The following is a 72,089-nucleotide window of genomic DNA, read 5'->3' on the forward strand; positions in this document are numbered from 1 at the left end:
AGCAGCTGTAAGTAAGGTTGCTTTGCTTAATTCACCTTGCTGTAATTCTTGGAAGTGCTCCCTCTGGTGGCCAACATAGGAAAACATGTCAAATTATGATTTGATTTTTAATACTTCCCACCTTGTGGAATAAAAAAAAAATACAAAAAAACCCTAAAAAATATAATAAAAATAAGTAACTTACTTAAAAAATAGTTTTTAATTTGCGACATATTCCCTTTAAGTCACTTACACCGTATGAAGCAGCTTCATGCTGATAGGACATTGTCAGAGGCTGTGAGGCAGCTCCACCTCAGGAGAATCGCTGGTGTTGAGGCCCATTTGTCAAGTATAGGCTCATTTGCATATTTAGAAAAATTTTCACTAGCATTATCAGTGTGACAGACCCTATTACATAACCTAGGAGATTGGGTATTACTAAACTAGTGACAGATCCTCTTTAAGTGTTCCTCCCTATGATACTGTACGTAGGTAACATACAGAGGCATACGGTAATCTGTGTGCTGCTATACAGGCTGCGTGCACATGGCCCTGCTGTGTACAAGAGGCCTTATAGAATAATTTATGTCAATTTCCTGTATTTCCATTCTTTAATTGAATACTTCTTTCCTAGATTAGTCCTTGTTTAATGCTGTGTGAATGAAGCATAAATACAATACATTGCATTACTTATTTTGTGCTGATCCTCATTTGCAGCTTGTATTATAGTAAAGAGCTGCATTCACAATTCTGCAGGCTTCAGAGCTGAAATCTCCTAGCATTTCTGGCTTGATAAATGTATGTACAGAGCTTGTTGTGGTGATTTTAAGAAGTGTGTTTTTTTTTTATACCAGGCACCGTAAAATAATCACTTATAAAGCGGTGGTTAGGGGTGTCTCTGACATGCTTGTGGATTGTTTTAAAAGACAAGCGTCTGAATTGTGAATGCAGTTCTGAAGCACGCACCCGCTGCTCCATTTAATGTCTAAGAGAATGATGGAAACAGCCGAGCACTGTACTCGGCTGTTTCCTTTAGCGCATATGGTCGACCACGACTCCATTCAATGTCCTCCTCACTGTGGTCAAGCAGTGAGGAGGAGAAGGGGTGTGGGTCCACCATTCTAACGATTGATGGGGGTCCCAGCGGTGGGGCCCCAAGTGATCAGAAAATGATCGCCTATCTTGATGATAGCTGATCATTTTTTATTCTGGTACAGAATACGCTGTGTTTGAAATGAGCTGTAGTTGAATGTAATCTATCAGGTTCTACTTTTATTCAAGTTCCCCTTAGTCTAGGTTGCAGTATCTCTGTCCACACCCTTTTAGGCTCCCTAATGTAATGTAAATGCCATGAATGTGCCTGAAATCCAAACCAACCAGTTGCCCTTTTGTTCCCATTTGTGCAGCTTTCCTTAGACTCGTTATTGCTAATTTCTATTGCCTTATAATAAGTTACTGCATAGGTATATTATTTACATTTGGTATGTAAAGGGGTCTTCCCACTTGGAAGATTTATCACTTGTAAGTGGCAGAACAGTAAAGTGCTATCATGTTTCTTAATGATGCAGTCAATTTTTGCTTTTTCATTTTAGTTTTTTCCTTCCCGCCTTCCAAAATCTATAACTTTGTTATTTTTTTCTTCACCGTATGAGGGCTTGTTTTTTGTGGGACAAGTTGTAATTTTTCATGGCACCATTTAATGTACCAAACAATGTACTGGGAAACTGGAAAAAATAAATATATTTGTGGGTTGAAATGGAAAAAAAAACAGCGACTCCGTCTTTGTTTTATAGGTTTCATTTTTACGGCGTATGTCATGCGGTAAAAACAACATGTTGCCTTTATCCTACGGGCTTATAAGATTATGGGGATACCAAATTTATTGTTTTTTAACACTTTTATAAAGAAAAAACTATTTGTGAAATAAAATAATTGGTTTTGCGCCACCACATTCTGAGAGCCATAATGTTTTTATTTTTCTGTCGATTTAGCAGTGTGAGGCTTATATTTTGTGGAGCGAACTGTAGTTTTAATTGGTAACATTTTGGGGTACATGTATTTTTATGATAACTTTTTATTCCATTTTTTAGGGAGCTTAAGTAACATTGCATTATATTAGTTAAGACTTTTACACACGCAGCGATACCAGTTATGTTAACTTTCATTTTTTTTTAATTACTTTAGGGAAAAAATGACAAAAGTGCTGTTTTTTGAACTTTTAAAATTCTCTTTTGTACATTAAAAATAACTTTGCATAGCTATTTTTACATTTTTTTATAAGTTCCTATACTAATGTATTGCAGTATATCTGGATTTTGACAGGCTCTGGCAGGGCTTAATAGAGGAACAAAGATACCCCCCCAGGCTGCCATGACAGGCTTCATTAGGCACCAAGGCTGCCATGATAAACATCAGCACCCCAAGATTGCATCACGGGGGGCAATGGGCTGTTAGATGCCGAGTCGCAATTGAAAGCGGCATCTAAGGCGTTAAATGGGTGGAATTAAAGTGATCTTTGATTCCGCCCGTTGCAGTAAGGTGTCGGCTGTATTATACAGCTGACACCCACTAAGAATGGAGCACGCTCAGCCTGTGAGCCAGCTCCATACTTCCCTTTAACAACTATGACGTACATGTACATGACATGTCGTTAAAGGATTAAGCTTTCTTTATATAAAACCTGGTGATCCCGTTAAGGATGAATTCACACACAGCGTTTAATTGCGTTTTCGGATGCTTTCTTTATGTGTTTTTTTGGCCCAAAAACGCTGTTGTAAATTTTAGTTACAAAACGTACAAAAATTCTGAGAGGACGTATGTAATTTTTTTACAAGTACCGCAATGTACCACTGGTCTGATGTTAGCCAACAGTTTTTGCTGTAGAAAACGCTGCAAGTGATACATAAATTCGGCATACGTTTGCAACTAATTAGACAACTCGACAAACTGTAAAGCCATAGATGTGATTAGAGATGAGGACGGTTTTTATGATCTTTTAAAAAGCACATACATAAAAGATTAAGGTGAGCGGAAGTCATTTAACACTTTGTGGCTTCATCATTTGATGTAGTAGATTTACCTGCAGTCCTATGTAAAATCTCACAAAGAGCTGGGCCAAATGATAAACTCTGCTGTGCAGCTATGCAAACTATGTTTACAAGACGCCTGGGATCTTCTGCTGAAGTTGGACAAGAAAGTAAGGATTCTGTACGTTGTTCCATAGTCTGACTGCCAGACATCTCAGGAATACCTTGCAGGAGCAGGGGAGGCACTGGATGGGTGGATGCTGATGTGAGGTTGAATAAATCACTACAGAATTCCCTTTGGCTAAAGCTCCTCCTGTTAACCCCTTCCCTGCTCACCTCTTTCTCTCTCTTGGGAGGGTGTGCCCTCTCGCCCTCCACTTTTTAGAGGACTGGCCACAAGGAGGAGGGGGATTAATACTTTCTCTGCTCTTCATCCAAACACTTGATAACAGAATTCCAGACTGAAAGACGACTACATAAAAAGAGACTTGTATGTGGTAAGTAACAAGAAAAGAGGGTGCTTATACTTTCTGGGAAACAATGTACCAGTTACGATACGCTGCTAGACAGATAGATTTGTCCAATCTAAGAATGGGATATTCTCCTCTCTATCAATAGTCTGAGATGTCTGGGTCACAGGGAACCTCCAACCTGGAAAATAGATTCTACTATCTCTCGCTATGACCAGATTGTTGCATTTACTTGGGATTAGAAAATATTGTCTTCTTTTTGTTGTCATTTCTAACTGTAGGAAAAGTGTAGGATCCTTTGTTCTAGTGTTAACAGGCTGTTTATGATGGGTCTATTGTTTTGTTTTTTTGCTGCTGCACAGCTTTAGATATGACAGATGATGATGAGATTAATGTTACTCCTTCTCGAGATGTAACCTCTGATCAAAACATAACCTGCGTCTTAGAAAATACTTTATTATTATATAGTTTATTTGGTTGTTTAAAGTGTTTATAGTTGTAAAAATGTTTTGCATTATAGCATGATACTGGCAGCTCCAAGTAGTCACCAGCACTTGGGTGACTAGAACATATACAAGTCCGTTGCCTGGGAGGTATACATGAAGTCCTCCGCTGCAGCCCCACATAGTCTCCTGCAAACACATATTAAAAAAAACAACAAAAAAATACATACTTGACCAGTATGTGTCACTTGCTGGTGGCATCTGAAGTTGCCAAACATATTCAAGTAACTGCTTATAAAATGATTCCTTAGAGGATCTGAAGCACTCCTACATTTTTCCTTGAATTTCTACTGCAGTTTCCCTTTAATTTGCATGAAGCTAGCCATAGACAAGGTGTTTTTTTCATACCATATATCAGAAATCAGCCCTGGAATCTATAATCTTTTTGTACCAAAATGGTCGGAATCCTCTGTAATGTTTGGAAAATGTTTGGTTTGGTCGTAGCGCCAGTTGTAGGTTTCAGTAGATGATGCACAGATTTGGTTATGATGTCATTTAGGAGATACTGTGTTAATTGAAGTTATATTTTATAATAAATAATCCATCTCCTAACAGCTTCATAAGACACATTTTTCAGACTGCTGTAAATCCTAAGACTTTGAGAAGTTAATGAGATATTTTATCCACATACACAAGACCACAGGCCCATGGTGACTTCTAACGTCTCTACTCGTTCAGTGTAGTGGGATATCTCAGCTCCGTGTACCATAAGCAATTTAGTTACATGTTGCGGTGCTCCCGTTTGGAGCCACGTCCCTCAAGGCACAGCTATTTTTATAATAATATTAGAGGAAATGCTTCTTTTAAGAAACTTGAAGATTCTCAAACATTGATGTGGACTGTTGTGGCCTTAGTCTGTGTCTGCACTACGCTGAGATGCCCCGTAAGCTTCTATAGGAGTATATAGAGATTGATTCCAGTAATAACACAATGGGCCTCATCATGTATGAGAACATGCAAGACGTGGAGGTGATGCCCCTAGCAACCAGTCACATTATAGCTTTTATTTTTCCAGAAAGAAGTGATCTGATTGGTTGCTTATTCTTGTCTGCACTAGTACTTATAAGTTCGTTTTTATTATTAGGGAACTGCTCTTTGTGCAATTTACTAATATAATCTTTTTAGATCAAAGGTTTAAGATCCCTGGAGATTACACATAATGTACAACACAATTTAACCGTGAATAGCGGTTGTTTTACATACAGTTAATGCTGCTACTTGGATCATTATCTAGGAAAAATTATGTAGAAACAGACCTAAGCATTTGCTAATATATCATATAGAATTGTAGATTGAATATAAGAACTGCTTATATGAAATAAATATACTATACTCTGTGTTATATCGGCACACTACACATGCTACAAAATGGTTATTAGTTTATTTTTTATGATGTCCAGTGTGTATTAAATATCATTTCATTTCCGCTATATGTGTAATATCATAGCTTACTAGGTTATACTAGGTTATACTAACCTTTTTGTAAATTGCCTTGCTTGTGTTTATCTTGTGATAAGGTTTCTTAGGCTCTGTTGAAATCTGCATTGGAGGCTCCATTCAGAGACTCTGTCGCAGTTTCTGTCAAATTTGATGGTAAAAATATTGCTGCTTTTCTCGTCAAAACTACGAACACCAGGCCGGAACCAGACAAACACTATTGTTAGTTCGTCAGAAACTGCTGGTAACCGTGGTATGACGGACCTGGCAGAGTCATGAACGGAAGCCACAACGCAAGTGTGAATATAGACTTGTAGATTTAGCGTGCAATACTAAATCCTGAATATGGGCCAGTTCACACGTTGCATAATACTGCGGATTTTACAGTAGCAGCAAAGTGGATGAAGTAAAACAAATCTCATCCACAGGCTGTGTAAATAACAGGCTGCAACGGTCTCCTGGAATGAGACATCATCCCAGGAGGCCGGCCTACTATCAAGCTAGTTAAGTGCTGTAGTTTTCCGCAGCAGACATTTCGGGCGAAAAACTGCACCACAGTTTGGTGCGCTTTTTTGACTGAAGTTCCCTGCGGCGCACAGGGCAGATGCGCTGCCTGCTATTTACTCAGTGTATCAGCCCCATGTGAACTCAGCTTATAAAACAGAAGGAACATGTTGCAGTTGAAGTGAATAACCTGGATGTAGTTTTGCTATATTCCTTATGAAGTTGTGGGTGCCCCATCCAACTAAGAATACATAGGCCACAGGGGCAGAAACAGATAATTGTATACAACCCTTTTAATATTTTGCCCTCAATGTGGTCTGGTATCACAAACAAATGTTACTATAGTCATTGTTGTAGTAGTTTTTGTAGTAATTACTTATACTATATACTGTATAAGGAAGCTTTAAAGGGTATCTAAACTTTTTTTTAAACTTTTGACATATCATAGTGACATGTCAGAAGTTTTGATTGGTGGGGGTGAGCACTGAGACCGCTACCGATCGCTAAAACGAAGCGGCAGGAGCGCTGTGCCATTCCGTTTCTAAACAGCTTTACTCTGAAAGCTGAGCGAGCTTTGTACAGACTAATAGACTTTCCAATGAGCCCGTACACCGCTCAGAGGAAAGCCGAGGAAATCAGATCAGAAATGAAGCAGCACAGCACTCAGCTAGAGCGCTTCTGCCACTTCGTTTTAGCCATCGGTGGTGGCCTCAATGCTCAGACACCCACCGATCAAAAGTTCTGACATGTCACTATGACGTGGCAAAAGTTTTTGAAAAGTTTATTCACACTTTAAGGCCGGATTCACACGAGCGTGTGCGTTTTGCACGCGCAAAAAATGTCGCGTTTTGCACGCGCAAAAGGTACATAACATCTCCGTGTGTGAGACGCGTATGATGCGTGGCTGGGTGATTTTCGCGCAGCCGCCATCATTATGACACTCTGTTTGTATTCTTGTAAACAGAAAAGCACGTGGTGCTTTTCTGTTTCCATTCATAGCTTTACTGCTGTTGCGCGAATCACGCGTGTCACACGGAAGTGCTTCCGTGTGCTGCGCGTGATTTTCACGCACCCATTGACTTCAATGGCTGCGTGATGCACGAGAAACGCACAAATATAGGACATGTCGTGTGTTTCACGCAGCGGACTCACGCTGCGTAAAAATCACGGACTGTCTGCACTGCCCCATAGACTAACATAGGTCCGTGCGAGGCGTGTGAAAATCACACGCGTTGCACGGATGTATATCACGTTCGTCTGAATAAGCCCTAAGTACCGTATGTGTCCTAATATGAGCCCATTTTAGTGTTCATATTACGACTGCTACACTGGACCCCATGCAGATGTACCGGACAGAACTTAGATCACTATAGAACCATATGGCTCCTATGGTAGATGTAAGTACAATTGTAGCATGTAAAACCCACCCAATTTAGGCCACGTTCAGACGTGACAGATTTAGGGCGGATTTTAACTTTGGATTCCACCCATAAAATCTGCAATAAAGTACAGTATTGGAATAGAGAGAATCTCCAGCAACCGCATAGTAGATCGAAGTTAAAAACTAACTTTTAATTTTAAAAAAAATGATAAAAACCATATGTGCATGTATGAAAAATGGAAGAAAACCACTGCTGATGAGTTTCGGACACACTGTCTGTCCTTACTGATAGCCCTACGTCGTGGGCTACGACTAAGGACACTCAGAGTGTCCAAAGTATGTAAGCGATATTCTTCCATTTTTCATACGTGCGCATATGGTTTTTATTATGTTTTTTCATTAAAAGTTTGTTTTTAAGTTCTATCTACTATGCGGTTTCTGGAGTTTCTCTCTATTCCAAGTACACAAGTTTGCCCTGAAACCGGCTCAGCGTACTGCTCCGTGCATCGCCTCATGCAAAACTCTCAGTCCAAATGCTAAAGGTGAGCTGAACTACTAACTTTTTCTTTTTTAAATAAAGTACATTACAATGCCAGCGAATGTGGTTATGCAAAACCTCATTCACACATGGCAGAAAAAAAGGCCTGGGTTTTAGGGCATGTTGCGGATTTTAAGAAAGGAGTAGCCAGAATTTTTTTGTGAACAGATCCTTTACTGTTTGACATTTCATTAGTTCTCTATGTGGGAGGACTGGAAGAACAATGCTTTATGGTTACTAGTGAAAACTTCGATCTTGTAAAGATTTATGGTTCTTTTCTGACCCTGCAACATCTACAGAATGTTTTCTTCCATAAGATGGAACCAGTTCAAGGATATGCACTCAGAATTCCCTGTAAATAACCTTAAACTGGGCAGAATCACTGGTCATTCCAGCCCAATCTGAATGTGTCTTGTAAATCCTGTTCCTGGAATGTCTGATGAGATAATGGTAAGAAAAGGCAAGTCAGGGAAAAATAACATTCATGTACAATGTCAATGATACAAGAAGGGTAAAGTGAAAACCGGCCAAGTGATAAGACGGCTGAATTTAAAGAAACGTGACGCAGCTCCAAGTACTGAAGCAGGCAGATTAATACAACAGATAAGCATGAATCACAGCTCTGGTCAGGGCACATGGCCTAAATACAACCACATAAATGTATATCACCCTGCCGTCACATCTATACGTCAAGAGCAAGGGCAATGTGTGTGCTTAGGGCTTCTATATAGAATAATAGTGTAATTAGCTGCACTTTTCCCATTAGTTGCAGTATCAAACGCCTTTGCAAAGTCTAGACACATCACATACACAGCCTTAGGCCTCATGCACACGACCGTATTTTTTCCCACCCGTAAATACTGGCGTAAATACGGGTCCTTGGTCACACGTATTGGACCCGTTTTGCACCAGTATTTACGGACCCGTGCCCGTAAATATGGGTCCGGTGTCACCCGTATTCCGCACGTTTTTGGCGGCAAAATAGCACTGCACTAATCGGCAGCCCCTTCTCTCTATCAGTGCAGGACGTCGGGCCGGATGTCGAGAGGGACGCATCACCAAGGCAACGGCCGGGAGACCGGACTGGAGGAAGCAGGAAGTTCTCGGTAAGTATGAACGTCTTTTATTTTTAACAGGTTGCTCTTTATTCTGATCGGTAGTCACTGTCCAGGGTGCTGAAAGAGTTACTGCCGATCAGTTAACTCTTTCAGCTCCCTGGACAGTGACTATTTACTGACGTCGCTTAGCAACTCTGCCGTAATGACTGGTGCACACATGTAGCCACCCGTCATTACGGGAACTCCATAGACTTCTATTGTTATTACGTAAGAAATATTAGTAAGAAAACGGGAAGGTACCCGTGGCCAATAGAAGTCTATGAGCCCGTTATTACGGGTCGTAATTACGACCCGTAATAACGGGAGTTTTTACGGTCGTGTGCATGAGGCCTTACCCTGGTCCTGTCTAGAACTTTCCTCCTCATCCAAGTTGATCAGATTAGTTTGACAGGACCGATCCCTCATAAACCCATACATTTTATATTTAAAAATGCTTAAATGGCTGAAGTGCCTTCATGTTATATTTCTTACAACTACATGATTTCCTATTATACCCATGGTATATATTGGATCGTAGAGGTTACAGCAGGTGGCCCACCACAACCTGTAAGTGATGGCATACCTTAGCAATATGCCATCACTTACTATTATGGAAATACCCCTTTAAAAGGATTGAACAGGATTAGAAAAATAGGGTCTATTTTTTTCTGGAACAAGCACCACGCTTGTCCATGGTCTGTGTCTGATATTGCAGCTCAATACCATACCAGACACAGACCATGGACAAAAACGGACCCTTTTTTTTTTTTTTATAATACAAATATTACAACCCCTTTAATACACCTGTTGTAATATTTCGATGCTACACAAACGCAACTTTTTTTGTCCAGTGTACCAAAACGTCTTTGTTTTTCAGTTAAGCAATGATTGTATTTTGATCTATCATGCATCCAGTGCCAAAAGGCCCTATACTGTTAAATATTGTAATTAGAGGCTAGCCTCCTAGGCCCAGAAGGTATTAATAGCTTCTTCATTAGTCTGATGGTAGTGCATGACTTAGCCTAGTTGAGATGACGTTTCTTCCTTTCTCATTTCCCAGATGGCTTTATAACAAAATGTTATATTTGAAAAGCTTAAGTCATAATCTTCAATGGTTGCAGTGCTTTAATATTATATTTTTTACGGCTACTTGATTTCTTATAATACCCATGGTATATTTAAGGGTGTTTTATCAGGCATGTTAGTCATAAATTATCAAAATTTGCTAATCCTGTACCAGGAGAGAGCAATAAATCTTAGAAGTCAAATAGCTGGCTGTTCCTTTCATATGAGCCATGCTATAAAATTAACAAAATGATTTGTGAAGCTAAAAGACTCCAGCGTCTATAGCAGCCCAGTTGTGAATCTCATGACCCATTAATGTCTCACCTAGGCTATTGATTTTGCGCCTCTTATATTCTTCACTTGGTGGCAAATTACAGTTGGATTTTGTATTAGTGAAACCATCCACAAGGCAGATCCCAAGACTCAAACCGGTTTAGCACAATGGCGAAATTCATACAAAAATGCTTCTCTAGTTTTCTTTCAATTCCTAAACTGTGCAAGTCAGGTAGCTGGGGAATGGTTTATATGGGCAACGCTACTGATTTACTGCGTAAAAAGTTTCTACAACTCCCCCTTTATGCCTGTGCAAGCGACATATGCAGTATTTACCCCCTGTCTGTATTTTCTTTTACTCACAATGAAGCCACAACCTCAAAGACTGGGGCATTCATTGTGATCTTCAGAAGCTACCATAGACTGCTGAAGATCCACTGTGAACAATGTTGGACTGGGGCTCCTTGGGCCCACCAGAGGAGATGATTCTGAGGGCCCACCCTCCATCTATATAGAACATGTACATGTCCACTTTTAATTTCATCACAGTTCTTGCTGTTCTCATTGTACACATAGCACATATCAGCAATAAGGTCTAATAAGTAATTTGTGAATCATTCCATAAGAAATAGACCCTAGTGGTAAGTGATTGGCTCCAAAGAGATCCTAAAAAGGTTGTGTTTTTGCAACCAAACAGAATAAAAGGCGTGCAGGCCACATTAATAGAAGGGGCACTTAAAAAATTGCATTACGACGGGAGAAAATTGGTTGAAAATATTAAAACCCTTCAATCTCATGTCTTGGACTGCACCTTAGCATTACAGTTGCAGTGATCAATATACTACAATGTAGCAGAGGACTAAGGAACATGATATTGAGGAGTCCGGTCACTTATTTAGTTGTTTTCTGGCAGCAGTGGTGATTCAGTGGATACACATGAACTGGTCTAGTCAGGACTGACTGGCAGTGGGTGGGAGGACATTAAGTTTTGCCCAGCATGGGATCCAGTTTGTGTTTGTTACTCTTGCTGTTAACATAGAAACTGTGTTTTGCTTGGGTGGTTCTCTCTCAGTCGCCCCATTGTCTAAGTCTATAGATGCTTGAAATAAGGGGTGGAGCACAATGTCTTTAATGGGTTTCCTGAAATGCTGAAAGTCAGTGAAGTGCACTCCACTCTGTCTGTGTCCTTCCTAAGATGTTTTGAAGTCAAATTATTTGCTTCAAAAGTTCATGGAAAATAAAAAGAACATTATATTTTTAGTAAAAATCGCAGTAATGTTGTTATAAAGAACCTATGCATTCACATCCAGGAATTAACAACTTCTATTTAAAGGGCTTGTCTCATGAAACCAAACCCTATCCTCTATTTGAGACCCTCCTTTATAAGCCAGAAGGAACAGCCGCTATGTAAGAGTCTTTTCAGCATTTGAATGGCGGACATGTAGTGCTACATTTCCCCTGCAGCAGCCGCCACATATCCTGGGCAGCTTCCCCTGGCAAAGTGATCGCCGGGAGTTACAGAAGCAATACTTGCAGCGATTAGCTTCCATTTTGAAAAGGCGTTATCTTTAATGCGACAGACCCTTTAAGACAATATGCAAAGTGTGGTAAAGGGAAAATAAAAACCTGCATAGTACATTAAAAAAAAAAACTTTGATGTCTCCTTCTGCCTCTTCATTCACACTAAATTTCTGTGGACACATATCAATATGCACCCCCAGCATTAGACTAGTACAGAGTGACACCTCCGGACCTCACATTGAGACCTAGATGTGTTACTGCTCTATACAGTGGTTGCTAAAAAGCAATGGCCTGAAAATACTTGGGGCAACTGCAAAACAAATATTAATTATTGAGTTTGAAGGAATACTTGTAATCTATTACAACATTGACAGTGGTATTTTTTCCATAGAAAAGTTCACATCTTGGAATAGAGACTTTATTGGTCGGAAATATAGATCGTTCCAGTTTCACTTCACATTCCATTTCTTGACATAAGAATTACTCTGTTTGTCACTGTAGAGACCACCAAGAACTCTTTGGAGAAATGTTCACTGTCTCAGACAATACTTCTATTTAATCTGATTGCCCCCTGGCTTGTCCATTTCATTACTTAAGAGTTTCAGTTAAGTCCACTGAAAGAGACGGTTTCAGACTGCATGAACCAATGTTTGTTGTCGCATAATGAAATGACGATGTCAAATACAGCAATTACATCAGCTTCACAGAAAAACTTGTTTTCTCCCAGTTTAATCATTTCTTTATTGGTTCAGGTGACTAATGCTGATGCCAGAATGGCAAAGGATCAAACAGGTTAGATTAGTGCCAGGAGGGGGCAGAGAAAGGTGTGACTGTGACTCAAGTTTAAACATTCTGTGGCTTTATAAAGAAACCTTGCTAATTTGTGTAATCAGTTTGCTATTTAATACGTTTGTTTTGCTTTCCTGGTAAATAGATCGGTTTAACTGAAGTGTATTAAATACTTATCCATTGTTATTCTCAGCAGTTAGTGTGTATTCATTACAATCCCTAGCATTCATAATAACCCCGCATATTGATTTATCTAGTCAAGTGGTTATTGAAATGACTCTAATACTAGATTTTCTTTTGTGTAAAAGTTTATTTGAAAAAAAAGGGTTTAGAGGGGATGGTATAGACAACTTTTTTAAAAAAAAGTTTGTTGAGGGAGTCTCAGGTCTATTAACCAGGTTCGACTTCTCACCTGGCCCATCAATTTTTAAGTTTCGGAAAACCCCTTTAATTATTTATTAATTGGCAACTGCAGAAATAATGATATGTTATTTATGAGATATTCTCCCTATACTTGCATGCACATTCAGATAATAATCTGCAATGTAGAGCTATGAGCATATCCAGGTTGTTTTATGACAGCATGCAGGTTAAGGCCCTTTTACACCGGCCGACACTCGGCCAGTGCAGCGAGCGCCGATCAACGAGACATCGTTGATCGGCACTCGCTTGCTCCTGTCACACGGAGCTACAGATGGGGACGAACGATCGTTACTCCGCTCACTCGTCTCCATACATTATTATAATGTCGGCAGCGCGTCTCCCTGTTTACACAGGGAGATGTGCTGCCGATAACGATAATCTTTCATTTTTTTAAAACGATACGACCAGCAGATGATCGAGCGTTTTCTCGTTCATCTGCAAATCGCTGTCCTTTTTACACAGGGCAATTATCGTCAATGAGCGTTATATGAGCGCTTGTCTGCCCGATAATTGTCCTGTGTAAAACCCCCTTTACTGACAGACTTTCTGGTAGAGTACAGGACTTTAAAATTCTTATGAGCCCTGCAACTCATTAACAGAATACTCCCATTGCTGAAGGAATGGATTCAGATAATAATATATTAGGAAACTGATTTTTATGCAGTTACCGAATATATTATTTAAACTAACTCTCTCAAAGTTGACTGAATGAAAAAAGCGTACAGTGAACATTTTTGGCTATATAAACAAAAATCAATGGAGGAGCACTTAAAGGGAACCTGTCAGCAACGTTATGCTGCCCTCTCTCAGTAACAGACACAATAATTGCAGGAGTTTGTCACTTATGTGAGAATGTGCTATTATGAGCTGCCGCTCCCTCTGCCGAGCCGCCGATGATTGACAGCTTTCTCCCTATTACTGTGCATTGGAGAAGGCTGTCAATCATTAACATCTGGGCAGAGGGACCGGCAGCTCATGAATACGCTGGACTCCATCCTCACAGTGCGACGTGAATGCTCCAATGTTTAAACTGTAACTTCTAGACATTGAAGCAACATCCCCACATATGTGACAAATTGCTGAAATCACGTCTGTCACTACTTATTGCTGCCCTCAGAAAGTTACTGAGAGGGTCGCTTTAACGTTAAAATATAACTGTAAATCTACATGCAAAATAAGGAAATTTGCCTACAAGTTTGTTGGTCTAGCAGGTGGAAGCGTGCAGGAATTCCGGATTGTCACTTTTGAAAGGGTTTGTGAGAAACATAAAATAGACTTTAAAGTAACATTTGGCTGCAATGTATTTATTTTATATTTTTTTAAAAAGCACAGAAAAAAAAGTGCTGTGAAAAACATCACCAAAATTGCAAATAAATTCTGTATCTATCAGTGCAGAGTGCCTCCGATGCTTTGGCCAGGAACGCCGGCATAATGAAGATCCTGACATTATGGCCCATATGACGGAGACGTCAGGAGCTTCCTCAGGGTCGCAGTCCCGGAGCAGAGTGCTTCTGATGCTTTGGCCAGGGACTCAAGTATTGTAAAGCTCGTGACATCACTGTCCATATATGGACAGTGACGTCAGGAGCTTTCCCGGGGCACGGTGCTTCAGGTAACGCTCCGCCAGGGGGGTTTGGGTGACATATTCCACTGTATGTCTCCTATAATGTCCGTGGCTGCGGGCTGTCAGCTCCAATCCCCTCCAGACAGCCGCAGCCACGAGTCGGCAAGCGCTGGCCTGAGCCTCCTCCTCAGGAGACGCTAGCGCTCGCGTCCACTCACCTCAGCCGGATCCCGTAGGGTGAACCGGACCTTTTGATGAACTTTGACCTGTGAGTACCCTGGATATAGTCCAGCCCCCTGCTTCTATGCCTGAGCGTTGTTGATGTTTCCTAGTTTGTCTATGTGATGGCCTCCTAGTGTGTTTCCTGTTCCTGTACTTGTTCCAGTTCCTGTTCCTTGCATTCCATACCATCCTGGTCTAGCACTTGCTGTGCCAAAGTCGTGTCGCGCTGTATCCACGTCTGACCTGCTTCACCTCGCCTGACGTCTACCTGCTGCCTAGTACCAGCCGAGCCTGCCCTGCTGCTGTCTGAGCTGCCACAGGTACCTATACGAACTATAGACTTTCACCTGCTCCCTGTTGGCCAGCTGCCTTACCGCCAAGACGGCACGGCCCAGTAAGTCCACAGACCTATGCCTCAGACGGAATGCAATATGCTAATGTTAAGGGGCCTATGCTTCAAAATACAATTCAGAGGCATACTAGTGGGATAGAAGTACAGTAGAGAACTCATGCACCTCTAGGGTAGCCCTCATATGGTTTTGTACAAACAACAGCAGTAATATGGCTGTGTGCCTAAACCCTTAGGGTATGTGCACACACACAAAATAAAAAAACTTCTCAAAATACAGAGCTGTTTTCAAGGGAAAACAGCTCCTGATTTTCAGACGTTTTTAAATCAAAGTTGCGCTTTTCGCTTCGTTTTAAACGGCCGTTTTTGGAGTTGTTTTTCTATAGAGTCTATGAAAAACGGCTGAAGAAGTGACATGCACTTCTTTTTCGCGGGTGTTTTTTATGTGGCCGTTTTAAAAAACGTCCGCGTAAAAAACGCCCCATCGGAACAGAATGCAGTTTTTTCTATTAAAATCAATGGGCAGATGTTTGGAGGCATTCTGCTTCCGATTTCTGCAGCCATTTTTCGGGACGTTTACGGCCCGAAAAACGTCTGAAAACACTCTGTGTGAACATACCCTTACCCACAGTTTAGGATTGTTGCTATGAAAACCTAATTCCTGGTTTGTACATGCAGTTTCAATATTGTCATTTTCCTTATTAAATGCAATCGAGTAAAAATGTTGGAAAATCATAACAAATAGAGCATGTGGAGTTTTTTGTTTTTTTAAATCCATGAGAAACATTTGACATTTATGTAAGGCCCCATGCACACGAACGTGCTTTTGCGGCCGCAATTCCCCCGAAAATCCACGGGAGAACTGCAGCCCCATTGATTTCTATGGGCCCATGCACATGACTGTGGTTTCCACGCTCCGTGCATGGCCCAGGAGCCGGGATCACAGAATAAGAAATGTCTTATTATGGCCGTGTTCTGCGGTCCAGGCTCATAGAAAATAATGGACGCAGCCATGTGCACGGCCCGCGATTTGCGGGTGACACTCCGCGGCCAGCCGACCCGAAAATCACGGCCGTGCACATGGCTACGGTCGTGTGCATGAGGCCTAACATCCAGATTCTGCGGTTTTCAAGCTGCACAAAGAAAAAGCTTTAAAACCAAAATTCCGTCTTACCTTTACTTTCATGGAGTTAGGTCCCAGGCTGATATGTTTATTAGTTTTTATGGACACACACTCAGGAGAAAACTAGATACTTCCCCACTCACCGATGTCACTATTGACCTACACTTCCCAGCTTGCCTTGTTTTTCAACATATTAAAAATAGCTTAGAACCTATAAATTTACACGTAGCAATTTTCCAAAATACTGATGAGCGATCGGACGAAGACGAGTGGCATTATCGAACATTACTATTGATAAATATTTGGTCTTAAAGCCTGTCTCCGGAAAAATGAAAGAGGGAGGCGGTAGACTCCTGGGATTACAGCTAAATTAACCTCAAGAGAGCTAATATGGTTTCCAATGGTCAGACAGCTACCTCCTGTCAGAAACGGAAGACAGGAGAAATCTGGAGCACATCGGCTGAGCTGGCCAGATAAAGACTCCACACAGGTACTCCACATAAAGATTTAGGAGCATGGTCCAATTTTTATTTTATTGATAATAATGATAATATGATAATAATAGTGTGTGGAAAGATAAGGACCTGATGGGTTTGAGGTACAAAACTACAGATTTTGGACAGTGCACAGGTATAGGATTGGGAAGAGGTAGTGAACAAAAAAAAAAAACCTGTGGAAAGAAAAGAATGGTTGAAGCACAGAATGTGTGTTAATTGGGAGAATTAGGGTGATGTATTACTGTATTCATAACAATAGCCAGTCGTAGAAGGAAGTGGGGAAACAGAGTTGCTTTGTTGTAGAAAGTTACCCTTGGGTGTTGTCATTCGTTCACATCATTTTTTAGAAAGACCATAGTCAATACGGAAGTACGTCAAAGGGGTTTTTCCCCCTATGACGTCACTAGGACAAAATGACTGTGATTTCCTCCATGATCAGGCGGCCCTGAGTTCTTGGGAGACAGATAGGCTGATAAATCATTCCACATGACCAATGTATACTTAGTGGATAGTTTATGAGCACCTACTTAAAGTGTAGCTAAACGTTTAACAAACTTCTGACATGTCATAGTGACCCCCACCATTTGCTAAAATTAAGCAGTTGAAGCACTCGTGTGAGCGCTCAGTCGCTTCGTGTCTGTTTGGCTTTTTCCGGAAAGCCATATATCGGAGTACGGGCTCATAGACTTTCTATTGAGTCCATACTCCGATACGTTCATTTCCAGAAAAAGCCCAACAGACACGAAGCGGTTGAGCGCTCACAAGAGCGTTTCAGCTGCTTCGTTTTAGAGATTGGTGGGGGTCTCAGTGCTCAGACCACCATCAATATGACATGTCAGACGTTTGTTAAACGTTTAGCTACACTTTAATACTTTGTTGGGCCACCTTTTGCTTATCTCCATATGTTGTACTGTCCGTTTTGCTGTACATTCAAATATTAAGATCTGATTCACATTATCTGTTGTGTGACCTACTGTTGCTCATCTGTTTGTCTGTACAAGTCTGACAACCTTACGAAAGCCATTTATCAGCATATTGCCTTCAGTTCCTGTGTTGTATCCTGTGCTCCACTCTCTACTGCTTTGGAACAATTCACAAGTGCAGAGGTTTTTCTTATGTTCGCACCAGTGCTTTACTATAATTAGTTTAGAGTCTGGGATATCACATCCTTCACCAATAGTGTCTTGTACTAAATACTCTGGTAGTTGCTGAATCATTTCAACATCAGGTTCTTAGAACGCCCAGTGATCTGGATAATAACAATGTTACATAAAATGTCCTACTGGCCACAATGAACTGGTCACTCAATGTATATTTAAGCTAATGTTTTGGCATACGAACATATTGAAGTTAATAAAAATGTTATAGAAGGCATAAAAAAAACACAATGGGAAGATTTACAAAGCTAAAATGCGCCAACTTGCTGAAATTGCGCAAAAAAACAACAATTGGCGTACATGCCATACGTCAAATTTGACAGTTTTGACAAGTGTCTAGAAAAAGGAGCGTGACTAAATGTTGTTGTAAAATTCAACAGATTAATTATTAGTATGCGCCATACTATTGGTGTCATATAGACCAGAAATAAGGTGGTGTAAGGAGGAGAAAAGTGTCAAACATGTCTAACAAGATGCACCAAATTTATTATACAGCATGCACCACTGTGATAAATTTGGCGTAGTTCCTGCCTATCTGGACTAGTTTTATCCTGTCTAACTTTAAGACACTATAAATAAAACTCCCCCACTTTGTTTAGTGTAATAGTGGTTATCAGCATTTCATTTTCTGTATATCTATAACCATAGCAGACTGTATGATTTATTTAACAACACATATAATGTGTGCGGTTGACTTTGTTGATACTATGTCAGAATCTATTTTTAGTTTTTTTGTGTATAATATAAATTAGATGTAAATGTATGTGCACCTTAAAATGCTACTTAACCCCTTTAGGACGCAGCCTGTTTTGGCTTTGTGGACACAGATGATTTTTGCAAATCTGACATGTGTCACTTTATATGGTAATAACTCCGGAATGCTTTTGCCTATCCAAGCGATTCTGAGATTGTTTTCTCGTGACATATTGTACTTTATGTTAGTGAAAAAATTTGGTCGATAAATTCAATATTTATTTGTGAAAAACTTCAAATTTTACAAAAAATTTGCTTTTTTTTAAATTTAAATGTATTTGCTTGTAAAACAGATAGTAATACCACACAAAATAGTTACTAGTTAACATCCCCCATATGTCTACTTTATGTTTGCATCATTTTTTTTCACGTCCTTTTATTTTTCTAGGACATTACAAAGCTTAGAACTTTAGCAGCAATTTCTCATATTTTCAAGAAAATTTCAATAGGCCATTTTTTCAGAGACCAGTTCAGTTCTGAAGTGACTTTGAGGGCCTTCTATATTAGAAAGTCCCCATAAATCACCCCATTTTGAAAACTGCACCCCTCAAGGTATTCAGAACCACATTCAGAAAGTATTTTAACCCTTTAGGTGTTTCACAGGAATTAAGGCAACGTAGGGGTGAAATTTACAAATGTAATTTTTTTTGCCGAAATTCATTTGTAATAAAAAAAATCTGTAACACAGAAGGTTTTACCAGAGAAACGCAACTCAATATTTATTGCCCAGATTCTGCAGATTTTAGAAATGTCCCACATGTGGCCCTAGTTTCCTAATGGACTGAAACACCGGCCTCAGAAGCAAAGGAGCACCCAGTGGATTTTGGGGCCTCCTTTTTTTAGGAATATATTTTAGGCACCATGTCAGGTTTGAAGAGGTCTTGTGGTACCTAAACAGTCAAAACCCCACAAAAGTGACCCTATTGTGGAAACTACACCCCTCAAGGCATTTTTTTAGGGGTATAGTTAGCATTTTGACCCCACAGTTTTTTTTGCAGAATTTAGTGGAATTAGTCTGTGAAGATGAAAATCACCTTTATTTCTTTGGAAACATAGAATTTTTTCATTTTTACAAGGAATAAAGGAGAAAAAGCACCCCAACATTTGTAAAGCAATTTCTCCCGATTATGGCAATATCCCATATGTGGTAATAAACTGATGTTTGGACCCACAGCAGGGCTCAGGAGGGAAGGAGCGCCTTTTGGATTTTGGAGCGCAGATTTTGCTGGATTGGTTTTTAGTGCCATGTCGAGTTTGCAACGCCCCGGAGGGACCAAAACAGTGGAAACCCCCCAAAAGTGACCCTATTTTGTAAACTACACCCCTCAAGGAATTTTTCTAGGGGTATAGTGAGCATTTTGACACCACAGGATCTTTTTTAGAGCTAAGGTGACCAAAAAAAAAGCGATTTTGGCGCTTTAAATTCTTTAGTTCACCGTGCGCAATAAATTATGTTTTACTTTATTCTACGATTACGGCGATACCATATGTGTATAGTTTTTTTTTAAGTTTTGCAGCATTTGCACAATAAAATTACGTTTCTATAAAATAATTTATTTTCTGAGACACCATATTCTGAGCCGTAACTTTTTTATTTTTTCGTCAAAAAAGCTGTGGGAGGTCTTTTTTTTTTGCGGAACAGGTTGTAGTTTTTATTTCTACTATTTTGTGATAAATGCGACTTTTTGATCACTTTTTATTCTATATCTTGGGAGGGGTGATGACCAAAAAATAGCGATGCTGACATAGTTTTCCATTTATTTTATTTGCGGCGTTCACCTTGAAGAAAAAATAACATTATAGTTTCATAGTTTGGGTCGTTACAAACACGGTGATACCACATATGTGTACTTTTTTTTAACGTTTTCATTTTTTCCCTATAATAAATGACCTATTATAGGAAAACAAAAACTTTTATTTTTACACTTTTATAAAACATTTTTATTAACTTTTGACACTCAATTTTTTTGTTTATTAACTTTTTTTTTACTTTTTACACTTTATTTTTTTTTACCTGCAGCTCTGATCACTGCTAGAATACATTACACTACCTAGGTAGTGTAACGTATTCCAACTGTCAGTGTGAAGTCACAGTCACTCTGACAGTAAGGGCTTATTCAGACGAACGTGTAATACGTCCTATATTAGTCTATGGGGCCGTGCAGACAGTTGCGTGACTTTTACACAGTGTGAGTCCGCTGTGAAAAACTCACGACATGTCCGTTCTTTGTGCGTATTTCGCGCATCACGCACCCATTCATTGAAGTCAATGGGTGCGTGAAAATCACGCGCACCACACGGAAGCACTTCCGTGGGATGAGCGTGATTCGCGCAACAGCAGTGAAAAGGATGAATGAAAACAGAAAAGCACCACGTGCTTTTCTGTTTACAAACATCCAAATGGAGTGTCATAATGATGGCGGCTGTGCGAAAATCACGCAGCCGCGCATCATACGGGGCTGACACACGGAGCTGTTAAGTACCTTCGCCTTCGTTAAGTACGCTCGTGTGAATCCGGCCTAAGTCTACGAGGACCAGCAAGAGGCTGATCCTCATAGGCTTCCATACATGGCAGACCCGGAGGCCGTTGCCTGGCCTCCTGATGCCATCACAAGCATCAGCAGCCCCCACAATTGCATGGGGGCTGCTGTTGTGCTACAAACCTCCTAAATGTGGTGATCGCAATCAAACACCACATTTATCGGGTTAATTGCCGAAATCAGCGGCGATGAGCCGCTGATCGACAACACTGGAGTGTTAGCTGTCGGGGACAGCTGATCTCCCAGTTCCCGATGCACACCTTGTCGCCGACAGTGTGCATCGGGAACTACACAGTGTCTTCTTGTCACTCTGACAGGAAGCCTATCAGGACCAGCCGAAGGTTGGTCCTGATGGGCTTCCGTCCATGGCAGACACGGAAGCCATTGTTTGGCTTCCGTTTGCCATACTAACTATCAGCAAACCCCGCGATTTCGGACCGGGGTCTGCCGATATGCTAGAGACCCTTAAAATTTGGCGATTGCAATCGCCAGATTTAAGGGGTTAATTCGCCAAAATCAGCTGCAAAGGACCGCTGGCCGGCAAGAGTGGAGTGTCAGCTGTCGGCAACAGCTGACCTCGCGGTTCCCGGTGCACACTGTCACCGACAGTGTGCACCGGAAAAAACTCAGTAACTGTACGTCCTCGTGCGGGAAGTAACCTCCCGCAACGACGTACGGTTACTTACTCGTGCGAGTAGGGGTTAAACAGTGCAACCTCAATGGAAAAAAATATATGAGCTCTGGAATGTCATGGGATGAAGACAAAAAGTCTCCAAAACCCCAGGACTAGGTATGCTAAGTGGTAAAAGACCTCTGCAGACTTTCCTTCAGACATATGCCTAGTCCAGCGTCATTGCGAGAGCCTCTGACGCTGACCTATCAGCATGAGGCTGTTTCCTCCAGACACCCCTAGGCCAGCGTCATCGCGTGAGAGTCACGCGATGACGCTGACCTAGGAATGTCTGAAGGAAACAGGCTTACACTGATAGGTCAGCATCAGAGTCTCTCTGCTAGTGCTGGCTACCGCTGGTGGCCAAACCCACTTGGCTAGCCAGCAGTTCATTTACGTATTATTTAATAAATAAAGAGGGGGCAATATCTCAGCGACGGGCGGACGCAAAAGTAAGGAACAAACACCGCTGGACTCACAGACACAGCGGCAATTACGTAAGTCTAATAACTCACTAGTGACAGGTCCTCTTTAAAGACTGCTCTATTTTCAGATGAGGCTAGAGTTTTACCATGGTGTCCCTCAACTGCCAGAAACGTATTACAAATTAAATGTATTTTTTTTAATTATTATTATTATTATTATTATTATTATTATTATTATTATTATAACCACAAAATAAGTTTACTGTCTGAATAACACCGGTGTATTCCTGTGGATGTGAAGTAGACTGAGAAGATTTCTGTATGTCCCTGACCAGTTAATGATTGTCATGTAGTGATGCGTTGTGTCATGAAGGAATTTTAGTAAAAAAATATACCAATTACTACTGACCTTAGTGGTTACTGATGGGTGAGTTCTGGGGGATGGTAGAATAGAGCCCAAAGTATACTCTATGTTAAAAAAAAAACAATGCAACTTTCAGGTATTCTTCATAACCTTTATGTAGCGGATGATTATATATGCTCTCATTGTATCTGTTTTAATTACTTATCAATATGTAGTAATTTTATAAGCTTTTAAAGCAATCTATATACTGACATGGAATAACTCATTTTTTCCTTATGTTCTTCTTTTAGAAACACATGGAGATGGCGTATACACATTACCTGCTCATTTTGTGCTTTGCATCTTATTTGAATGAAGGATTCGCTCAAAATTCTACTCTACCATCAAACCCACCAAACACTTCGGCTTGGCCGGCTGGCTGTGGTCAGGATGTCAAATCTATTTACTTTGCTCTCTGTGATCGTACAGCTGCCTGGGGTATTGTCCTTGAAGCAGTGACCTCCTTAGGGATTCTCTGTACAATAGTTTTATCAATAATTTTTTTGGCACTTGCCCCATCAGTTTATAAAGATGCCCGCAAGGGTGCCCTAGCCCTTAACTTTCTGTTTCTAGTTGGGGTCCTGGGCTTATTTTCTTTAGTTTTTGCATTCATCATTGCACCCAATTTCACAGTCTGCATAGTCCGAAGGTTTTTGTTTGGTGTTTTATTTGCGCAGTGCTTTGCATGTCTGGTAGCACATTCAGTCAGGCTTAACTATTTAGCTCTTCAGAACAGAGGTCCAGGTGGGTGCTTGGTGTTTCTACTAGCAATTGGACTTTTCTTGGTAGAAGCTGTGATTAACGTGGAATGGCTCCTTATTACTAATGTGCGTCAAACACTCCAGGATACTGAGCCTTTTGGACATCCATGTAATATTACCAACCAAGATTTTGTGACCGCTTTAGTATATGTCATGTTCCTCATTGTAGCATCACTGGTCATGCCTTGCCCAGTACTATGTGGACATTACTTACAATGGAAACGACATGGAAGACACATTGTATTAACAGCCATTTTCTCATTTCTCATCTGGGTAACATGGATTGTGATGTACCTCTATGGCAATGAGAGGCTAGGACACCCCTCCTGGGATGACCCAGTACTGGCCATTGCTTTAGTATCAAATGCCTGGGTTTTCGTTTTGTTTTATATTATCCCACAGTTGATGGAAATGACAAGATCTGGATACAAATATGAAGATGATACCCTTAACATATTGAAGAGACATTCTGACACCCCACATTCCATGGTACTGGAAAACAGAGCATTCTCAATGGATAATCTAGATGTAGCTGAGTCTATCAACTCTAGGCATGAACAAGGTGAGTTTACTAAATACACCTCCAAGCGCTAAAATATGAATTCTCTGTTCACAAAATGTTCACCCGTTCTGCCCATGTAGTTGCATTAAATAATATTATCTTATTATTATTTTATTTGGTTATATTCATGATGATGGGATCAATAAGCCAAGAATGACCCTGCATGCTGCCTATAAACTGGCCACACACAGAAACCCAAATGGTTAAAAAAAATAATGTTGGACTGTCTGGCTACCCCCTTACACATTCAATTGTTGTACAAACAAATCCTGCTAAAATGAACGGGTTACACCAACATGTGGATGGCCAGCTGAACTTCATGCGGCCCTGTAACTGCAGTAGCCAGCACAGCGCAGTTCATTTGAGTGTGACTGTGCCTGGTGCTGCAGCTCTGCCCACATATTTCCATATAGATTAAATGTGTTTGACCTTTGTTACATTACTAGAAATATCTTTGTTGAATAGTACACCAACGCAGTGTTGGTTATTTGTATCTATTTCTCTCTATCATAAGTTGCCCAAACACATTAAGGGTATATTCACATGCAAAACAAAAAATGGCTGTAAAATACGGAGCTGTTTTCAAGGGAGCCTCTGATTTTCAGCCGTTCTTTGATGCGCTTTTGGGCAGCTGTTTTTGGAGCTTTTTTTCTATTGAACCAATGAAAAACAGCTCCAAAAACGGCTCAAGAAGTGACATGCACTTCCTTTTACGGGGCATTTTTTTACGTTTACAAACGGCCGTGTAAAGAAAAACGCCCAGTCGGAACGAAATGCAGTTTTTCCCCATTGAAATCAATAGGCAGATGTTTGGAGGTGTTCAGCTTCCGTTTTTTCAGTAGTTTTTCAGGGCATTTGCGGCCAGAAAAATGCCTGAAAATAAACCGTGGGAAGATGCCCTTAATGTCGGCGATATTGGGGATTTCAACTTACCAATTCCTTTGTTCTGCCGGCTTGTTTCCCTTTCCGCTACTGAATAAACATGGAGGAAATGGGAGTTAGGGTACACAGCAATCTTACGAGTGTGACCAGGCTTACTTCTTCCATATGGTTTCCCAGTACACGGGCACTTACACTTTAAAACAGAAATAAATCACTGTGCCCCCCCCCCCCCCCCCGGGATGAGTTCTCATGATCTTTTCTTGTAAATTATTATGTACTATCTACTAATAAAGTAACTAGTAATTATGTTAAACGTATTAATGTCCAAATGTATTCTGTAATTTACAAAATGCAAGTTATAAGATAATATCACCCTTACTATCCAGTATACGCTAAATATTTAATAGGATGTTTATAATGTCTACTATTTATTCTAGGACAAAAAAAAGTCTAGAATGTCATTATATATAAGTCATTGGAAAGAGATTTCTTTTTTCCATCAATATTGTGATGCAAATGGCAAAAAATGTTCAAGCATACCTATGGCCACTTTCACACAGCAGTATTTTGGTCAATAGTGGAAAGCCAGGAGAGGATCCAAAACCCAGAAGAGGTGCAAATCTTTCCATTATACTTCTCTGTGTAGGTTTCACTCCTGACTTTGACGTACAAATACCAAAGCCAAATTCTGACCGAAATACTGCCGTGTGAAAGTGGCCAAAAGGCCCTATTACATCGGCCAATTTTGGCCGGTGCAGACAGCTCGTTGATCGGCGCTCATTTGCTCTTGTCACACGGAGCTATGGATGGGGACGAGCAGTCGTTACTCCAATCACTCGTCTCCATACATTATTATCATGTCAGCAGCGCGTCTCCCTGTTTACACAGGGAGATGTGCTGCCGAAAACGATAATATTTCAGTTTTTTAAAATGATACGAAATGCACGTTCATCTGCTGATCACTGCCCTGTTTGCCAATTATCCAGAATGAGCATTCTATAAACGCTTGTCTGCCCGATAATTGCCCAGTGTAAAAACCCCTTTAGGATAGTAACCAATAGAACACTGATAGAATAGTTGCTGTTACTTGCCATCATTTGGGTGCGGCACAAGCAAGTTGAAGACCAGTGTACTTACAGGTTAACAAAGCTTAAAGGGGTTGTCTGACAAAAAGAAAAACTATTTATTATTTTGTTTTTGTAAAATAAAGAAACTTCCTAACATACTTTAGTTTTCAAACTTTAAGGGTTTGCAGGTTTTCAGTCTCCGTCGCGTGGACCCAGAAGTTTGGAGCTGCCGTTGTTGTGGTGATGTGTCGACACAGGCTCCGGGGGAAAAGCTCCCCAATCCTCTCTTTGTGTCGATGACGTGGATGAAGCGGCTGGCTGCCTGGCTCAATTCATCAGCTAAGGGCCTTTTCACATCAGCGTTCAGTTTTGGTTGATGGGTTGCGTCACACCTTTCCGTCGGAGGAACCCATCAACGGAAAGGCAAACGGAAACCATAGCTTCTGTTTGCATTACCATTGATTTCAATGGTAATGCTTCCGTTGCTAATGGCTTTTGTTTGTATCTGTTCTGTAAGGTTTCCGTTTTTTTGACGGAATCAATAGCCTAGCCGACTGTTTCCATTAATGGGTTCCTCTGACGGAAAGGTCTGATGGAACCCATCAACGGAAAACGAATTCTGATGTGAACACACCCTAAGGGCAAAGCCACACGTGGCGGAATTGCTCTTGATTTCCGCTGCGGACACTCCGCAGCGTTAATCCGCAGCGGAGCCGTTTCTCCATTGACTCCCAATTCTATTTAGTAGGGTTCGTTTAGACGAGGCTGAAAATTCCGCTGCGGAGCATAGGCTGCGGTGCGGAATTTGGTGTCCGCAGCATGCAATGGATGTTGCGGAGTTGTGGCGGACTGGTTGCGGACTCATGGCGGAATTTCTCCATTGACTTCAATGGAGATTCTAATTTCTGCAATGAAGTCCGCAGCTGTCATGTACATGTTATGTGTGCTGCGGATGCGTCTTGCTTTTTTGACATGACATTTCTTCATTCTGGCTGGACCTATGTATTTCTAGGTCTACAGTCAGACTGAGGAAGTCAATGGGGCTCCCGTAATTAAGGAAGCGTTGCTAGGAGACGTCAGTAAATAGTCACTGTCCAGGGTGCTGAAAGAGTTAAGCGATCGGCAGTAACTGTTTCTGCACCCTGGACAGTGACTACCTATCCCAATATACAGCAACCTGTAAAAAAAATAGAAGTTCATACTTACCGAGAACTCCCTGCTTCTGTCTCCAGTCCGGCTTCCCAGGATGACGTTTCAGTCTAAGTGACGGCTGCAGCGGTCACATGGACTGCCGCGTCATCCAGGGAGGTCGGGCTGGATGCCGAAAGAGGGACGCGTCACCAAGACAACGGCCGGTAAGTATGAAATTCGTTTACTTTCACTAGGGAAAGTGCTGGCCCTTCTCTCTATCCTGCACTGATAGAGAGAAGGGAAGCACTTTTCCCGCAGTCCGCAGCAGCTAGTCCGCATCAATTTACTGCACATTTTGGGCAGATCCGCCGCAGAATCTGCAACGCAGATTCTGTGCGGCATTGATGCGGACAGTTGCGGAGGAAATCTGCCACGTGTGGGCATGCCCTAAGCCCGTTCTCGGTCTGTGAATCAGCTGTGATGGTGGAGGGGCTGGCTAAGTTGAAGAATTGAGCCAGACAGCCAGCCCCTTCATCTACGTCATCGACACAGAGAGGAGGGGAGAGCTCTTCCCCCGTAGCCTGTTTCGACGTGTCACCACAGGAACGGCCACACCGAACTTCCAAATCGACACCACGAAGACTGAAAACCTGCGATTCATATATTAGAAAGTTTCTTTATTTTACAAAAACAAAATAATAAATAGTTTTTCATTGCGTCGGACAACCCCTTTAATACAATGGTTACATGTACTGGAGACCACTTAGGCCTCATGCACACAACTGTAGCTATGTGCATGGCCATGATTTCCGGGTTGGCCGGCCACGGAGTGAAAGCCGCGAGCTGCCCGCAAATCGCGGGCTGTGCACATGGCCACGGTCATTATTTTCAATGAGCCCGGACCGCAGAACACGGCTGTAATAAGGCTTGCCGGTTCTATCTGCGATCCGGACTCCGGGGCCAGGCACGGACCGTGAAAACCACGGTCGTGTGCATGGCCCCATAGGAATGAATGGGGCCGCAATTCTCCCGTGGATTTTTGTGGGAATTGCGGCTGCAAAAGCACGTTCGTGTGCATAGGGCCTAACTGTTGTTGGCAACAAATGATTACAGATATTTAAATTGTCTAGTGAAATTTCACTTGTTCCTAGCAAAGAACAGCAATATGAAAATATAGTAGCAGATTTCGTGTCTACATTTTATTTTTCCCCTTTTTCCTAAACGTTCTTTACATTTACAAGTTTTATACATTTTTCTATGATCACCTAATAATCCAGAATATTTCTATTTTGGCACCTATCAGGCTCCGCTAATAGTACTACTATTAGGCTTTGTTCACACAGTGCAGATTTGCTGCAGATTTAGCATTCATTTTTTTAAGCCAAAACCAGAATTGGATCCAGGAGAGTAGACCTATAAGGGCACATTCAGACGTGGCGGAATTGCTGTTGAATTCTGCTGCGGACAGTCCACAGTGGAATTCTGCAGCAGCCGTTTTTTACATTTGTTTCTATACATTTTTAGGAAACTTAGTTCAGACGTTGCAGAAAATAACTGTGCGGAATTTAGGCTGTGGTGCAGAATTTTCCCTCCGCAGCATGCTCATTATGTTGCGGAGAAGAAGCGGAATTTCACTTCGGATTTCAGCCTTTGCATTGCAAAGGCTGAAATCTGCAGCAAGTCCGCTGTGATATCCACAACATCTAAATTACCTGTCAAATATGAAAATGTTGTTGCAAATTCGCAAAGAATCTGCAGCAACATTTTCAGCTGAAAAATTCTGCCATGTCTGAACATGACCTAAAGTCTTCCTTTATATCTTTCTTCTGTTTAGGTTCCGTTCCTGGTTTTGCCTTAAAACACATGAAAAATCGACATCAAATCTACAGTGTGTGAACAAGGCCTTAGGGTATGTGCACACGATAGCAGGCATTTACGTGTGAAAAGACAGACTGTTTTCAAGAGAAAACAGCTGCCTCGTTTCACACGTAAATGCTCCTCCTCGTATTATGCGAGGCGTCTGTGACGCTCTTAAATCTTGAGCTGCTCTTCATTGAGTTCAATGAAGAACGGCTCAAATTACGTTGCAAAGAAGTGTCCTGCACTTCTTTGCCGAGGCAGTCAATTTATGCGTCGTCGTTTGACAGCTGTCAAACGACGACGCGTAAAATGACAGGTCGTATGCACAATACGTCGGCAAACCCATTCAAATGAATGGGCAGATGTTTGCCGACGTATTGTAGCCCTATTTTCAGACGTTAAACGAGGCATAATACGCCTCGTTTACGTCTGAAAATAGGTCGTGTGAACCCAGCCTTAGGGTGCTGTCACATGCAGCAGAATTTGTTGCAGAAATTTCTACGACTGAAAATCTGTTCCATTAATCTGAACTGATTTTCAGTCCCATAAATTTCTGCAGCAAAATCTGCTGTGTGTGATTATACACTAGAAACTCCCTAGTAAGACTAATTATTATCATAAATAAGCTCTTTTCATTAATGTTAGAGGAAAAATGGCCACCTGGAGATAATGACTACAGAGGTTTGATTTGTTGAGGTGAAGCGTTACATTTTTTTATTTGTGACACGATATAAAGCACAAGGTCCTGAGGGGGGACATTGAATGACTCATTCAGGTGCCATTGAATTAAAGAGGCTCTGTCACCACATTATAAGTGGCCTATATTGTACATGATGTGATCGGCGCGGTAATGTAGATTACAGCAGTGTTTTTTATTTAGAAAAACTATCATTTTTGACGGAGTTATGACCTATATTAGCTTTATGCTAATGAGTTTTTTCAGGATTCTGAATACACATCACGTCCTGGCTGGAGGTAATGTATATTCATTGTCAGGACACTGCAGTAATGTTATAGCGTGTTTATGTGTCTGCACATAGCGATATAGCTATATCGCAATGTGCTATGTAAATGAATGGGGAGAAGTGAATGACGCTGATTGGTCAGCGTCATACGCTCCTCTGTACAACGCCCACTTGGCCAAAAAGTAAAACACGCCCAGTTGTCCATTGAGAAACTCATTAGCATAAAGCTAATATAGGTCATAACTCTGTCTAAAATGATCGTTTTTCTAAATAAAAAAACACTGCTGTAATCTACATTACAGCGCCGATCACATCATGTACAAGATAGGCCACTTATAATGTGGTGACAGAGCCTCTTTAAAGAAGACCTTCTATATAGTGGTTGTAGCATTCATGTCCAAAAATCTCTGTCACTTTCACTTTAATCGAACCCTTCAAAAAACTGGTTTACACGGATATTCACATATTTACACATTTGTATTACATATGGCCTATTTATCTTCCAGTCATTAAAATAACCAACTAGATGTCTTCATACAATGTATTACTTATCTTGTTTTTCTGTTTCCTATCTAGACAAACCAGTTTCTCCATACAGTAATTATACTGGACTCTATCCCACTCTATCTCTGCACCCTGGGGTAAGTTTCAGCTTAAAAAAATAAATTAAAATGAAGCTAAAACGTTATCTTTAGTTACAGTCTAAGGCTTTGTTCACATCTGCGCTAGGACACCGTTCCGACTTTCCATCAGAACGGAAGCTCTGACAGACAGAAACGGAAACCATACGTTTCCGTTTCCATCACCATTGATTTCAATGGTGACGGATCCGGTGCCAATGGTTCCCGTTTGTCTCCGTTGTGCAAGGGTTCCGTCATTTTGACTGAATCAATAGCGTAGTCGACTATGTTGATCCCTCTGTCAGGGCTCCGTTCCGACGGAAAGCTCAGACGGAACGTCGAAACTGAGCCAAAGAACAGATGTGAACGAAGCCTAAGTTCCATAGGGTCTATTCGGACGAGCGCTGTTCACAGCCGTGTGCTGTCCGAGTGTATAACTTATTGAATACTGACACATTAAAGCCAACGGGCCAATTCACATGTCCGATTTTCCACGCGGACCATTGGTGCCTGCAGGGAACATTGCAGCACGCATTACTTTGTCAATAGGTCAGTGAAATAAAATGGACAGCACAAGGACGCCACCCGATTGCAGTCAGTTTTTCACTAATGGGTTGATAGCAAATGCTGAAAGGAAAGCAGAAAGTACTGCCTGAGAAGCATCAGTTATTTTTGACGTATATGAACAAAAATGATATTCACTGATGCTACACGAACGTAAAAAACTGATATACGCTCTCTGACACAATGCTGATTGAACTCTGATGTAAAATCATCAGTCGTTCCCTGAAGGAACACAGACGACTTTTACACTGCTTGTCTAAATGTAGCCTTAGGGCTAGTCCACACATGGCGTAAATAATTCGGATTTTCCGGAACGTAATTTGTTTTGGAAAATCCGCAGCATAAGGCCTTATTCAGAAGTCAATGGGTCCGTGAAAAACACGCACAGCACACAGATGCACATCCTTATGCTGTGTGTGATTTGCGCATCAATTCCATTGAAAAAAATAAATAAAAAGAATTGCTTTGTGAGTGCATGAAAAACATATGCCACTCGCAAAGCACACTGATGCAATAAAAGCATCGCACACGGACAAATTCACGGGTGTTTTTTAAATGCGTAAATCTGTCACGTTTGTGTGAATCTAGCCTAATACAGTAGCAGAAGAGTGGATGTCATTTCAAGAAATCTCAGCCACACTGCGTACGTTATATGCCTGCGCCCGAACGATCGCCCACAGAAGGACAGCTGTGATTGGTAAGTGCATTAGGGGCTAGTCCACACGTGGCGTAAATACTGCGGATTTTCCACAACGTATTTCGTTGCGGGAAATCTACAGCATAGTACAGTAGCAGAGGAGTGGATGACATTTAAAAAAATCTCATCCACACGCTGCGTACTTAATACGCGGAGATTCCACACACAAATTTACCTGCGGTGCTGTTTTTTGAGCCGCAATGTCAATGGTGGTTGCGGGATATCCGGTAATTTGTTGCGTGTTTTCCCCAACAAACAGTCGAGTATTGTGACTTTTGCTACGGAATCACAGCGATTTACAAAAAATCGCAACTTAGAAGAAAAAAAAACACGTTATACTTATCTCTGACATTCTGCAGGCCGGCTTCCTGGGATGACGTTTTAACCCATGTGACCGCTGCAGTCAATCACAGGCTGTAGTGACGATCACATGGGATGAAATGTCATCCTGGGAGGCCGGCCTGGTTTACGTCAGAGGACCGGCCTCCTTGGATTATGTTTCCTCCCATGTGACCACCGCTGCAGCTAATGACAGGCTGCAGTGGTCTCCTGGGATGAAATGTCATCCCAGGAGGCCGGCCTGCCTGACAGTTTTTTGCAGTGGACATTCCAGACAAAAAACTGCACCACAATTTGGTGCGATTTTTCATCTGGAATCCCCTGCAGCCATCGGGGCGGATACGCTGTGTACCTTTACCCTGAGGAGCTTACCCTTAGGCTGGATTCACACACACCATTATGCTGCGCTTTTAATGGAGGATTTGACAGCGTTTTTTTTTTAGTGATGCCAGATGTTACATTAAAGTTTATAGTAAAATATAAAATGCACTACATACAACTGCGTTTTGGTTTATTCCATTTATGAGTAAATTTTGTGGTCCGCTGTATTTTTTTTCCAAACGCAGCATGCTCTGGGTATGGTGTTTTTCCTCATAGGCTTCTTTATAGCACTAAAATGGCCTTTAAAAAGCATGTACAAAATTATACTAAATTAAAAACGCCATATAAACACCACTAAAAAAAACGTTAAAAATGCATGTTACATTTTAATAACTTTATCTTTAGAAGCATTGTTTATGCAGTTTTAAGTTACAGCAAAATTCTATGTCTGAAGGTGCCTTAGTGTTATAAATAGTTTGATTAAAATGCCTAAAATATCCAAAATTAAAGCAAATCTGCTGTGATAGTATTTTTTCTGAAAGTAATAAAACATCGCCACCTGCTGGTAATTACAGGTGCTTAGCTGTTCCTTTTAAAGAGCAACCCCCCCTATCAATAAAATTACCATGTGGGTACATTCACGAGGTGTTAGGGAGCCACAACACGTTCGCAACGTGGCTGTAGTCCTTGCCGTAATTGAAGTAAACGGCAACAAAGAACACTTGTATTTACAGGCGGTAATGGTGCTCTCAGTTCCACCATCACCATGTGTGAATGTTTATTATATGGTAACTACAGTCACCGGCATCACTTCTCATCCCCCATCAATGTAGAGAAATCTCCTACAACGGAAACTAGGAGCAGTGTAAATTCAGTGCTTTGTTAACAGAGGAGGTTCATTAAAAGTGAACAGCAATTTCCTAATGTATATATTATGCACATAGCGTTGCCAAGGCCTCGTAGGGGAGAGCAGACCCGGCAAAATAAAATTCCTTGTAGCTTCTCCAACTTCCCTCCACCAACAAAAAACAGGTGCCTCAAGAGTATTCTGTCAATGAAACCTGCAGAAATCCATCAACCTATCAAATGAATGGAACTGGTTTTCAGTCACAGAAAATTTGACTGCATGCAGGGTTTTAATTGGGGGTTTCCACATGCATTCTTTTTAAACCAAGTTATTTTAGTTACACTCTGAGTTTTAAGCTACGAGAATTGTTCTGCATGTGTCCACCAGCCTAGCCCTTTATATTACAAGCTATAAAATAAAGGGCTAGGCTAGTGGATATGTGCTGACCACTACTCATAGTGTAAAAATCAGCATAGATAGTGCCACAGTGCCCATGTAGATAGTGCCACACTGCCCCCTGTAGATAGTGACACTGCCTCCTGTATATAGTGCCACAATGCCCACTGCAGGTAGTGCCACAGCGTCCCCTGTACATAACGCCACACTGCCCCCTGTAGACAGTGCCTCTAGAAGGTAGTGCCACAGTGCCCCCTGTAGATAGTACCACATGGCCCCCTGTAGATAGCTCCACACTCGCATGTACCTGTTCCCACACTGTCCTCTCTTCCAGCAATGCAGGCCTAGTCTATTCTGACCAGGCCTGCTTTCACAGAATGACGCTGGTCGCGCGATGACGTCATCATGCCACCCGCATCTCATAAAAAGCGCCCAATGTCAGGGAATGGAACCGATGCTTCTCCTGCCTTGCCAGCGCTGTCAATTGCATGTGATCATAGTCACAGGGCGTTTCCAGTTGCCAGTAGATTTTGCATGTAATTTTTAAGCGAAAACCAGGCACGGAACATATAGGGTATGTGCACACGATGAGAGGATTTTACGGCTGAAATTACAGACTGTTTTCAGGAGAAAACAGCTGCCTCGTTTCAGCCGTAATTCCTCCTCCTCGTATTATGCGAGGCGTCTGTGACGCTCGTAATCTTGAGCTGCTCTTCATTGACTTCAATGAAGAACGGCTCAAATTACGTTGCAAAGATGTGCCCTGCACTTCTTTGCCGAGGCAGTCAATTTACGCGTCGTCGTTTGACAGCTGTCAAACGACGACGCGTAAATTACAGGTCGTCTGCACAATACGTCGGCAAACCCATTCAAATGAATGGGCAGATGTTTGCCGACGTATTGTAGCCCTATTTTCAGACATAAAACGAGGCATAATACGCCTCGTTTACCTCTGAAAATATTTCGTGTGAGCCCAGCCTAACAGAAGAAATTTATAAAGGAAAGCCTCAGGGTATGTTCACACGGCCAAATTTCAGACGTATACGAGGCGTATTATGCCTCTTTTTACGTCTGAAAATAGTGCTACAATACGTCGGCAAACATCTGCCGACGTGCTGTGCAGACGACCTGTTATTTACGAGTCGTCGTTTGACAGCTGTCAAACGACGACGCGTAAAAATACAGCCTCGTCAAAAGAAGTGCAGGACACTTCTTTGGACGTTTTTGAAGCTGTTTTCTCATAGACTCCAATGAAAACAGCTCCAAAAACGGACGTAAAAAACGCCGCGAAAACGGCGTGAAAACGCGCACACACACTAATTACGTCCGTAATTGACGGACGTATTTCGGCCGCAAGTCCCGGACCGAACACAGTGCAGGGAGCCGGGCTCCTAGCATCATAGTTATGTACGATGCTAGGAGTCCCTGCCTCGCTGCAGGACAACTGTCCCGTACTGTAATCATGTTTTCAGTACGGGACAGTTGTCCTGCAGCGAGGCAGGGACTCCTAGCATCGTACATAACTATGATGCTAGGAGCCCGGCTCCCTGCACTGTGTTCGGTCCGGGACTTGCGGCCGAAATACGTCCGTCAATTACGGACGTAATTGGTGTGTGTGCACATACCCTTATAGGTCTGTTCTCCTGCATCCAATTCTGGTTTGGGCTTAAAAAAATGCATGCAAAATCTGCAGCAAATATGCACTGTATGAACATGGCTTATGTGCTGATTTTTCCTGCGGAATCAATTGTATTTTTCTGCATTTTTTCTGCGTATTGTCCGCATCAAATTCCGCAATGTGTGCATGTAGTCACTATGCCAGGTAATACGCATATAATAGAAGGTAACTGCTATAAATGAAAATTTTAATGATAACATTTTCTGATTATTTTGTCTTTACTTTTGAAATAAAAAAATAACAACTTTGTCACCTAGGACATGGAAACTGTGAGCCACATACCTGTACATTTACCACGGATTTCAATGGAACCTTGGCGATACCATCTGTGAACTTGGGACACATTGACAGTAAAGAGCTGCCGTCTGATGAGAAGGCCATCCCATGATCACAGACCACACAAGAGTTAATTTGGACAAACTTCAGAATAAGACTCGTAGGTGTGATGGGACTGATGAAATCCTGAGAAGCAGACAAAATTTATTGTATCACACGTTCTTCTATCAATTCTTTCCAGCGCTATGAATATTTGCTAGGGCTGCATTACATTTTAATCATTCTTAGGCCTAATCCACACGAGCGTATTTCACGTCCGTGTTGCAAGTCAATGGGAACATTCAGACATTCAGTGTTTTCTCACGCAGCGTGTGTCCGCTGCGTGAAACTCACCGCATGTCCTATGCTTGTGCTTTTTTGCGCATCACGCACCCATTGAAGTCAATGGGTGCGTGAAAATCACTGACAGCACACGGACGCACATCCGTGTGCTGTCTGTGATTCACGCAACAGTTGCTAAAGAAATGATTTTATAAAATGAGTTTATTTTGCTGACGTGCAACGCGTGACATACTGATGACATACGAGCGTAAAAAACGCAGACACGCACCATACACGAATGTCACACGGTACTGCAACGCAAGAAAAACGCTGCATTTTTTACGCGCGCAGAACTGACACGTTCGTGTAAATTAGGCCTTAGTCTGGTTTACTGTTTCCTACTTGCCAGTCAGTCCCCCCCCCTGAGCCTTTATTAACCAACGTGTTAACAATTCAGAAGAACAAATGTTTACTCGCTGTGCACAACATCCAGTCAGTTCTGGTCACTAAACTCTTAAACAAAAGGAAGGTGTTGAGTTATATGAACTGGCACTAAAAATACTAATGATACTGATGGAATGGAAAATCAATAAACTGTATGATATGCTGAGGATCCAATGACATAATGACTATCTTGTTTTATCATCTTGTTAATCAATTGTCTTTCGATTTAAGGTTAAAAGTCTACAAAGTATCAGCTGATTTATTTGTCTTGCGGATGTGCGTCATGGGATTTGAGATAAATATTTGTAATTTTGTTTATGTCTATTCATGTACAATGACTGCTCCCCCCCCCCCCCTGACATCTACTAGGAAGGTCATCCAGTATATCACTGCCATTATGCCTTCCTCTGCTGTATTCACAGTAGGCAGAATTCCCAATGTGCCATGCTCCACCCATGTAGCCTTTCTAAAGCAGAGAGATACCAGGTGACCTGTCCCAGGAGATCTAACAAATAAGGCTTCGTTCACATCTGTATCAGGGTCCCGTTCTGACGTTCCGTCTGAGTTTTCCGTCAGAACAGGACCCTGACTGAAACAAACGTAATCCATAGATTTCCGCTTGCATCACCATTTATTTCAATGGTGACGGATCCGGTGCCAATGGTTTCCGTTTGTCTCCGTTGTGCAAGGGTTCTGTCGTTTTGACAGAATCAATACTATAGTCAACTACGCTATTGATTCCGTCAAAACAACAGAAACCTTGCACAACGGAGACAACCGGAAACCATTGGCACCGGATCCGTCACTATTGAAATCAATGGTAATGGAACCTATGGTTTCCGTTTGTGTCAGTCAGGGCTCCATTCTGACGGAAAGCTCAGACGGAACGGAGCCCTGACGCACATGTGAACAGAGCCTAAGGGGAGAGTCGAGTTGTAAATAAAAATCAAAAGCGTTTGAGGGATCCACCGACATGCCAGCTAAAATAAGTGTTTCTATTTCTGTATGCAGATTGACTTTAAATGTACCCATCAGACATCTTTGTCTATTCACACACAACCTCTTGAATATAGGAGACGTCCCAGTTCTCAGCTGATCTCCAGAATTCCAGCTCCTAACACCCCTGGTAAACTGCTGATTTTGCAGGGAGAAGCCATGGCCAGCTAAATATTTCCCCTGCAGATGAATATCCGCCAGAGTGAGAGCCGCTGCTTGTTAGCGTCTCTCTGTTCTTGCTCATGAAATGGCGGTCCCAAGCGGGGGATCCCCATTATGACATCCATATGCCCTAACACGCCTTCAAATATGTGTAAAAAAAAAAAGGAAAAAATTAACAATAATGGAAAACCTCTTTCCCCTTGTCAAATAAGGTCAGCATTCTGACATTCTATAAGATCTGTATTTTCTATAGATAATATGTTCAACATGTTTGTCTCTAATGGCAAAAACCTAGTATGGACTTTTGACTATAAAGAAGACAACTGTCTTCCTCTGGTCTGTTGACATTCTATCGTACAGATCAGTACAGATGTTGCAAACAGTGCGCAATAATATATTTTTCTCTAGTAAGGCCACCTCTCCATTGGACGACTGAAATCCTACTGTTGATACTTTTGTAACATGTCATTAATAAGAAGACTTGGTGTTAGAAGTGGTTATCAGTGCAGATACACTCTGTAAGCCCCATATGTGCAGTTCTCAAGTGTTTTTAGAGGGAGGGGGCTCCCTCTCTCACCCCATCGGCACACCCGCGACACGATCGCAGGGTTCTGTTTTTGTGGCAAAAAGTCGTATCTAAAATGGTATCAATAAATACTACAAGTCGGCCCACAAATTATAAGCCTTCATACAGCTACATCTGCAGAAAAATAAAAAGTTGGCGACACAAAAACAAATAATTTTGAAAAAAGGTGTTTTTATTGTGCAAAAGTAGTAAAACAATGGCAAAATTTCAGTTTTTTCCCATTACTCCCCTAATAAAGTTAATAAAAGTTAATCAATAAATTAAATGTACCCTAAAATGGTGCCTAAAATGGTGCCATTAAAAAATACATCTTGGCCCACAAAAATCAAGTCCTTATACAGCTGGGTCGACGGAAAAATAAACAAGTTATAGATATTCGACAATGGAAAAACTAAAGAAAATTGCTTGGTCAAAGAGGCAGGTCACTAACGGGTTAAACATGGGATGGATTGAAATTTGCAACAGGTATGTCTGAACAGGAATGGGTGGCCACTTACTGTCAACCGTACTTAATAACATACTGCTCTACAGAATATTTATGCTTGTGGGACCAAACTAGCTTCTCAGACACTTGTGCTAAGAAGTTGAGGTTGTAAGGTTGGGTGCCTGGGGGGTGTACGGCCCTATGTAGAAGTCTCGTGACAAAGGTAGTATAAAGACAGGAGATTTTTACGGGAACTGAACTATATTAGGCCAGTGTTCATGGTGCACTCCGCCACAGCAGGATGCGGATAGAGCCAAGGGCGCCCCTTCCTGATTCAAGGGTGGTCCGGCAATACTAGGCTGAAATTCGCTTGCTGACTTGCTGCACACTGTACACATGTGTGAAGGCTCGTGCCCATACCCACCACTGCTTACACAATTCTTGAACAGCAAGGAGAGGCTCCTGCTCATTACCCGCCACTGGTTCCAGAACCACTCGTCCCAGTCGCTTCTTCAGCAGCTCCACAGCTCACTCTCCAGCTTCTCTCACAGCAGTTTCTCTTCCATTCAAACAGCTTGGCGGGAACACCACCAATTTATAGAATAGGCACCGCCCTCAGCGTTACGACATGGCGTAGCCATGCTGCGTCATCTTGGTGCTGTTATGTTGCGGCAATGCAGACAAAATGGCATTCTGCCCGTACATTCTGGCACCAAACAATTCGGTGGGTGTCCGAGCACTGCGACCCCTACCGATCACTAAAATGAGCGCTTTTACCACTTTGTTTTAGCGATCGGTGGGGGTCTCAGTGCTCAGAACCCAACCTATCAAAACTTCTGACATGTCACTATGACATGTCAAAAGTTTTTTAAAAGTTTAGTTACTCGTCAAAACAGCCAGTGAGCCAACCACCGTTCCACTTCACCTGCCATAAACAGTCACAAAGTTACAGTACAATAAATTAAATATAAGCATTACATAAAGCTCAACCTAAGTACACGCCATTACAAGCCACATAAATACCGCAGGCCACTCTTTCTCTGGAATGCCACCTAGAGGGTGAAAACAGCATAGAAGATACAGAATAACAGCACACGTTAAAGGCACAGTGCATAAATAAATAGACCATACCTTGGCATATATACAAATATGCCAAGATAGACCCATTTAAAAGTTGGAAATGCTCACCCCCTCCCCCATATTTTAAATACAGATCTAATAAATAGCTTAAAAAGTATACTTAACCCCTTTTTTTCATATCTGACTTCTATCCTGAGATATGATTGGTTCCAGTTACAGGCCCAAAGCCTGGGGCTGCAGCACTGAGAGAGAAAATTACTTAAATCAATGATGGTGGATGCACACAAAGAAGCTTAGTTGCAGTTTTGCTGTAATTTTCCCAAAAATTGCTGAAAATACGCAGCAACAAAACCAAGATGTGTGGACTCACTGACCTGCTGGGCTCTCCTGCTCTTTGTAGCCGCTGTTCGCTCTGGCTAATAAAAGGGGGATCCCGAGCAATGATGGATTTTTTGCGATTGTTGTAAACCAAATGAAAATTTCTTGCAAATAGGCTTGTGTTAAAATCATCTGCAATATTATATGGTTGTAATTTTATGTGATACAGCAATTCTATTTTAATATTTGTTCGTTCAAAAAGAAGACTCATCCCCTAAATTGCATGTGATGATTCGCAGTGGATCCCAGGTTAAAATAAAAAAATGTTTTAGTTGAACGTACCCAAATATACAATATTAGAGAATTACTTAAAGAGGCTCTGTCACCAGATTTTGCAACCCCTATCTGCTATTGCAGCAGATCGGCGCTGCAATGTAGATTACAGTAACATTTTTATTTTTAAAAAACGAGCATTTTTGGCCAAGTTATGACCATTTTCGTATTTATGCAAATGAGGCTCGCAAAAGTACAACTGGGCGTGTATTATGTGCGTACATCGGGGCGTGTTTACTACTTTTACTAGCTGGGCGTTCTGATGAGAAGTATCATCCACTTCTCTTCAGAACGCCCAGCTTCTGGCAGTGCAGATCTGTAACGTCACTCACAGGTCCTGCATCGTGTCGGCCACATCGGCACCAGAGGCTACAGTTGATTCTGCAGCAGCATCAGCGTTTGCAGGTAAGTAGCTACATCGACTTACCTGCAAACGCCGATGCTGCTGCAGAATCATCTGTAGCCTCTGGTGCCGATGTGTCCTCGCTCGTCTGACACGATGCAGGACCTGTGAGTGACGACACAGCGTGATCTCTCGAGAACACGCTCTGTGTCTGCACTGCCAGAAGCTGGGCGTTCTGAAGAGAAGTGGATGATACTTCTATACACAACGCCCAGCTAGTAAAAGTAGTAAACACGCCCCGATGTACGCACATAATACACGCCCAGTTGTACTTTTACTTTTCAACACGCCCAGTTGTACTTTTGCAAGCCTCATTTGCATAAATACGAAAATGGTCATAACTTGGCCAAAAATGCTCGTTTTTTAAAAATAAAAACGTTACTGTAATCTACATTGCAGCGCCGATCTGCTGCAATAGCAGATAGGGGTTGCAAAATCTGGTGACAGAGCCTCTTTAACAAACAATTCCCAATTTAGTATTATCAGAATGGTTCTCTTTATTATTGAGGGCGTTCTTATGATACATATGTACTGGGTTCCCCATCAGGGTCTTTCTCCAGTCAGCAGACTATGGTTTAATGCAGACTATAATCTGCAAATAGACTCCAGGCATGTAGTCAAAGAACCTAATAACCTGATACATATTGCAGAACTGCTTAAATAGCTATACAATTGGTTTATTAACCCCTTCCCGTATATATACGGCGCACGTCGGGTGGGGGAGTATAGGGTGGGCTCACGGGCTGAGTCTGCTCCATAGGACGAGCGTGTTGGCTATGTGTTACAGCCGACACTGCCGGGTAAAAAACGGGAGCCCGCTCGGTTAACCCGTTAAATGCTGAAGTCAATAGCGACCGCGGAATTTAATGACTAAAAACAGGGGGGCGACCTGTAACGTTCCAACGGCACCCCCGCGGCGAGATCGAGGGGAGCCGTTGGCTGGTGGCAGCCTGGGGGCGTCCGCCATCTTTGTACTCCTATGAAGCCCTGCCTCCGGCAGAATCACGATATACTGCAATACATCAGTATTGCAGTATATTTTGCAAGTGATCCAACGCTGGTCCAAGTTCCCTAGGGGGACAAGTATAAAAACTAACTAGTATTGACGCGTCCGTAAAAGTCTGAACTATTAGGCTATGTTCAAACGCTTAACCAAAAACGTCTGAAAATACGGAGCTGTTTTGAAGGGAAAACAGTTCCTGATTTTCAGACGTTTTTTAAGCCACTCACATTTCTCGCAGCTTTTTTTACGGACGTTTTTGGAGCTGTTTTTCTATAGAGCCAATGAAAAATCGGCTCCAAAAATGTCCCAAGAAGTGACATGCACTTCTTTTTAGCGGGGATCTTTTCACGTGCCGTTTTTGGAAAACGAGGCGTAAAAAAACGCCTCATCGAAACAGAACGCCGTATTTCCCATTGAAAGCAATGGGCAAATGTTTGTAGGCGTTCTGCTTCTGATTTTTCAGCCGTTTTTCGGGACTTTATGAGGCGTGTGAACATACCCTTACAATATATCATTATTTAGTCTGCACGGTGAACGCTGTAAAAAATAAATTGCTGTTTTGTGGTCACTTCATCTCCCACAAAAAAGTTAATAAAAAGTGATCAAATAGTCTTATGTACCGCAAAATGGTACCAATATCAACTACAGCTCGTCCCGCAAAAAATAAGCCCTCATACTGCTAAATCGACAGAAAAATAAAAAAGTGATGGCTCTCAGAATATGGCGACAAAACTACAATTTTATTTTTAAGGGTATTTTTACAGCGTCCGTAACGGACGAAATTACGAAATTTCAGGAGAAAACAGCCCCGTCATTTCAGCCGTAACGGCATGTGCAGGCGCTTGAACGCCGCGTCCATTACGGACGTAATTGGCACTGCTTTTCATTGGAGTCAATGAATAACGGCTCCAATTACGTCCCAAGAAGTGACAGGTACTTCTTTGACGCGGGCGTCTTTTTTACGAGCCGCCTTTAGACAGCGGGGCGTAAAAAAAATGACCGTCTGAACAGAACATCGTAAGACCCATTCAAATGAATGGGCAGATGTTTGCCGACGCTATTGAGGCACATTCAGTATTTAATTGTGAAAAACACTAAAATTTTGCAAAAAATTGCAAAAATTAGCATTTTTCTCGATTTAAATGTATCTGCTTGTAAGACAGGCAGTTATACCACACAAAATTGTTGCTAATTAACATCCCCCATATGTCTACTTTAGTTTGGCATCATTTTTTGAACATCCTTTTATTTTTCTATGACATCACAAGGCTTAGAATTTTAGCAGCAATTTCTCACATTTTCAAGAAAATTTCAAAAGGCTATTTTTACAGGGGCCAGTTCAGTTCCGAAGTGGCTTTGAGGTCCTTAGATATTAGAAACCCCCAATATGTCTCCCCATTTTAAAAACTGCACATTCAAAACAGCATTTAGAAAGTTTCTTAACCCTTTAGACATTTTGCAGGAATTAAACCAAAGTAGAGGTGAAATTTACAAAGTTCATTTTTTTTTCCAGAAATTAATTTTGAATCAATTTTTTTTGTACCACAGAAGGTTTTACCAGAGAAATGCAACTCAATATTTATGATATATAAAATGTAGGTTTAGCTATTTTTTTTTCATTTCCACAAGGACTAAAGCAGAAAAAGCACCACAACATTTGTAAAGCAATTTCTCCAGAGTAAAACAATACCCCACATGTGGTCATAAACGGCTGTTTGGAGACACGGCGTGGCTGAGAAGGGAAAGAGCGCCATTTGGCTTTTGGAATTCAAATTTTGAAGGAATGGTTTGCGGTGACCATGTCGCATTTGCAAAGCCCCTGAGGGGACAAAACAGTGGAAACCCCCAACAAGTGACCCCATTTTGGAAACTACACCCTTTGAGGAAATTATCTAGGGGTACAGTGAGCATTTTGACCCCACAGGTGTTTTACAGAACTTATTGGAAGTAGGCCGTAAAAATGCAAATCTACATTTCTTCAAAGAAAATGTAGGCTTAGCTATTTTTTTTTTCATTTCCACAAGGACTAAAGGAGACAAAGCACCACAACATTTGTAAAGCAATTTCTCCAGAGTAAAACAATACCCCACATGTGGTCATAAACGGCTGTTTGGACACACGGCAGGGCTCAGAACGGAAGGAGGACCATTTGGATTTTGGAATGGTTTCTGGGCGCCATGTCACATTTGCTGAGCCCCTGTAGTACTAGTACAGTGGAAACACCCCAAAAGTGACTCCATTTGGGAAACTGCACCCCCTGAGGAATCATCTAGGGGTATAGTGAAAATTTTTATCCCAAAGGTTTTTTGCTGAATTAATTAGAATTAAGCCATGAAAATGAAAAATTATTTTATTTCTAATAAGATGTTGATTTAGATCAACATTTTTCATTTTTACAAGGAATAGAGAAGAAAAAGCACCCCAACATTTGTAAAGTAATTTCTCCCGAGTACGGTAACACCCCATATGTGGTTATAATCAGCTGTTTACATATATGGGAGCATTCAGAAGAAAAGGAGCGGTATTTATCTTTTGGAGCGTAGATTTTGCAGGAATGGTTTGCGGACGCCATGTTGCATTTGCAAAACCCCTGATGTACCAAACAAAAGTGACCCCATTTTAGAAACTACACCCCTAAAGGCATTTATCAAGGGGTGTAGTGAGAATTTAGACTCCACAGGTGTTTTTCAGAAATGAATACGCAGTGGATGGTGCAAAGTGAAAATTGCAATTTTTCCACTGATATGCCCATTCACCGCACAAGATGTTGTGCCCCTAGAGAATCTTACCCCATAAATTGTTAAGAGGGTTCTCCCAGGTATGGTAATGCCTTATTTGTGGACATAAATTGCTGTTTGGGCACATTGGAGGGCTAAGAAGGGAAAGACCGCCATTTGAGCATGGATTTTGCTTGTTCTGTTTGGGGTTTTGCTGGTATTTCAGTTTATAATGTGGTGGCATATGTAATCTGTGCGGAGTACATCAGGGCATAATAGGAGGGTATAATAATGGGGTAAATAATACAATTATCCATAGAGGTGTGTGACTCTGTGAAGCGATCCGTTATGCGCAGGCCGGTGTCACACTGATAAACGGTTTTCTTTCTTATCCCCCTTTTGTAACGCTCTGCACCTTTTGGGGACTTTTTCTCCTTTGTAGTTTGGGAAATTTTGCTGGGAAAGTTTTGCGCTGGTATAATACGGGCGCCCTCGCTTCCAGCGGATGTGCTATGTCCATTCCCTTTCCTAGTTCCTAAATACTAGGGCCCTGAAACTGAAGGAATGTTCCCCTCCGGCCTGCGCATTGAGATGTTTTTCATCACCGCATTACTAGTGCCATAACTTTTTTATTTTTCAGTTGATTGAGCGGTGTGCAGGCTTGTTTTTCACGAGACGGGCTGTAGATTTTATTGGTACCATATTGGAACACATACAACTTTTTGATCACTTTGTATTTCATTTTTTGGTAAAGGAAATTACCAAAAACAAGCAATTCTGGAATAGTTTTTTATTGGTTTTTTTGTCGGCATCCACAGTGCGCCATAAATTACATGTTAACTTTATTCTGCGGGTCGATACGATTACGGCGATACCAAATTTATATAGTTTTTTTTATTAATTGCAGCTTTTGCACAATAAAATCACTTTTTTTATAAAATCATTTGTTTTTTGTGTCGCCATATTCTAAGACGCATAACTTTTTTATTTTTGCGTGGACAAAGCGGTGTCAGGGATTATTTTTTGCTGGGCGGATTGTCGTTTTTATTGGTATTATTTTGGAGTAAATGTGACTTTTTGATCACTTTTTATAGCATTTTTTGGAAGGAGATGTGACCTAAAAACAAAGATTCTGCCGTTTTTTTTTTTACAGCGTTCACCGTGCGGGATAAATGACATAATAATTTGTATTAGCGCTGTCAGTTATTCACCGACAGAAAGCCTATGAGGACACGCCGCAGGCGGGTCCTCATCGGCTCCCGTACAAGGGCAGACTCGGATGCCGTTATTTGGCCTCCGATTGCCATAGCAACCCAGCGATTGCGTCGCTGGGTGGCCGGTCAGGTTAAAACCCATCAGATGCTGCGCTCTATTAAGTGCAGCATCTGAGGGGTTAATCAGCCGGATCGAAGAATATCTCCGGTCCTGGCAGTTACAGGAGGGTGCCAGCTGCATTATACAGCTGTCACCCCGCTGTGATGGTGCCAGCTCTGCTTCTGAGCCCGCACCATCACTGCAACGTAACTTTACTGCGGTTTGCGGGAACACCTTCCCGACAGCGCCGTATATATACGGCGGATGTCGGGAAGGGGTTAAGGGCACATTCAGACGTGGCGGAATTGCTGTTGTATTCCGCTGCGGACAGTCCGCAGTGGAATTCTGCAGCAGACGTTTTTTTAAATTTCTTTCTATACAGTTTTAGGAAACTTAGTTCAGACATTGCAGAAAATAACTGTGCAGAATTTAGGCTGCAGTGCAGAATTTTCCCTCCGCAGCATGCTCATTAAATTGCGGAGGAGAAGCGTGAATTTCACTGCGTATTTCAGCCTTTGCAATGCAAAAACTGAAATCTGTGGCAAGTCCGCTGTGATATCTGCAGCGACTGAATTACCTGTCAAATATGCAAATGTTGGTGCAGATTCGCTGTATAACTGCCCCGAATCTGCACCAACATTTGCAGCGGAAAAATGTCTGAACATGGCCTAACAATGACTTTTTGGGATATTTTAGGGAACTGATAGAAGGTTTAGCTTCACTGAGTAAAAAGGTGAATGTATGCTGGTATATTTTAGGAAAATGCATATACAGCAATCGCCTGGTTATATTATTGGAATTGCTCCCTTTATGATATTGGGTAACTATAATACAGCAGACTACTATGCAGCCCTCAAACAGACTGAGGCTCTTTTAAGGCTGGGTTCACACGACCTATTTTCAGGCATAATGGAGGCGTTTTACGCCTCGAATTACGCCTCAAAACACGGCTATAATACGTCGGCAAACATCTGCCCATTCATTTCAATGGGTTTACCGATGTACTGTGCCGACGACCTGTAATTTTACGTGTCGCTGTTAAAAGACGGCGCGTAAAATAACAGCCTCGTCAAAGAAGTGCAGGATACTTCTTGGGACGTAATTGGAGCCGTTTTTCATTGAATCCAATGAAGAACAGCTCCAAATTACGTCCGTAATGGACGCCCCGCAAAACGCGAGTACGAGCAATTACGTCTGAAATGCAGGAGCTGTTTTCTCCTGAAACAGCTCCGTAATTTCAGACGTAAATGCAGTTATCGTATGCACATACCCTAAGGCTGACTCAGATATTGCGATCTTGTGCTTGTTATGTCCACGCTGGTGAGATCTCCCTGGCGATATTAGACCCTTTTTACAACACATACACGTGATCCTTTCTTTTATATATCATTTACATTACAAGGAGGATGGGAGCACATCTGAAAGGAGAATTCTTTAAAGAAGTTTTAAGGCTGTCTGTAATCTTACCCTAAGTGCTGTAATGCTACAGCCTTTTGTTTTGTATCGCAATAGAAATTTCATCTCACCATTCTTACTGCTCTGCTGGCATCTTTATATGTTATTTTCTCCTTCCTTCTGGTCCAGATATGGCTGCTGCAGCGTCAAACTTGCTTTCCCACGCAAGTCTCTCCATCCTACAACTCCCATAATGTCGCTTACAGAGGAAAGACAGCTAGAGGCGTATCTAGCCGAATTCCAACTCCCGTTCTTTCAGGGCTGTGACTGCAAGTCCTATATGACTGTAAGTGTTACCTGTAGATAGTGCCACAGTGTCCATGTAGTTAGCGCCATACCCCTCTGAAGATAGCGCCAATCTTCCCGTGTAGATAGTGCCACCTTCCACATATAGATAGCGCCACACCCCCCTGTAGATAGCGCCACACACACCACCCTGTAGATAGCCACACACATCCCCCCTGCAGATAGCGCTTCCCCCCTTTTGTAGTTACCTCCATTAATGCTCCCTATGGGAGCGGAATCCCCAGAGCGTAGCCAATACCCTGGCTGGGGATTCCACTCCTAGAGGAGCCCCTGACGTCATTGTCCATATATGGACAGTGACGTCAGGGGCTCCTCCTGATTCCACTCCAAGAGTCACTTCATATATAAGGACAGTGAAGTCAGGGGCTCCTCTTGGAGTGGAATCCCCAGCCAGAGCATCGGCTATGCTCTAGCTGGGGATTCCGTTCCCATAGCCCTAATGGGGGTAACTACAGGAGGGGTGTGCTATCTGCAGGGGGATGTGTGTGGCAATCTACAGAGTGGAGTGTGTGGGGCTATCAACAGGGGGTGTGTGGTGCTAACGACAGGGGAGTATGGCACTACATGGGCACTGTGTTTGGCACTATCTACATGAGCAGTGGCGCTATTTGTGGGCATTAGATACAATGTGCACAATGGCACTACCTACAGGGGCATTTAAAAAAATTACGTGGGGTCTCCCCTTTTTCGGAACCAGCTGGATACAATAAAGGATCAGAAGGCTAGCATTAGCAGGGTGGGAAAACCAATCTTTTTTGGGCCTTCCCACCCTGGTAATGCTAACCCTCTGCTGCATTATTGTACCTGGCTTGTTTTTAAAAAAGGATGAACCCCATATTTAAAAAAAATGAAAAAAAATAATGTGGGGGTCCCCTTTTTTTAGAACCATCCAGAAACAATAAAGCAGCAGGCAAACATTAGCAGGGTGGGAAGGCCCAATTTTTTTGGCCCTTCCCAGCCTGCGGCTGTCCCAGTGCCGACCATCACTTTGGATGGTCGGGTATTGTATTGTATCCGGCTCTTCCCGGTACCCCTAGTGGCGGTCAGTATTGGGGTAATAAAGCCTTTATTAACCGCTAATACTAAGCCCCGCCTTAGTAATGGATGCTGTCAATCAGGATGCCGCCATTACTAAGGCAGCAGTAATAAACGTAGGGCCAATGATCGGGCAAACGTGCGTTTATATGAGGGGAGCGGGCTCGGTGCGACGTCAAACAGTAGTTCAGGTCTGACCGACGTTCACTCAAACTGGCTTCCGGTTCGGCCATAACTTCCAGGACGGTTTGTTCAATCAGATTGCGGCGACGTGGTGCTGGACACGTAAACGATACGGTGGCAATTACACAATGAAAGAGGACAAAGATAAAAATGATAAAAGAAAGGGTGCACAATGCATGCACTGTACTATCTAATAACAGGGGGGGGGGAAGCTTGGGAGTGCTACTTTAAGGAAATATCTAGAAGGATATGTGGTAGAATGGATCTCCCATATGTGATATGAAAGTATAAAAGGGGTCATAGTGTGCCACCAATACAGAAGGGAAATGCTATAGAAGCACAGCTGAGATACCCTGTAGTTACAATAGTCTCTGGGTCTACTAACCCAGAGATTTCCTGTTGCAGTTCTCCATAGTGGTAGATCATAAGTATATCTGGTCTACCAATAGAACTGGATCTCTCTGACATCTGGGTTTGCTACATAACATGGTACAGTATATGATTAAAGTGTTCAAAAAGTGACCCAGACCGAAAAAGAGATAAAAAAGCTCTATATTAAAGGGGTTGTACCAGAATCAAAAATTATCACCTATACAAAGGATAGTTGATAGTTGTCTGATCGCTGAGACCAGTGGGTCTCAGAGCTCAGGCCCCCACCGATCAACACTTCTGACGTCACTATGACATGTCAGAAGTTTTCTGAAAGTTTAAGTTCTGAAAACCTAACTTTCTAAAACTCTGAAGAGCAAAACAAATATTTATGTTCCATTCACATTACTGAAAAGAAGATTATTTATTCTATGACCATACAGCAAAAAGTAGTTATTGACCATTAAATCAAAGACGTTGAAAACTATGCTTTAGCAGTGAAAGGGTTAAAGAGCTCCTCCACATATAGTTTTCTGGCATTAAAAAACAAATTTTAAAATGCCAGCATTTTTTTAACCCCTTGACGCAAATGGCCGTGACTGTATGTCCTGATTAACAGTGCATTCCCGCAATAGGGAGTGCACAGTCACGCCCTGCAGTTGAAGCGGGCAGAAATGTGCTCGCTTCATCTTCAGCGGTTGTCAGCTGTAATATATGGCTGCAATGGCTGGCTCCGATCACCGCCGTTTAACCCCTTAAATGCAGCAGTCAACATCTAAGTGGTTGTCAGAGGAAGGGGGCTCCCTATGTACCCCCCTCCCGCGAGCTGATGGTTGCTGATGCCTAGCAACGGCTTCCTGGTTGCCAGGTACGGAAGCCTATTAGGTCCTGCCCAAGGCAGAACCTAATAGGCTTAACTGTTAGCTGAAGAATGACAGTTACAATACACTGCACTACATAAGTAGTACAGTATATTATACAGGGGATCAGAAGATCAGGCCGTCAAGTCCCCAAGAAAATATAAGTAATAACAACAATAATTGCCCTGTTTCCCTGATCAATTCCTTTATGAAGAAAATTAAAAAAAACTATATATAACAGGTATCGTCACGTTCGGAACGGCCTGAACTAGAAAAATGTCATGTTATTTTTACCGTGTGGTGAACACCGTAAAAAAATTAAATAAAAACAATGACAGCATTTCTTTTTTTTGGTCATCTTGTCTCAAATTTTTTTTAATAAAAAGTGATCAAAAAGTCGCAGGTTCCCCAAAATGGTACCAATGGAAACTACATTTTGTCACGCAAAGAACAAGCCCTCCCACAGCGATATCAACTGAAAAATAAAAAAGTTATGGCTGTCAGAAAATGGCAACACTAAAAAATTATTATTGTGGGAAAGTACCGTATATGTCGGCGTATAAGACGACTGGGCGTATAAGACGACCCCCAACTTTTACCCTATAATATAGAATTTAAGATATACTCACCATTTCGTGCAGGAGCGCTTCACTATGGCCATCGGCGGCAGGACCCAGGACTCTCTGTCTCTTTTAACTCGCGCATGCGCAGATAGGCTGCTTCATCGCGCGAGATCTGAGAGGCAGGGAATGAGAGGAAAGGGCGGGCCAGAGGATCTTACAGAGATGTTCCCTGGCGGCTAATACCGGCTTCCCTCAGATCCGTGGCGGATTCCGTGCATCCCGGGAGCCTGTGTACCGGACTGCAGGCTCACAAGGTAACACACAACCTGTGTGTAGACAATATGTAGACTAGGGATGTCACGATACCAGAATTTGGACTTCGATACCGATACTTCGTTTAGTATTGCGATTTCGATACCAATTTCGATACTTTTGCCAACAGTAATAAAAAAAAAATTCTTCCGTTTTCTGATGTGAGGCGCGACGTGTGATGAATTTTGAACGCGCCTCACATTAATAGTAATTAATCCCATCATGTTTCTCAGTCATATTGGGTTAATGTGCGAGGTACATGATGGGGTTAATTACTATTAATGTGAGGAACATGGAGGGTAAATTCATCGCACCTCGCGCCTCACATTAATAAGTGATAGAAAGCCGTGTTTATTTCATTTTTTTACAGCGTACACATCATAAATTATGCAAAAACATTGTTGTCCGCGCCATTACTGAATGTGTGTATTTTATGTATTGAGACTTATTTTAATGTTTATTGTAAAAAAGGTGAAGGTGTATTTTTTTTTAAAATTTAACAATACTTTGTTTTTACTTTATTTTTAAACTTTAATGTACTGACATATATCAGATATGTGCCAGTACATTAGCCTGTGGACAGATAGCACACAGGCAGTTGTTAGGACATACTTGGGTATGTCCTAACAACATGAAATATGGTAAGACAGCCCTGGGGTCCGTCAATAGACCCTGGGCTGTCTGCCCATATATGGTATGGCCCTCGATCGCGTCACAGGAATTCCCTGTGACGCGATCCAGGGGCATCCCCCCTTCTCATTTTCTCCTGAATGCTGCAGTCAGCTGTGATCGCAGCATTCAGGGGAATAACGGCGGAGATGAGCGGTTTCTCTGATCTCCGCCGTTATAGAGCGGGGCTGCGGCTGTGTAATACAGCCATTGCCCCGCTCCTGACAGGAAGTGCGCGCGCGGTCAGCATGAGGTGATGCGGCCGGCGCTGCACTAATGAGCGGCAGTTCAGGCACTGGAGACAGAACATGGGGGTGTTTTGTAGCGCGCCCGCCATGTTCTGTCTCCAGTGCCGCCGCTCATTAGTGCAGCGCTGGCCGCATTGCATCATCCTGACCCCGCAAACTTATCATGACTCAGGAGCGGGGCTGTGGCTGAATTACACAGCCGCAGCCCCGCTCTCATAGTCATGTGTACTATACTGAGCTGTGCGGCTGCAACGTGCATCCCTAATGTAGACAATATCCGGCATATAAGACGACCCCACACTTTTGACATTTTTTTAAGGGTGTAAAAAGTCGTCTTGTACGCCGATATATACGGTAGTAAAACGTAAAAAACAACAATTTTAATTTGGTGTCGCTGTAATCGTATCGCCCCGCAGAATAAAGTTAACATGTTGTTTATACTGCACGGTGAACACTGTAAAAAAGAAAAAACATAGTGCTAGAATTGCTGTTTATTGGTTTCCTCATCTCAGAAGTCAGAAGTGCCCTCTCATCACCATCAGAGACTGGCACTTTTCCTTGCAACAGTAGAAAATGCAAGACCTGTACCAACATCTGGTCATCAAACACCATCCACATCCCAAACACGCAGCAGAACTATAAAATCACTGGCACGTTCTCCTGTACATCCTCCAATGTAGTGTACATGATCCTGTGCACAAGGTGCATCAATAAAGGAATCTACATTGGTGAAACCATACAAAAACTACAAACCAGGATGAATCTTCACAGACATGCAATAAAACAGGAGGTGGATACACCCGTGGGAAAACACTTCTCTGGACCAGACCACAGTTTGGCAGATTTAAAGGTACTCATTCTGAAGGGTCATTTTAAAAACAACAGAGAAAGAAAAATTTGGGAATTCAAGATGATGATAAAATTCCAGTCATTGACACAAGGCCTCAATCTAACACCAGGATTTATGAGCCACTACATGGACACACGTCACGTCCCCCATCAGACTGACTCCAGATGCCTTAACTCCTAAGTCATCACCCCTATAACCTCAGTTTTATTGCCCCGGCTTATCTTAATGATGTATCACTTCATGTACTAATTGTCGTTAGCAGGTAAGTCGATGTAGCTACTTACCTGCAAACGCTGATGCTGCTGCAGAATCAACTGAAGCCTCTGGTGCCGGTGTCCTCGCTCGTCTGACACGATGCAGGACCTGTGAGTGACGTCACAGCGTGATCTCTCGAGAACACGCTGTGTCTGCACTGCCAGAAGCTGGGCGTTGTGAAGAGAAGTGGATGATACTTCTCGTCAGAACGCCCAGCTAGTAAAAGTATTAAAAACGCCCCGATGTACGCACATAATACACGCCCACTTGGACTTTTACTTTTAAACACGCCCACTTGGACTTTTGCAAGCCTCATTTGCATAACTACAAAAATGGTCATAACTTGGCCAAAAATGCTCGTTTTTTAAAAATAAAAACGTTACTGTAATCTACATTGCAGCGCCGATCTGCTGCAATAGCAGATAGGGGTTGCAAAATCTGGTGACAGAGCCTCTTTAACTCCTAAGTCATCACCCCTATAACCTCAGTTTTATTGCCCCGGCTTATCTTAAGGCTATGTTCACACGGAGTTTTTTGCAGGAGGAAAATTCCTCCTGCAAAAACTGCTCCAGTAGGTTTTTGCACAGTGGTTTGACAAAAACTCGTCAAAACACTTGTCGAGGGTTTTTTTTCCTCTTTCTGACTCATTGAAATGGGGTTTTGGAGGAGGAAACCGCCTCAAGATGGGTCATGTTGCTTCTTTTTACCACGACGAGTTTTTTTTACTCGTGGAAAAAAAACTCGTCTGCCTCCCATTGAAATCAATGGGAGGCATTTTCGGGCGGTTTTTGAGGAGTTTTTTGGTGTGGTTTCTGCCCCAAAAAACTCGTCAAAAAACTCCGTGTGAACAGGGCCTTATGATGTATCACTTCATGTACTAATTGTCTTTGTGTTACATCTAAATGTTGTGCTTTTTTCTAAGTCATTCATTTGTAAACTGCCTGAAGAAGGAGCCTCTGCGCTCTGAAAGCCGCATATAGAACTTTTATGGTTAGCCAATAAAGGTATCATACCTACTATACTTTTATCTTTTTTGACACAAAAGTATTTAACATTTCATCTCATCTCCCAAAAAATGTAATAAATAGTGATAAAAAAATTGCATGTACCCCAAAATGGAACCAATAAAAATTACAGCTCATCCCACAAAAAACGCGCCCTCACACAGCTCCGTCAGCGGAAAAATAACACGTTATGACTCTCAAAACGCAATGATGCAAAATGATTCTAAATGATGGCCCAGACTCATTTTTTAGGTCCAATAGTTTTCCACTAAAAACCCCAAATCATCATTTGCTGGACCCCACAGGTGGACCCTGTTGATGCAGCGGAGATGAGTAAACTTTAGGGCCTTGTGCTGCTTATAGGGCTAGTGAAGAAGTCAAAGATTAGCCAATACTGGAGTGCAGATATACTATATATAATACCCAAAAAACTCGGCCTTTGCATAAAGGATTGGTTCAAAGCGTACCACACCAATCCATGGATTATTCGTCTTATTATTCATTCACCCCATTATTACCTTCATCCTATTATGCCCTGATGCACTCTGCCCAGCTCACATATGCCCTGATGTACTCCTCACAGCTTACATATACCCTGATGTACTCCGCCCAGCTTACATAAACCCTGATGTACTCCGCCCAGCTTATATATACTCTGATGTACTCCGCCCAGCTTACATATACCCTGATGTACTCCGCACAGCTTACATATATCCTGATGTACTCCGCCCAGCTTACATAAACCCTGATGTACTCCTCACAGCTCACATATACCCTGATGTACTCTGCTCAGTTTACATATGCCCTGATGTACTCCTCACAGCTTACATATACCCTGATGTACTCTGCTCAGTTTACATATGCCCTGATGTACTCCTCACAGCTTACATATACCCTGATGTACTCCGCCCAGCTTATATATACCCTGATGTACTCCGCCCAGCTTACATATACCCTGATGTACTCCGCCCAGATTACATATACCCTGATGTACTCCGCCCAGTTTACATATACCCTAATGTACTCCGCCCAGCTTACATATACCCTGATGTACTCCGCCCAGCTTACATATACCCTGATGTACTCCGCCCAGCTTACATATGCCCCCACATTATAAGCTGAAATACCAGTAACACCCCAAGTAAAATCTGCGCTCCAAAAGACAAATGGCGCTCCTTCTGAGCCTGGCAGCAGTGGCGTAACTATAGGTGTCGCAGAGGTCGCAATTGCGACCGGGCCCAGAAGCCAGGGGGGCCCACGGCCCCCCGCACCACATCAATGAAAAGTTACTATAGTAACTGGGGCCTATGTAATAAACTACACGGGCCCCTGTTACTATAGTGACTGACAGTACTTACCCCTCATCTTCCTGGAGCGCATCGGAGGTTCTGACGTCACAGTGCTGTGCGCAGCCCATAACATCCCGACACTTGATGGAGTGAGGACCTGCGGCCGAAGAGGAGGTAAGTTTAATTTTAGTGTCTTGCTGAAGCTGATGAGTCGGGGTCCGACACCCGGGACACCCGCCAATCAGCAGTTTTGAAGGGGTTGCAGCCGCTCGTATGAGCGCTACTTCCCCTTCATTCCGGTCACTTTCTCACACTGAATCGCCGACACGGACGTGTCAGCCATTCAAAGTGTGAGCAAGTGAGGGAAATGAAGGGGAAGCAGCACTTGTACGAGCTCTGTACCCACTTCAAGACAGCTGATTGGCGGGGGTCCCGGGAGTCTTACCCCGACCCATCAGCTATTGATGGCCTATACTGAGGATAGGCCATCAATGTTTAGGGACTGGACAACCTTTAAAGCCTACCGTGTGTTAGGCTTAGATACAGGCCCCAGCTTATACTGCATAAGAATACTGTCTGCTGCACCCTGTATCTAAGCCTACCTTAGGCTTAGATACAGGTTCCAACAAATAGTATCACACATGCACATGGGCCCTGTATCTAGGGCTCTGTATCTAAGGCCCTCTTCACATCACCGCTGCCATTCCGTTGAGGGGTTCCGTCTGGTTAACCCCTCAATGGAAATGCAAACGGAAACCTTAGCTTCTGTTTGCATCACCATTGATCTCAATGGTGATGGAAACTTTGCTAATGGTTTCCGTTTGTCACCGTTGTGAACGGGTTCCGTTGTTTTGGCGGAATCAATAGCGCAGTCGACAATGCAAAACAACGGAATCCTGCCACAACGGTTAGAAACGGAAATCTTTAGCAACGTTTCCGTCACCATTGAGATCAATGGTGAGTGAAACGTAAGCAGAGGTTTCAATTTGCCTTTCTGTTGAGGGGTTAACCTGACGGAACCCATGAACGGAAGGGCAGCGGTGATGTGAACAGGCCCTTACTAATGTTTTTTTTTTGTGATTTTTTTTTTACAGGTTCGGTTGTTGGACTACATCGGATTCGATGATGGCTTTTAGGTTAATGAGGTTTGTGTGGGGGTGTTTTATTTCAATAAATATATTTTTTATATGTCTTTGTATTTTTTTTTACTTTATCGCTACCAACTTACTAATGGCCGCTGACAGGTTGACAGCGTCCATTACTAAGGCGGGACTTAGTGTTAGCTGGTGGAAAGGCTAACACTAACCCCCATTATTACCCCGATACCCACCGCCACCAGGAAGAGCCGGGTACGATCCAGTACCCGACTATCTGTAGTGATGGTTGGATACTAGGGTGGCCGCAGGCTGGTATTAGGCTAGGACAGGCCAAAAACTGTGGCCCTTCCCAACCTGGTAATGCTAGCCTGCTGCTGCTGTGTTGTATCTGGCTGGTTATGAAAAATGGGGGCGATCTCACGCCTTTTTTTTTTTTTATAAATAACGACTGCAGGATGTGGGGTTCCCCCGTTTTTATAACCAGCCAGATACAACATAGCAGCAGCAGGCTAGCGTTACCAGGGTGGGAAGGGAAACAATTTTTGGTAATGATCCCTGACACTAGATCGTACCCGGCTCTTCCTGGTGGTGCTGGGTACCAGGGTAATAATGGGGATTAGTGTTAACCTCTTTATGTCTAACATTAAATCCCCCCCTTAGTAATGGGCGTTGTCAATCAGCCAGCATTTATTCTACTAAGGTGGTAGTTATAAAGTTTAAACAAATACAAAGACATAGATAAAATATTTTATTGAAATAAAAATTCGACACAACCCTCGATATTCATTTTATTGAGAATTTAAAAAAAACGCAGTTATCGAAGTAGTCTTTGAATCTGAAGTAGTCCAACAACCGAACTTGTAAAAAAACACAAACACACAAAAATAATTAGTAACACATCAAAAAGGAAAATAATTCTTATACTTACCTTTCCTGGGTCCAGCGCTGGAGCTGCAATGTCAGCGAGCTGAGCCCTATATCTAATCCCATCATGTGTGATACTGTCTGCTGAGCCACTGTATCTAATCCTATAATGTGTGCTACTGTCTGCTAAGCCGCTGTATCTAATCCTATCCATAGCTATAGGGTCGTAGTGCTATGGATATGATGTCATATATATATATATATATATATATATATATTCATACATACACAAATAAATTTTGTTTTGGGGGGGGGGTACATGTTTTGGGGCTATTCCCCCTAATGTTTTAAGTCCTTAGTGACACCCCTGGCTGCTAGTGCTGCATTGTTGGATCACTTAGGAGGCCCAGCGATGCAGCTGAAAGCTGCGGGCCATCGGCCATGAGAAGTTTGGGGGGAGGGGGGCCCAAGAAGAACCTTTGCATCGGGGCCCATGAGCCTTTAGCTAAGCCCCTGCCTGGCAGTGTGCACAAACAGCAATTCATGACTACATATAGGGTATTACTGTACTCTGGATAACCCGCTTAACAACATATGGGATGTGTGTCTCCAGTGGTACAAGCTGGGCACAACACATTGGGCACTGAAATGGTATATCTGTGGAAAATGGCAATTTTTAATCTGCAAAATCTATTGTGTACTAATGTTTTCAAAACACCTGTGGGGACAAAATGCTCACTACACCCCTAGATTAATTCCTCAAGGGGTGTAGTGTACCAAATGGAGTCACATTTAAGTTCTTTTTTTTACTGTACTGCTACCTCAGGGCTCTGTAAATGCAACATGGCGCCCAGCAAACAATCCAGCAAAATCTGCGCTCTAAATGCCAAATGGTGCTCCTTCCGTTCTGAGTCCTGCCATGTATCCAAACAGCAGTTTATGAGCACATATGGGGTATTTCCCTACTCTGAAGAAGTTGCTTTACAAATGTTAGGGTGCTTTTTTTCATTTATTTGTTGAGAAAATGAAACATTTTGAACTACAGCTACGTATTATTGGAAAAAAAATTGTCATTTTCACTGCCCAATAAAATATATGGAACCACTGTGGGGTCAAAATGCTCACTACACCCCTAGATTAATTCCTTGTGGGGTGTAGTATCCAAAATGGGTTCTTTTTTTGAGGAGTTTGTTTTGGCACCACAAGACCTCTTCTAACCTGACATGGTGCCTAAAATATAATTTAATAAAATGGAGGCCCCAAAATCCACTAGGTGCTCCTTTGCTTCTGAGGCTGGTGTTTCAGTCCATTAGCATACTAGGGCCACATGTGGGATATTTCTAAACACTGTAGAATATGGTCTATATATATTGTGTTACGTTTTTCTGGTAAAACCTTCTGTGGTACAGAAAAAATGGATTTAAATTACATTTCTGCAAGAAAAAAAAAAATGAAATTTCACCTTCACTTTGCTTCAATTCCTGTGAAACACCTAAAGGGTTAAAAAAAAACTTTCTAAATGTTGTTTTGAATACTTTGAGGGGTGGTTTTTAAAATGGGGTGATTTATGGGGGTTTCCTAAAATATAGGCCCATCAAAGCCACTTCAGAACTGAACCCTAAAAAATAGCCTTTTGAAGTTTTCTTGAAAATATGAGAAATTGCTGCTAAACTTATAAGCCTTGTAACGTCTTAGAAAAATAAAATGATGTTCAAAAAACGATGCCAAACTAAGGCTTTATTCAGACGGACGGGAAAAACGTCCGTGCAACGCGCGTGATTTGCACGCGCGTTGCACGGACCTATATGTGTCTATGGGGCCGTGCAGACATGTCCGTGATTTTTCATCAGCGTGAGTCCGCTGAAAAAAAGTCACGACATGTCCGTTCTTTCGGCGTTTTGCACGCATCACGCACCCATTGAAGTCAATGGGTGCGTGAAAACCACGCATGCCGCACGGAAGCACTTCCGTGCAAACTGCGTGATTCGCGCAAGAGCTGTCAAAAGGATGAATGTAAACAGAAAAGCACCACGTGCTTTTCTGTTTACAAACATCCAAACGGAGTGTCTTTGAGATGAGCGAACCCGGACAACCGAACCAAACTTCACCGGGTTCGGCCGAACCCGGCAAAAAAATTTCCGGTACGCGACGTCAGGAGATAGTCACTGTCCAGGGTGCTGAAAGAGTTAAACTGTTTCAGCACCCTGGACAGTGACTTCCGATCACAATATACATGAACCTGTAAAAAAAAAACAAAGTTCTGACTTACCGATAACTCCCGGCTTCTTCCTCCAGTCTGACCTCCCGGGATGACAATTCAGTCCAAGTGACAGCTCTAGCCAATCACAGGCCAAGCACAGGCTGCAGCGGTCACATGGACTGCTGCGTCATCCAGGGAGGTGGGGCCCCTATGTCAAGAGAGGCGCGTCACCAAGGCAACGGCCGGGAGGGAAGTTCTCGGTAAGTACGAACGTGTTTTTTTTTTTTTAAAACAGGTTGCTCGATATGGTGATCGGAATTCACTGCCGATCAGTTAACTCTTTCAGCACCCTGGACAGTGACTGACGTCGACTAGCCTCATCTCTGTGATGGCGGCTGCGCGAAAATCACGCTGCCGCGCATCATAAACGGATGACACACGGAGCTGTCAAGTGGTTTTTGCGTCCGCAAAAACGCCACGTTCGTGTGAATCCAACCTAAAGAAGACATATGGGAAATGTTAACTGGCAACTATTTTGTGTGGTATAACCGTCTGTCTTACAAGCAGATACATTTAAATTTAGAAAAGTGCTAATGTTTGCTATTTTTCTCCAAATTTTGGTGTTTTTCATAAATAATCATAGAATTTATCGATCAAATTTTACCCCTGACATAAAGTACAATTTGTCACAAGAAAACAGTCTCAGAATCACTTGGCTAGGTGAAAGCATTCCAAAGTTATTACCACATAAAGTGACATGTCAGATTTTAAAAATGAGCTCTGTCATTTCTTTGACTCCCTTCCCTTCTTTTGGGTAGATTCTGTGCCATAGACTTGCTGCACACAAGTGTTAAATCTAGTGCATTTTTTTTTTTTTTCAATAAAACTCAATTCAAAACTTGTTTAAAATACAATAAAACATTGATTTATATATATTAAAAAAATGCCTTTTAAGGGTTACATAGCGAATCTGCAAAAAAAATAAAAGCAATGGCCTCTGTATTTCCATGCGCCAGTTTGTGTGCGGGAGACAGCCAGCAGTGAATTGCATATGGCATGTTCAGATATAGCGGCAGATCCGCTGCAGAGCGTTACACGTGCCGTTTGACTTGGATTTCTTCCTGTGCACTGCAATGTGAGGCAAAAATCTATGAGAAATCCATGACACTTAGGACACGATGCAGATTTGAAATTCCAGATGCAGTAAATTCTTCGCAGATGTGATGGAGAATTTGCAAAACTCCATTCCCTTGTATTACACTGTACTGTATTGTGGATTTATGACGAAAACTCCACATCACTACAAATCCGCCATGTGTGAACGTGGTTTTATAATGTGTTTTATTTGTGTGAATACAGCCTTATATACCATCCGGACACAGCGTTTGTTTTTTTTACTGCAAGGGTTTTTTTTGGTGTGGTTTTTACTCTACAAAGAGTTCAAACCCTGAACAATAGTTCTAATGAGTACAGTATACATGTGGCGCATACGAGCCATCTTTCTCCGCCATTCACAACTACACGACACGTATATGAGGATAATGACGTCACCACACGACACCACCACGTCCCGCGCGCAATCAGCAGCAAACGCGTCTACCTCACTGCAGCATCACGGCTCTTCCCTCAGTGTGTAAGTGCCCGCCCCTCAGTGTGTAAGTGCCCGCCCCTCAGTTCATACGCAGGTCGTTAGCGCCGCCCACTTTTAGCTGCTGACATTGGACGTTTACCTCGTCGTTTTCCTCCAGTGAATGAAGGAGGAGGGAGGCGGCAGCACGTCCCGCCGTACACATGGAGCCCTGCACGCAGGAAGAGGACAGTGGCACGGCCGCTGCAGGTATAACAGGGCATGGACGTGCTCAGCTCGGGCCAATGGTCCACAACATGCTAGGAGTCGTAGTAGTGTCACTACATCTGAGGAGCTGCAGGTCACAGAGCACTCGGGATGCTGAGAAGAATTCGCATTCATACTAGTGTGAGGTGACTGCCACGTGCTGCCTTATTATAGTTTTCGGAAACTATAGTAAATTAGTAATGGACTGTGGTGGTTACACCAGATACCCATTACCCAGGTGGGCATTGCAGCCTCCATGGGCTCTGCCGCCTGAGGGTTCTGCCAATGCAACATGTTGATTCTCTGCTGTGATCATAACACACACAATTAGGTCCCCAAGAGCAGATTATGGGGCCACCGGTACCCACAGTGCAGTGTGTTTAGATAGGACATGCCCAGGACAGGATACCAGTATATAGAACTAATCTGTATACAGGCCTTATCCACTATATATATGTATATATATATATATATATATATATATATATATATATATATATATATATATATATATAAACACGGCATCCGAGTAGGATCTTCTCCTGAGGACTATGATACGAGTGGTATTACATGTAGTCATACACCGTGACCATGACTACCTCATTTTTCTGTTCAAATGGCACCCAAGTATTTGTTGTATCCTGCACATAGGAGGGCACTTGTGGGCGTAAGCGCCATGATCAGTGGTTAGTGGCAGAATCAGGGTGAGGTGTATATTACATTGTTGCACCCCATCTTGTTTTGCTGAATTTTAGGAAAGTATAAAGCTCCCATCTAAGAATTTTAGGTACAAGAGGTTCTGTCACCCCATTATAAGTGCCCTATCTTCTACATAATGAGATCGGCGCTGTAATGTACATTACAGCAGTGTTTTTTTATTTAGAAAAATTAGCAATTTTGACCAAGTTATGACCTATTTTAGCTTTATGCTAATGAGTTTCTTAATGCCCAACTGGGCATTTTTTAGCTTTTGACCAAGTGGGCGTTGTGGAGAGGAGTTTATGACGCTGACCAATCAGTGACTAATCAGCGTCATACACTTCTCTCCATTCATTTACACAGCACATATTGATCTCACTAGATCACTATGTGCTGTCACTTACTCACACATTAACGTTACTGAAGAGTCTTGAGAGTGAATAGACATCACCTCCAGCCGGGACATGATGTCTATTCACAATCCCGACACTTCGGTAGCGTTTGTGTGGGACTTACAGCGCATTGAGATCACGCCTGCTGTCTTTAAGTGCCACACAAATGTTACCAAGTGTCGAGATTGTGAATAGACATCATGTCCCGGCTGGAGGTGATGTCTATTCACTCTCAAGACTCTTCAGTAACGTTAATGTGTGAGTATGTGACAGGACATCATGTTCTAGTAAGATCAATAAGTGCTGAGTACATTAAAATGAGAGAAGTGTATGACGCTGATTGGTCACTGATTGGTCAGCGTCATACACTCCTCTCCACAACGCCCAGTTGGTCATTAAGAAAGTCATTAGCATAAATCTAAAATAGGTCATAACTCAATAAATTGATCATTTTTCTAAATAAAAACCACTGCGGTTATCTACATTACAGCGCCGATCACATTATGTACAAGATAGGCCACTTATAATGTGGTGACAGTGTGTGCTTTCATCTTTATGAAACATTTATTACCCTAATATTGGGGGCACAGCAGTCGGGATATACGGTTTACAGACTGATGCCAGTACACCTGCACACACCTGGTAGTGCCACCTACACCCTTCCAGATTTGTTTTGCTGCGGTTTTTACAGCATTTATGCAGTGGTAACGCAGTAAGAACCGCTGGAAATCCGCAGTTGCACATATACTTTGCTATAACAAATGTTTAACACTAAATCCATAGGTAAAATCGCTGTGGAAAAAATGTTTCCGCAGCCATCTGATCCGGAAAAGCGCACTATTTGACTAATTTTTGTGGTGGATTTACCAGTGTTTTTCTTGAGATTCTGCTGCAGGTTTTGGGCTTGTCCACGCGTAACGGATTGCTGCAAAAACATTCTGCAGCAATTCCGTTAAAACTAGCAGATATTCCGCTGTGGAAAAACCGCACCATTTCCTGCATGTTTTACTGCAGACAATAGTGCGGATTTTGCGGCGTTTTTTTTCAATTCTGGGGGATGGAGACATCTCTGAAAAACGCAGCAAGTCAGTCCACTTTCCACAGCAGGAATGGACATGCTGTGGTACGAAAAATACGCACTGCAAGCTAATGTCTGCTCTGAAATTTTACGCAGCGCGTGGATGAGATTTGTTAAATCTCACCCACTTTGCTTCTTCTGTATTCTGCTGCGTATTTCCCGTCCACAATTCCGGAAGGACAATATGCAGTAATTCCGCTACGTGTGGACAAGCCCTTTCTGTTCCAGAAAATCTGCAGCGTATCCTGAGTGATTTTTCAAATGGGCTGTCATGTCATTTATCTCCCATCAGTAATACGGATCTGTAATACTGATGACATACTGATGCCAAGTCATCTGTACTACGTCTGTATTAGGATCCATATTACAGATATTTACAAGTACGCTTCAATAAAACAGGACTTAGGGTTTGTTCGCATGGAGGAAATTTGCGGCGGATTCTCCTAAATTCCGCCTTCCATTCATTTCAATTGAAGTCGGACGCTTTTTTTTCCCGTTAGCTGATTTTTTTCAGCTAGCGGGCAAAAGAATCGTCCTGCTCGATCTTCGTCCTGCTATATCCAATATAGCTGTAATGTTGCTCCCCAATATCACTGTGTATCCGCCATACTGGAATCACAACCCCCTTGTTTTCAGTACGAGTAGGGAAGCTGTGGGCAATGTAATTCCCTGCATCCCATAAAGGTGCCCTGAGACTGTGTATAAACCATCAGCTACAGAATGTCACAAAACTAACGACAAAACCACTAGTTATGTCCTGGGAGGTACAGGACTCGACTAGAGATGAACACGTTGGCTGAACACTTTTACATGTTTGATTATTTCTCATTACAAAGAACATTCAAGGATTCTAATCCATCTTCAGCAAGGAAAAGCCTTTGTATGGAGCGCAGGAGATGCCCGCAGGATCCGGGAGCAGCATGGGCTGGTTGGAAAGCTTGTAGGAGCATTGGTGAGAAAACCTAGACAGAATACACGGCTAGGCCTTCCACTACAACTTCTTCCTGAAGAAGCCCGGCTATTGGTAGAAATTGGGGCAGCACAACTAGTACGTCGTTGCTTGGCAGACCAAGAATCCCCAACATGTGATGGGTTGTCAGTGGTGTGTATTATTATTATTATTATTGTTGCTATTAGTATTATTTCAATTTTATATTGTTACCATTGAGTTATGTATTGAAAAGGAATGGTCAGGGACTTTACATCGGGACATAAAAGATCTTCTGCAAGCTTCTAAAAACCAGCCCTCGTAAAATTAGTAATAATGTTAACTTCATTACATACATAGTATGTGGGGCTAAAAAAAGACATACGTCCATCCAGTTCAGCCTATTATTATTATTACAAAATATAATTTTCTTCATTTAAGGAAAAAATTTCTTCCCGAATCCAATATGACAATCGGCATAAATCCCTGGATCAACGACCCATCTCCAGTAACCTAGTAAATATAACTTGTAAAATTATTACACTCAAGAAAGACGTCCAGGTCCCTTTTTTTAACTCTTTCAGGGAATTCACCAGAACAACTTTCTCTGGCAGAGTTTTAGTCTCACTTCTCTTAAAGAGGCTCTGTCACCAGATTTTGCAACCCCTATCTGCTATTGCAGCAGATCGGCGCTGCAATGTAGATTACAGTAACGTTTTTATTTTTAAAAAACGAGCATTTTTGGCCAAGTTATGACCATTTTCGTATTTATGCAAATGAGGCTTGCAAAAGTACAACTGGGCGTGTTGAAAAGTAAAAGTACAACTGGGCGTGTATTATGTGCGTACATCGGGGCGTGTTTACTACTATTACTAGCTGGGCGTTGTGTATAGAAGTATCATCCACTTCTCTTCACAACGCCCAGCTTCTGGCAGTGCAGCACTGTGACGTCACTCACAGGTCCTGCATCGTGTCGGCACCAGAGGCTACACTTGATTCTGCAGCAGCATCAGCGTTTGCAGGTAAGTAGCTACATCGACTTACCTGCAAACGCCGATGCTGCTGCAGAATCATCTGTAGCCTCTGGTGCCGACACGATGCAGGACCTGTGAGTGACGTCACAGATCTGCACTGCCAGAAGCTGGGCGTTGTGAAGAGAAGTGGATGACACTTCTATACACAACGCCCAGCTAGTAAAAGTAGTAAACACGCCCCGATGTACGCACCTAATACACGCCCAGTTGTACTTTTACTTTTCAACACGCCCAGTTGTACTTTTGCAAGCCTCATTTGCATAAATACGAAAATGGTCATAACTTGGCCAAAAATGCTCGTTTTTTAAAAATAAAAACGTTACTGTAATCTACATTGCAGCGCCGATCTGCTGCAATAGCAGATAGGGGTTGCAAAATCTGGTGACAGAGCCTCTTTAAGCTGGGTTTCCAGCTGTGGAATTTCCGCAACGCAGCATTTACAGTAGCAGTAAGGTGGATGAGATATGAACAAATCCGCTAAGAAAGCTTTCATAAAGAGACATGCAGCTTAGCATGTCCATTTATGCTGCAGAATCGTTGCACTTCTGTTGTCGCTTCTTATTGAATTCAATGGGGAGGTTAAACCCGCAATAAATAGCAAATTTTGCCGTTTTTGTTGCAAAAACGTTGCATTTCAATCGCAAATCTGAAAAAAAAAAACAAAACGCAAAGTTTTTTTTGTTTAAATTTAACATAGCCTATACTTACCCCGCTTGCGTTTTCATAGTGACCGCTCCTTTTCTTCCACGTTGTTCTCTGAGCAGCCCGGCCTCCTGGGATGACGTTTCATCCCATGTGATTACTGCAGCCAATCACAGGAGGTCGGGCTGCTTGAAGAACAGAGGGACGGGTCGCTATGGCAACGCCAGTGAGGTAAGTATGGTTTGTTTGGTTTTTTTCACCTCTATACCTCTATTTTGGGAGGCGGTGATTCCGGGCAAAATTTGGTGCAGTTTTTCAGCTGGAATTCCCTGCGGGTTCTAGGGTGGATAGGCTGTGTACTTTTATGCAGTGTATTCAACCTGTGGGAACACATACCCTTACAGTAAATAATCTCCTATGTTTGTGTAGAAATCTTTAACTGCCCCACTTTTCACTTGCATAAGTTTTGTTAATTTTAAGGCTTCGTTCACATCTGCGTCTGGTTCAGTTCATGAGTTCCGTTCGATCTTTCTGTCGGGAACCCATGAACGGAAAGCCAAACTGAAACCATAGCTTACGTTTTCATTACTATTGATTTCAAAGGTAACACTTCCGTTGCGTATGGTTTCCGTTTGTCTCCATTCCGCAAGATTTCCTTTTTTTTGCGGAAACAATAGTGTAGTCGACTGCGCTATTGTTTCTGCAAAAAAAACGGAAACCTTATGGAACGGAGAAAAGCGGAAACTATTAGCAACGGAAGCGTTACATTTGAAACCATAGCTTCTGTTTGCATTACCATTGATACAGTTTGGTTTTCCGTTCATGGGTTCCCCTGACAGAAAGGTCTAACGGAACCCATAAACGGAAACCGACGCAGATGTAAATGAGGCCTTGCTTGTGTTTTTATCTTTTCTTACTCGTGTATGTTTGTGGGAAGACTTGGTGACAAAAATATTGCTGCCATTACCTTTTTTCAAGTCCTCGGTATTCAGGTTGCATAATAACACAGATTTGCCCTTTAAGAGTCTAAAAAAAAAAAGCAATATGAGAACTCGTGTCGGAGCTGTAATGGAGGCCATATTATTTGTCAACTAGCTTTCCTATTAACTGATTGGATCAAGAGATGGTTAAACCAATTTTTCTTACCAACATGCCAAGAGCTTATGTTAACAGTGGGTGGGTTTTTTTCCCCTATTTTTTCTAATTTTCTTTTGCCAATTTCACACGACCATAAAAGGGTCGCATATTAGGGTCCATATTATGGCCCTGAGCAGCACTGTGTGGTCCTCGTGCTGCAGCCATGCTATGGACTGTAACGTGCCTCTGTTTTACGGTCACCTGAAATTGGCCATAAGGTGAGTTGTATTTTCTTTGACTATTCACTAATCAAAATATCGGTATTTTTTAAATGACTATTTTACAGGATAGCACAAATGTCTCCAGGGCTGCAGATGAAAAGGAGTCCTATGCACAGTTTTTGCATTATAGCTATGAAGAACAATGGAAGCTTGCCTTGCAAGAAAAGAAGCGCACGTTGGAGGGCTTGTCGGAGCGGATTGCAGAAGGTAGAAGCAAGAGAAAAAGACAACGTGTTGAGCAAGAAGGTATGTGGGGACAATGGCGCTAATACTTGACCTGACTTATGACCTGTAATAATAATACCTGTTGTAGCATCCATTTCCAGGAGTTCGGTAACTAGATTTTCTACTATTCCTTTAGGTATACACGGTGAAATTCTTCTAATGGGGCTCAGAAGACTAAGCAGAAATAACCAATTACAGATAAACAAGTTCTAGAATGCACATAATATTCTACTAAAATATATATATTAGTTTTATTTTACTTAGAATGTGTTCATAAGTCAAGCTCGTACAGTGGTATAGCACTGGGGAAATCAAAGTTGGAATCTGATCTGCTGCTCTGGAAAACTACTATTTATGATCGATTTGCTTATTTTTTGGTGTTTTATACAAAAATACTACTCTTTGTTACAGAGCAGCAAGTGCGGATTCTAATTACTATAACTTCAGTTGGTAATTCGTTTATGTATGATGTCTTAATTTTTTTGGATTTTTGTTTCAATTCCTCCCCTTTTGCAAGATCTTTGCTTTCTGTAATTGAATGGGATCATTCTTGTTTACATTCAGAGCCTGAAACCTGTGCAGACCTAGCTTCGAGGTGGACACGGTGGTATCCAGTTTAGGCACTCCGCTGTGAGCTATACAGTTTATACACGGATTCATTGTAGAAAAATATGAGGACAAGAGAGATACTTGTGCTGCTGATTATTTTTTTATAGACTGCATACAATAGTAATAAACTCGCAATAGTTTGAAGTTACCAGTTTTCAGCATTTGGGTGTAAACAATACTGCAGCAAGCAGAAATCTTTCACATGTATTAACTCTTTCATGCGCTGCATGTAACAAACCATATTTATATAGTAACGTGGAACCATCTGTTGAACCATCATAGCTAAAATAATTGCTCTGCTCGTACATAAGTAAATATCTACCAAGTACATATACGTCACATCCCTCCTTCCCCTGATGCTTTTCTGTAATAAAACAAAGAATGCTTGTTTGTGGGAGAGTGGGCTTCAATATGATGGCGGAGAGTATAGTGGTTGGTTTAATGGCCATTCACGTAATACAGACCGGTAGGTACTTTGTGTGCTGCCATGGGGTGCCTCTACGAGTGGCATTCTCATACAGATGCCATAATATGGAGGTATATATAATTTATTAACTGTTATGAATTTGTTGGAGTGTGGGAAAAAAAAGCAGTTCCGACAGCAATTTTTTTTTAACACGCCGTTCATCGTGTGATTTAAATAATATGTTGACTTTGATATGGGTCATTCCGATCGCCACAATACCATATATGTGTATTATTTTAACTGTGAACATTTGATACACTAACTCTCCCTATAAACTTTACCTATATTTTAAGTCCCACTAGGCATATAGTCAGTATACCATTGCATTATTGCCTGTCAGTGTAAAACTTTATAGGCATATAGCTATGGAAAGGCTGGGGGCTGTTGTTAGGCCCCTTGTTGCTATGGCAACAGATTGGCAGCCTGCAATTGTGTTGGAGGGCACCTATGTGGTGGCAGAGGGAGCACCCTACCTCTGTAGCCACTTGGATGCCTCGGTTGCCATTGACCACATCTAAGGGGTTCGGCCGGGATTGGAGGCAACACCCATCCCAGCCGTTGCAGTGGGATGTTGGCTCTATATTACAGTCGGCACCTACTGTGAATGGCGTGGGCACAGCTCCTTTGCCTGTGCCATGTACTGGGCATATCATTACGCCCTATAGTGGTCCGTAGACTGCAATTAGTGCGTAATGATAAGTGCAAATGGGTTAAGATTCAGTATTTTTACTCATGATTTTATTTCCAATTTTAGACTATTCTTATAATTACAGAAGAACCAATGGAGTCGTCCTCGCAAGGTCCTATTAAAGAACTGCTTAATCTAGAACAGACGTTCCACCTACCAAAGGAAGCAATGATGGTGCAGATTCCTACTGCTCGTCTTGGTAATGAAGAAAAGGTGGATATACAAGAAGTGTCATCAGAATGGCCATACACAGGCCAGAAGAATCATGAAGCACGCTACAAGGTTTTCAGGGATCTTTGGCAGAAGGGGTACTACCTCACGAGCGGTGGCAAGTTTGGGGGAGATTTTCTTGTTTATCCAGGTATTCTATCACTGCTAATACTTTGTTCATAAATCTCACCTAAGAGATGCTCAAAACCCGATTGTCTCATAAAAGCCCATAAGGGCTAATATAGCAGGCACAGAGGAATATGGTTTTGTAGCTGTAAGGTCTATAAGGCTTGTAATGCTAAAGATACGGTTTAGATTTATACTGTTGAATGGTTGTGTAACACAAAATGTACTCGCATTGGACTACATGTTTACATTTCTGTAACCGTCTAATAAAGTATTTCTGTTGTTCATTTTTTTTATTTTTTTGCTACAGGAGATCCAATGCGCTTCCATGCACATTATATCGCTATCTGCTTTCCACAAGAGGAGGACATTGCGCTGAGTGACATCATCACTGCAGGACGCTTGGGCACAAATGTAAAAAAGACTGTTCTGCTGTGCTCCTCCAAACAAGAGGGACAAGTGACGTATACATCTTTACAGTGGTCGGGGTTGCAGTGAAATACTAGCACTAAACGGTTTTATTACAATTGTACTTTAAGAGAAGTTCTCTTCTATTTTAATTTGTGCCAAAGTGAGGACCCCCCAACCACAAAACTGTTACATGGACGCTGCTTTTGGACAGTAGGTGACAAGCGAGAAGCATGAATGAACATGTGTATTTTAGCTAGAAATAGGAAATGTCTTATTGACCAATCAGTCCTCCGAAGGGTAAAATGTATAACCTTATGCAATCATGTCTATACAGCGAAATCTCCAACCAATATGTTTTTTTTTCTATTTCGCAAGTGCCCATTAAATGGCGTGTTTATTCAAGAGGAAAAAAAAAAAGCTTCCCATTTATGAGCTTATGTTTTAGGATAATACATTTAGCAATTTTGAACTTCTTTTGATGTAAAAAAAAACAAAACCTTGTGTATTAAAATAGGGTTCCAAATAGAACAAAATATACAATGTTTTATCGGTAGCAACGTGTTTTACTTTGCCGTTAAAGGGAACCTGTTGATCTGCTGCATAATATAGAGCATGAGGTGCTGAGCAGATTGATATTTGATTTGTGGTAAAAGATTTAGTATAACCTGTATTTTATTTGCTTAAAGGGAATGTGTAGCTAGAATTTATTTTTATTTTTAGTTAAACAGTATATAAATGATTACACATTGTTCTAGTTTTTTTTAAATTTTTCACAAGTCAGGAAATATTATAAATTAGATTCTAATTTATAACATCTCCATGTGCTGGTCACTAGAGGGAGCAATTCACAAAATTGCCGCATTGGCATGTGGGAAAGCAACCTCATTGCTTTATGCTGCAAAATTGGAGAAGACACACTCGCTCTAGTGCCCTCACACAATCGCCCCTCCTTTATCCTGGCTAGTGCCAAGAGAAAGGAGGGGGTTGAATGTTCAAACCTCCTACACTGTGTGCCGCCATTTTTTGAGCGACTGCACAGTGTAGGAGGATTAGATACAGTGGTAATCAGACAGTATAACACGAACATATATACACACACACATAACTTACCTGCCTCTGCTCCTAGTCCTTGCGTCTGAACATATGACCGGAAGTAGTCCTCTTACTGTCCGGCCGCGGCTTCCGGTCCACATGAAAATGGCGCCGGTTGTCGCTCTGCCTAAGACCTTCCTTTTGGTCTGTGTGGGAGCGGCGCATGCGCCGTTCCCACACAGACAGCGTACGCTATAGTGAATGGAACGGCTCCCGTTTGCATTCACTATGGGGATGTATGTGTCGTATTCCATCTCTGTATGTGTCGTTAATCGACACATACAGAGATGAAAAAAAAAAATTACAGCCCCCATAGAGAAGTAAAAGAAAAAAGTACAACACAAATAAATAAAATTTATTTTAATGACATACTAAAATCAATAACATTTTTTTTTTTCGTGACGCCTTCCCTTTAAATACCAATCCAGTGGGTGTTCTTACTATGTGATTGACAGCAAACTCTATGCATAAGTTCTGTGATTATCTTATTGTCAATTAACTTTTTTTTTAATTTTTAGTAATCAGATTTCAAAATATATACAATACAGACTTAGGCCGGATTCACACTAGCTCCGTGTGTCAGCCTCGTATGATGCGCGGCTGCGTGATTTTCACACAGCCGCCATCATTATGACATTCCGTTTGGATGTTTGTAAACAGAAAAGCACGTGGTGCTTTTTTGTTTACATTTATAGTTTGACAGCTGTTGTGCGAATCACGCTCGTCCCACGGAAGTGCTTTCTTGTGATGCGCGTGATTTTCACGCACCCATTGACTTCAATGGGTGCATGATGCGCGAAATACGCACAAAGAACGGACATGTCATGACTTTTTCGCAGCGGACTCACGCTGCGTAAAAATCACGCAACTGTCTGCACTGCCCCATAGACTAATATAGGTCCGTGCGTGAAAATCACGCGCGTTGCACGAATGTATATCCTGTTCGTCTGAATAAGCCCTTA

The 72,089-nt window shown here is 42.1% G+C and overlaps 2 protein-coding genes across 4 annotated transcripts; both read left to right on the forward strand.

Annotated features, from left to right (window-relative positions):
* The first annotated feature begins 3,384 nt into the window (after positions 1-3,384).
* Positions 3,385-36,660, forward strand: LOC142661462 (G-protein coupled receptor family C group 5 member C-like). Of its 2 annotated transcripts, XM_075838861.1 has the most exons (5): positions 3,385-3,502; positions 8,859-8,944; positions 22,961-24,032; positions 30,514-30,578; positions 35,657-36,660. In XM_075838861.1, exons 3-5 carry the CDS (start codon positions 22,967-22,969, stop codon positions 35,729-35,731), a joined length of 1,206 nt encoding a protein of 401 aa, XP_075694976.1. In that variant the 5' UTR covers positions 3,385-3,502; positions 8,859-8,944; positions 22,961-22,966; the 3' UTR covers positions 35,732-36,660. The 2 variants fall into 2 exon arrangements, with proteins under 2 accessions (XP_075694976.1, XP_075694975.1); XM_075838860.1 differs by lacking the exon at positions 8,859-8,944.
* A 24,399-nt stretch (positions 36,661-61,059) lies between these two features.
* On the forward strand, positions 61,060-70,716 carry TSEN34 (tRNA splicing endonuclease subunit 34). 2 transcript variants are annotated; one of them, XM_075839950.1, is made up of 5 exons: positions 61,060-61,172; positions 64,175-64,440; positions 67,366-67,546; positions 69,374-69,649; positions 69,935-70,716. In XM_075839950.1, exons 1-5 carry the CDS (start codon positions 61,127-61,129, stop codon positions 70,120-70,122), a joined length of 957 nt encoding a protein of 318 aa, XP_075696065.1. In that variant the 5' UTR covers positions 61,060-61,126; the 3' UTR covers positions 70,123-70,716. The 2 variants fall into 2 exon arrangements, with proteins under 2 accessions (XP_075696065.1, XP_075696066.1); XM_075839951.1 differs by having other exon boundaries at positions 64,175-64,290.
* Positions 70,717-72,089: the final 1,373 nt, after the last annotated feature.

This window comes from Rhinoderma darwinii, chromosome 10 (genome assembly GCF_050947455.1).
Source record: "Rhinoderma darwinii isolate aRhiDar2 chromosome 10, aRhiDar2.hap1, whole genome shotgun sequence".
NCBI classification, from domain to species: Eukaryota; Metazoa; Chordata; class Amphibia; order Anura; family Rhinodermatidae; genus Rhinoderma; species Rhinoderma darwinii.

What these genes read in the sequence shown, in the direction of transcription:
- LOC142661462 (XM_075838861.1), top strand. Translation starts at nt 22,967, where the DNA reads ATGGAGATGGCGTATACACATTACCTGCTCATTTTGTGCTTTGCATCT. An exon ending in CAACTCTAGGCATGAACAAG is followed by an intron (nt 24,033 to 30,513) that starts GTGAGTTTACTA and finishes TTTCCTATCTAG; the next exon opens with ACAAACCAGTTTCTCCATAC. An exon ending in CTCTATCTCTGCACCCTGGG is followed by an intron (nt 30,579 to 35,656) that starts GTAAGTTTCAGC and finishes TTTGTCACCTAG; the next exon opens with GACATGGAAACTGTGAGCCA.
- TSEN34 (XM_075839950.1), top strand. Translation starts at nt 61,127, where the DNA reads ATGGAGCCCTGCACGCAGGAAGAGGACAGTGGCACGGCCGCTGCAG. An exon ending in CAGTGGCACGGCCGCTGCAG is followed by an intron (nt 61,173 to 64,174) that starts GTATAACAGGGC and finishes CTCATTACAAAG; the next exon opens with AACATTCAAGGATTCTAATC. An exon ending in CATGTGATGGGTTGTCAGTG is followed by an intron (nt 64,441 to 67,365) that starts GTGTGTATTATT and finishes ACTATTTTACAG; the next exon opens with GATAGCACAAATGTCTCCAG.